The sequence below is a fragment of the Chiloscyllium punctatum genome, chromosome 5 (genome assembly GCF_047496795.1).
Source record: "Chiloscyllium punctatum isolate Juve2018m chromosome 5, sChiPun1.3, whole genome shotgun sequence".
NCBI lineage: Eukaryota > Metazoa > Chordata > Chondrichthyes > Orectolobiformes > Hemiscylliidae > Chiloscyllium > Chiloscyllium punctatum.
Window position 1 is genome coordinate 39,799,269 of NC_092743.1, and position 72,089 is coordinate 39,871,357.

General features: G+C 41.8%; 1 protein-coding gene across 1 annotated transcript; it reads left to right on the top strand.

Annotated features, from left to right (window-relative positions):
• The first annotated feature begins 24,162 nt into the window (after positions 1 to 24,162).
• LOC140477010 (myosin light polypeptide 6-like) lies at positions 24,163 to 53,696 on the top strand. The gene is made up of 7 exons (XM_072570092.1): positions 24,163 to 24,351; positions 29,915 to 29,942; positions 31,006 to 31,155; positions 42,604 to 42,777; positions 49,725 to 49,802; positions 50,502 to 50,546; positions 53,441 to 53,696. The coding sequence occupies exons 1-6, from the start codon at positions 24,244 to 24,246 to the stop codon at positions 50,528 to 50,530; spliced, it is 567 nt and encodes a 188-aa protein (XP_072426193.1). The 5' UTR covers positions 24,163 to 24,243; the 3' UTR covers positions 50,531 to 50,546; positions 53,441 to 53,696.
• The last annotated feature ends 18,393 nt before the right edge of the window (positions 53,697 to 72,089 follow it).

The window sequence follows — 72,089 nt, forward strand, 5'->3', positions numbered from 1 at the left end:
TTTCAGTGAGTAGTTGGATCTGGACCGTACTACCTGGAAGTGTGCTAGGGGGCGGGTTCAATTGAGGCTTCAAGAGGGTATTTGATCATTGCTTCTATTCAAATAATGTGCACTGATATGGGTAAAAGGCAGGAGAATAATATTAAGTAATAATATTCATTCAGAGAGCCGGTACAGACACAATGGATTGAATGGCCTCCTTCTGCACCTTAACAATTCTGTGATACACCCAATAACTATACTTTATTATCTGAGCTCATAGGAACAGTGGACAATTCAAGATCTAAAATGAAACTTGGCTTAGCAGATTGTGTTATTATTGCAATTTGCTTACTGTGATTATCAGTCACTGAGCGTACTCAGATGAGGCTGCCAATGTACTTTTAACAAAGGAGTATACGTTTCTCACAGACAGAAAAGAAAAATATCGACAATTTGAAAATATGTTATCATAAACAACAAATAGAAGGTTCAAAGTTTGGGAGTAGATTTGTAGCTCGGGTGCTCGTTGTGGTTCTGTTCGCCGAGCTGGGAATTTGTCTTGCAAACGTTTCGTCCCCTGTCTAGGTGACATCCTCAGTGCTTGGGAGCCTCCTGTGAAGCGCTTCTGTGCTGTTTCCTCCGGCATTTACAGTGGCCTGTCTCTGCCGCTTCCATTTGTCAGTTCCAGCTGTCCACTGTAGTGGCCTTGGGACTGCACAAAACACTACATAGGACAAACAGGAAGACAGCTAACAATCCGTATCCATGAACACCAACTAGCCACGAAACGACACGACCAGCTATCCTTAGTAGCCACACATGCAGACGACAAGCAACATGAATTCGACTGGGACAACTCTACCATTATAGGGCAAGCCAAACAGAGAACAGCCAGGGAATTCCTAGAGGCATGGCACTCATCCATAGACTCTATCAACAAACACATCGACCTGAACCCAATATACCGGCCACTACAGCGGACAGCTGGAACTGACAACCGGAAGCGGCAGAGACAGGCCACTATAAATGCCGGAGGAAACAGCACAGAAGCGCTTCACAGGAGGCTCCCAAGCACTGAGGATGTCACCTAGACAGAGGACAAAACGTTTGCAAGACAAATTCCCAGCTCGGCGAACAGCACCACAACAACAAATAGAAGGATTTAGACCATTTCCCAGCAATATCCTTTAGATGGAATGCCAGTGAAGTATCACTCCTATCTTCAATTTCTATTTCTTACTCAATTGCTGATGTTGCAAGCATTTCTTTTCAGCAACATTCTGCATATTTACTAGATGTGATCCTCTTTGTAATTGTCTCTCCATGAGACACACAGGGACAGGATAACTCAGCGATTTTTCCTCACAGAATTCTAAGAAAAACTCACAGTTTTCCCAGCTGTGTCTCATAGACTGGTAAAAGTTCTCAAGACTTCTCTCCAGCTGTGTTGGCCCAGAGACTGCATTGTGTGACTGCTATCTGCGCTGAGTAGTTCAGCTGTTTCTTTAGGGCAGCTGGATCTCTCCAACTCTTGGTTACTTTTAACGTTTTCAAGCTCCCTTTAGAAACACAGAAATTAGGAACTAGTTGGCCCTTTGAGCTTATGATCATGGCCAATCCTCCCCATCAATGGCATATTCCCCCTTAATGCCATTAAAATCTAAGAATATCTGTCTCTTTTTTTGAATACACTCTGTGGCTTGATCTCCAAAACCTTCTGTGGTAGAGAATTCCATTGATTTACTACCCTTTGAGTGAAGAATTCATTCCTCATGTCAGACCTTGCATCCTGAGACTCCCAACCAGGGAAAACATCCACCCTCTTTTTAGACTACCCAGCCCTCTTAGAAATTTACATGTTTCTCAACTTTCTCAACTCTAGTGAATACAGGATCAGTCAAACCAATCGTTCTTCATAGAACAGTCCCCAGTGTCAGCGTTGTGACCCTCCACTGCACTTCACCTGTGGCAATATATCCTTTCTTAGGTAGGATGACCATAACTAACTGACCCGACCAAGACCACCAGGCCTCAGACCCTGAGGTGAAAACCAGACCCACAAAACCATCAGAAAGTAAAGAAAACTAGGTACTTACCCAATTGATCCAATACGCATCTTATCGCATCAGCAAACTCAACCCAAACTGAAAAGCTTCCGCCGCCTGAAGTCTTCCTCCAGGCTCCAGAACAGCCAGGCATATTTCAAAATGATGCTTTCCTCAGGGATGAGCTGAAACTCCCGAGACCCCCAAATTTCCAACCTAGCTAGCAGGGAGTGGAAGGAGGGTGATGACGGTGCATTGGGACCCCAAAGAGTGTTACAAGGGGACATAAATTTAAGGTGAAGGGTGGAAGGTATAGGGGGGATGTCAGGGGTAGGTTCTTTACCCAGAGAGTGGTGGGGGCATGGAATGCGCTGCCTGTGGGAGTGGCAGAGTCAGAATCATTGGTGACCTTTAAGCGGCAATTGGATAGGTACGTGGATGGGTGCTTAAGCTAGGACAAATGTTTGGCACAACATCGTGGGCCGAAGGGCCTGTTTTGTGCTGTATTGTTCTATGTTCTATGTTCTAAAGCTAGGAATTCTGATTAAAATTTCTGTAAATAAACTGTTGTTTTTAGCTTCTAATAGTGTTTAATCTAGCCAATTTAGTAATGTCCTGTGTGCAGTTGATTGTGTCAATTTCCCTGTTTATTACATTTGCCTATATTTCTTGCATTATTATTACCTTTTGTATTTTAAATAAATTCAGAGATTCTTTTGCCCTGAAAACACCATCTACTGCCTTTTTCACTTCACATTCCCTAAATGAGTCCAGGAGCTCGAGGTGTGAGACTTAAAAAGCAGAAATAACTGCAACCCAGAACCCTATACCGCCATTTGCTATAAACTGTGACATGAAAATCTGAACAATTAATTATGTATTAACCACACTGCAGCTTCAGCAAAGAACTGAATGAATGTGGAGCTAAGGGAATCAGAGATCAGAAGGACTTGGAAGTGACACCAAATTGAATCCTGTGGACTGGTGCGAGTGAACTGTTTCCCTGGACTATTTGCCTCCCTCCCCAACATCTATGTTTGTTTGTCTGCGACTTCCTGTATGGGTATCAAGGGATTTAGGAAGGAGATATATCTTAAGATAACAGAGTTATAAGTGACGATCTAAAATTTGAATTTAGGCTGTTGTCAGAAGCCACAAGTATATGTAATTTTTTATTAACCACAAAATGGATTTTCAATTTAAAATAACACAACAAAATGCTGAAAGTAATGATTTGACTCTGTGAATTTGTGCTGCTGCTTTGCTGAGCTAAACGAAATAGAAGATAAGAGAATGCAATGGATTTTTCATAATATGAATTATAAGACAGTGATTTGGTATTTGAACTACCTTGAATGAGTAAACATGGGGTGATTCTGTGTGTATAACAATCTGTTTCCCAGGAAATATCATTGGATTAGTCTGTTGTCAATAATGTCACCTTATTATATGTGATAGGTCTTCTCTTGTAATTAAGGCTGTACTATTTCTTTAAAAATATATAAATACTGTGTAATTTTCAAATGTAATTGTGCCATTTCTCCACAGAACACAGAAGCTTTTAACATCCGTGTTGCTGGACAAATCTGTGCCAGGCTGCCTTAATTTATTAAACTGGGTAACTTTACTTTAAACAGACCGTACTCCTAGTGATTCTTATCACCGATCTCGAACCAAGGGGGCCCCTCTGGAGGTGTCCAGATCTTCATAAGTTCATTCATATTTGTTTTCCTGTGGTTCGAGCTGATGCTTTGTGATAAATGAGCACAGGAACATGGTCGGTATTTTCTGTTAACCTGAATCTGTCAGGCAGCAGACTGTTTTGTGATGACCCCGGAATAGTGAGTCTTGAGCATCCAAATGTGTCATGATACTGTAACAGTTTAGTGGTGAAATGTACCTCCAATGTTATTGCTTTGAAAGACATACCTTTTGCCTTTTGGGAACAAGAAGGTTATTTGTTTTGCCCTACTAAGGCTAAGTTCAATTAGCAAAATTGTTTTTTTTGTATGTTCAAGGATTGCCTCATTCTGTATTTTTACCTCTTGATGTTGGCCTTCAAATTATAATGCCCAAAATGTTCTTAGCTCTAAAGAAGAGTCCATTCTTTAATTAACTGAATGGTTTTGGAGCGCTCTCAAATGTGCCATCAGTGTAGCCTTGTTGCTGATTTACAAACCCTTCATACAGTGAGACTTCCATGCACACATAATGTAGATGAGGAGCAAAGATGATTTAACAGAAATATTTACAATAAATATGGTGATAAGTTAGTTGAAGAGGAACAAATTCATCTAAAAGCAGTGTAGTTTGCAGTTAAAATACACAAGTATACATGCACACTAATGCACCAGTGATGCTAGGCTACCTTTAGAAATTCTGCTTTAGCTGAACATAGACAGAGGTTGAATTACCTGGATAAATTAGGTTTCAAGATGAAGTTTAAATGTTTTTGGCTGTGTCTGAGTTGCATCAAGACTTTTAGAGAGTTTCTCGCTGTGGCGCCTCTTGCCAAAGCTCACATCATTAATTACCCATCATGCTCCAATGGCATTTTTCACATCTGATTTCCATCCCACCTTACCACATACTGCTCCTGGAGTAACTCACCACTCAGCAGATATCCACCAAAACAAAACAGCTTCCCTTCAGCCTGTTCCATCTTTGAAATTCAATAGTACACCTCCACAGCACTTTCAGACCAGAGCTGCCCTGCATGGTTCCTAACATTTACCATCGACATGCAGATCATAGAATCATAGAACCCCTACAGTGTGGAAGCAGGCCATTCAGCCCATTGAGTCCACACCGACCCTCCAAAGAGCGTCCCACTCAGACCCACCCCCTACTCTATTCCTGAAACCCTGCATTTCCCACAGAATCACCTAGCCTGCACATCCCTGGATTCTATGAAGCAATTCAGTACAGCCAATCCACCTAACCTGCAAATCTTTGGACTGTGGGAGGAAATCAGAGCACTTGAAGGACACCCACACAGATATGGAAAGAAAATGCAAACTCCACACAGTCAGTTGCCCAAGGCTGGAATCGAACACAAGTCCCTGGTGCTAACCACTGAACCACCATGCCACAGATAGTGGGGGAGATCTGCATCCACTTCATTAGCAGGGTCTTGGAGGTCCTGCTGAACAGGTGGTGCACATACGGAACTTTCTCCTCTCCCCGGACCAGCAGTGGAGACCACAACCAGACCATGTCAGTGTAGTCTGAAGGTGCCACCTAGATTAAAGTGGTCTCAGCTGAGTGGTAGAATGCCCGCACTGTAGGAAGAAGGTGCCAATGTACATGCCACCATCTTCTCTTTGATACCTCCCAATCTCTCTATTGCTGCTCCTGTAGCCTTTGCACCTATGCTCATGCTCTACCAGTTTCTCTATTGCCTGCAACACCTACCTCAGTCTCCCCAACACCAACAGCACTGCTCTCTGTGCTGCTTATCCACTCGCTCAGGACACCTCCCCACCTGCACCAAAAGTAATAGCTGTGCCACCCGCTGTCATCTTTCATATTATTTGTCTCTCTCAGGAGGTAAAGGGTCCAGGGTAGGATAGAAATAGTCAAGGCAGCTGGTGGGTTGCCTGACAATTGGTTCCTGACCTCTTAGTTGGAGAAGATCCTAACTCAAATCATCCTGAGAAGGTCATGGACTGATATCGGAGTCTGCCCTTGACTTCCCTCCTGAGTAAAGGCTATCTCCCTTAGTTTAACTGATTACTGCTGATAACATAACAATATTCCTGGTTTTGTATCTATGCTTCACAGAACAGCAGGACAACCGGAGTAAGAGGCGATATCTCTGGTTGAAGGGGCGAGGCGTAAAAAGGCAAGGCAACACGAGGCAGGGGAGCTGTGAGCATCCAGGTAGGCTTAGAGTGAGTGTGCTCTATGACAGTAAGTGAAGAGCCCATGGTGCAGTCCAGGAGCTGGGTGTGTGTCCCCAATCATAGTGCCCTTATTGTGGTACTATAATGACAGTTGCTGGTGCAGCATCAAGATGCAGAAGTGTGAGCCTGGCACATGTTAAATGCCAATGTCCATGGACGTGGGATGTGTGTTAGTTGATGCTTACGGACTGTGCCCAGAGATGTTGATACCCAATATCCAACATGGAGATTGTTCAGAGCAACTGTCTTGAGTTTTCCAGTTATCAAGTTTATTTGGCGAGTTTGGTATGATGGGAGGCTGAATATTAGTAAGACCGGATGAGCTGTAAGTGAGGTGTTTTACAAACAATAATCATCATCAATTGGCAACTCACCATTGGCTGGTGAAAAACTCAGCATGCCACTTGTGAAGAAACAGAAAATATGTTGTGAAAACCTCCCAGTGTCAAAATGGGGCTCACCTCACTTCTTGTTAGATTCTGCCACACACCTCACCACAGCAGACGTCACTCAGACCATATAAGATTCTACCTTTATCTTTTCTGCATTGGGCCTTAACCTGTTACACCACGGTTGCTTGTTGATACCAGTATTACTTGTGCAGGAAAGTGGAATGGAGGTAAACAGTGAGCCATGTCTTTATTGAATGGTGGAGCAGTCCCATAGGGCCAAATGACCTACTTCTTCTCCTATTTCTTATTGTTTTTCTCATTTCAAATTGACTGTTATGTTTTCTGTGTATGATACATTATATTACATTACTGGCTGCAAACATCTTTAAGATACCAAAGGTGATGAAAACCACCATACAATTGGAAATTACAAAAGTTACGTTCAATTCAAATCATTAACTCTACTTCTTTATTCACAGATGCTGTCAGTTCTGTTAAGTTCAATCCAGCAATTTCTGGAAAAGTAAACTCTTCCGCTATTTTCTGGTCTGTATTGCCTTTAAGAGTCATAGAGTCATAGAGATGTACAGCATGGAAACAGACCCTTCGGTCCAACCTGTCCATGCCGACCAGATAGCCCAACCCAATCTAGTCCTACCTGCCAGCACCCGGCCCATATCCCTCCAAACCCTTCCTATTCATATACCCATCCAAATGCCTCTTAAATGTTGCAAATGTACCAGACTCCACCACATCCTCTGGCAGCTCATTCCATACATGTACCACCTGCTGCGTGAAAAAGTTGCCCCTTAGGTCTCTTTTATATCATTCCCCTCTCACCCTAAAGCTATGCCCTCTAGTTCTGGACTCTCCGACTCCAGGGAAAAGACTTTGTCTATTTATCCTATCCATGCCCCTCATAATTTTGTAAACCTCTATAAGGTCACCCCTCAGCCTCCGACGCTCCAGGGAAAACGGTCCCAGCCTGTTCAGTCTCGCCTTTGTTGAGCTACAGTAGTTTTCAGAGATCCTTAGTCAGGCAGAATAAAATAATTGCTAAGTCTTGTCAGGGATAACTGTCCAGTGATTGATGTACATATGTGTATGTCCAGATAATTGATAGATTTATTTATTGTCACATATTTATTAAAGTGCTGTCACCACTACTCAGCGCCATCTTAAAAACATAGAAAGTAAACCAAAATGTAGAATATAAAGGTAAAATAAGACATAAAGTTAAAAAGTTCAATATTACAGTTCTTCTTGTTAAAATGTTTTGTCTTACACTCATCAGACACAAACACATCAATGCAAAGGGGAACAACGTGCTAACACTGTATGAGAAGAAAGTGCTGTCGAATATAAGAACATAAGAACTAGGAGCAGGAGTAGGCCATCTGGCCCTTCGAGCCTGCTCTGCCACTTAGTAAGATCATGGCTGATTTTTTTTGTGGCCTCAGCTCCACTTACCCGCCCTCTCACTGTATCCCTTAATTCCTTTATTGTTCAAAAAAAGCTATCTTAGCTTTAAAAATGTTTTCTGAAGTAGCATCAACTACTTCACTGAGCAGGTAATTCCATAGATTTACAAATCTCTGGGTGAAGAAGTTCTTTCTCAATTCGGTCCTAAATCTGCACCCCCTAATTTTGAGGCTATGCCCTCTAGACCTAGCTTCACCTGTCAGTGGAAACATCTTCTCTACTTCTATCGTACCTATTACCTTCATAATTCTATATGTTCCTATAACATCTCCCCTCTCATTCTTCTAAATTCCAATGAATATAATCCCAGTGTACTCAGTCTCTCCTCATAAGCCAACCCCCTCAACTCCAAAATCAACCTAGTGAACCTCCTCTGCACCCTCTCTAGTGTCAATACATCATTTCTCAAGTAAGGAGACCAAAACTGCACACAGTACTCCAGGTGTGACCTCACCAGCACCTTGTACAGCTATAAGATTACCTTCCTGCTTTTAAGCTTAATCCCTTTAGCAATGAAGGACAAAATTTCATTTTCCTTCCGAATTACTTGTTGTAATTACATGAATTACAGATCAACCTTCTGTAATTCATGCACAAGGACACCCAGGTTCCTCTGCATAGCAGCATGCTGCAACTTTTTACCATTCAAGTAATAATCCCTTTTACTGTTACTCCTACCAAAATGGATGACTTCACATTTATTAACATTGTATTCCTTCTGCCAGACCTTTGCCCACTCAATTAAAGTATCTATGTTCCTCTGGTTAGCAAGTGGACACAATTGATACATAGTAGATCACATGGTGTGTGCAGTACCCTGACTGTGTTTTATACGGTCTTACAGTAACCCCTCTCCTGCTAGGGTATATGCATCAACCATTAAAGGAAATAATATCGACCTGTCATGCTACCCTCAGGGACTTGTGGATATGCACTACCACTTTTCTGCCCACCCGACCATTCCACTGATATCTTCAAGATTGATGTCTTCAGGGTCTTCCATTGTTTCTCAGTCGGCTTAACCCGAGCCAGGAGCTGTTAACTGAACTGTGATGAACTTTGTCTTAATTTTACATTTTTCTTATTATTATGTATGACTTCTGTCATTGATGTAGGTGCCATGTTGTGGTGACCTATAAAACTTTTCACTGTATTTTTCATTGTAAAAGTACACGTGACAATAAATTTCTATTCTATCTTCTTGCAGTTGACAGCTTTATTCCTCATTATTAGCCACACAGCAATTTTATGTCATCTGCAGAATTCTTAATCCTCCCCCCATATTAACAATGTATGTTTGATATCAATCACAAAACTAAGGTGAACCAGTACTAACCCCATGGGACCCTACTGCAAACAACTTTTCAGCCATATAAACACCCATCAACCATAAATAAAGGGTAACTAGGGAGAAGATAAGACCACTCAAGGATAAAAGAGGGAACTTGTACTTGAAGGCAGAGGATGTGGCAGAGGAAGGCAGAGATTCTAAATGAGAACTTTGCATTGGTATTCACCCAGGAAATGGATATGGTGAATAGTGAGATTTCTGTGGAGCGTGCTAATAGTTAGGGCAATTTGAGATCAAGAAAGAAGTGGTGTTGGATCTCTTGAAGACCATTAAGGTAGATGAGTCCCAAGCACCTGATGGTGTCTACCTCAGGCTATTAAGAGAGGTAAGAGAAGAGATTGCTGGGATCTTGACTAAGACCTTTGTATCTTCACTAGCCACTGGAAAGGTCCCAGAGGCATGGTGAGTAGCTAATGTTGTTCCTCTGTTCAAGAATGGAAATAGGGTTAATACAGGAAACTATTGACTAGTGAGTCTCACATCGGTGGCTGGGAAGCTATTGGAGAGAATTCTTAGGGAAAGGATTTATGCACATTTGGAAAAATATGGCCTAATTAGGGATAGTCAGCATGGCTTTGTGCAGGCAGATCATGTCTTACTAACTTGATTAAATGTTTCAAGGAGGTGACAAAGGTGGTCAATGAGGGTAGAGCAGTGGATGCTGTTTACATGGATTTTGGTAACAATTTCAACAAGGCTCCTCCTGGTAGGCTCATCCAGAAGATTAAGATACATGGAATCCACAGTGACATGGCCACCTGGTTTCAGAATTGGCTTGCCCATAGAAGAGAGTCATGGTGGAATAGTGTTTTTCAGGCTATGACTAGTGGTGTTCTGCAGTGGTCTGTACTGGGACCTCTGCCGTTTGTGATATATATAAATGACCTAGAGATGAAAATGTAGATAGGGTGGTCTTAGTAAGTTTGCAGATGATACAAAGATCAGTGGAGTTGTAGATAGTGTAGACGGTTGTTAAACGGTACAGCAGGATATAGATCAGTTGCAGATATGGGCGGAGAAATGGCAGATGGAGTCTAATCCAGGTCAGTGTGAGGTGCTGCACTTTGTGCGGTCAAATGTTAAGGAAAAGTATACAGTTACTAGCAGCCCTCTGAACAATAGTGATGTACGGAAGGATCTTGGGGTTCAAGTCCATAGTTCCCTGAAAGTGGCCACGCAAGCAGATTGAGAGGTAAAGAAGATGTATGGTATGCTTGCCTTTAGTGGTCAGGGAATGAGTGCAAGAATCAGGATGTCATGTTGCAGCTTTAGCAGAGTTTGGTATGGCCATACTTAGAGAATTGCATTCAGTTCTGGTCGCCACATTACAAGAAAGATATCGAGAGGATGCAGAAGAGATTTACCAGGATGCTGCTTAGATTAGAGGGTATAAGCTATAAGGAAAGACTAGAAAAATGCAAATTGTTTTCTCTTAAGCAGCAGAGGCTGAGGGGAGACGTGACAGAAGTTTATAAAATGATGAGATGCATAGGTAGGATTGACGGTCAGAATCTTTATCCCAGTGTTGAAATGTCTAATATGCATTTAAGGTAAGTGGGGGAAAGTTCAAAGGAGTTGTAAGGGACAGATTTATTACACAGACAGTGGTAGGAGTCTGGAATGCGCTGATGGTGGAGGCAGATACAATAAGGGCATTTAAGGGACTTTTAGGTTAGCACATGAATATGCAAGGAATGGAGGGATATGGACCAAGGGCAGGCAGAAGGAATTGGTTCCATTTGGTGTAATGTTCTTCACAACATCAAGGGTCGAAGAGTCCTTTCTTGTGCTGTACAGTTCAATAATCCATCTTCTAAATTCTTGCTTCAGGATCATAAGCAGAATGATTAATTTCCTATGGCACAACTATAACTGACTATTTCATCAACGGCCTCTCTTCATTCGGAGTAAGACTGTTCACTGCTGATTGCATGATATATCAACTCCATTCACAATTCCTTAGAGGTACAGTGAGCTCACACAAATGGTTGAGTTCAGTGAATGCAACTTCAAACGCCAAATTCCATCAATTACATCAGCACCCTCAAAATCCATTCAATTCACACTCACTTACCAAAACGTTCTATCAAATAGGACTGATAACTGACATTTATACGTTTTACATTACACACATGGACCCCTGCTACAAGCCACACACTCATCTCACAACCCACATACACTTCCAGCTATTCTGCTGCAACAGCCGTATCACCCAGACAGATTGTATGACACTTACCAACAGAAATCCTTACTGACACGTAGACACTGAACATTGTTTTGGTCCCTGCAAGGCACTGGAAACACTCAAAACTGCCAGCACACAGAGCCCAAATTTGTACATTTAATGTCTAAGCAAGAGTGGTTATGTCAAGATTGGAGCTATATTATGTACCACTTTTGTTCCCGGGCAGATGGTATGACATTCCTTTCCTCAGCTCTAAAGACCTAACTTGTTTATTTCTAATATCTCCCTATCTACCTCAGTGTCATATTTTGTTTTATAACGTTCTTGTAAAACACCTTGGGACATTTTATGACACCAGGTGCACTCTATAAATATAAATTGTCAATGTCCTTTCCTGCTCTGTTCCTGCACTAGATACTATTTCAAGTGTGTTTTCAGTCACAAAACCAAATTGAACAAACTTTCATAGTTAACAGCTTTACAGTTTCTTTCCTTATTAGGCAATGTGTATGGTGTCACTTTCTGACTTGGCTGTTGATCAAGTCACTCAGTATCATGGAATAACAGAAGATTCTTCACTCACAGCAGATGCAGGTAGTTTGGCCATCTGTATACCCATTCCACTTTCATTTCTAATAGTCAGTGATAACAGCACCTCCTTATCTAATAATGACCTCATGATGTGATTAACTTTTGACTGTAATGGTCTTTTTTCCCATTAGCAGTTCTTCTAGGGTCAATTTGGATATAAAGGAGATGGTTGCTTGACAGATTGTGAGAAGATACAAAATGTCACCAAAGGGATTGATTAATAGTGATTGATGGAGTATAATGTGGGAAAATATGCACGAAAAACAAAAAAGCAGAATATTTTTGGGCGGCACGGTGGCACAGTGGTTAGCACTGCTGCCTCACAGCGCCAGAGACCTGGGTTCAATTCCTGCCTCAGGCGACTGACTGTGTGGAGTTTGCACGTTCTCCCCGTGTCTGCGTGGGTTTCCTCCGGGTGCTCCAGTTTCCTCCCACAGTGCAAAGATGTGCAGGTCAGGTGAATTGGCCATGTTAAATTGCCCGTAGTGTTAGGTAAGGGGTAGATGTAGGGGCATGGGTGGGTTGTGGGCTTCGGCGGGGCAGTGTGGACTTGTTGGGCCGAAGGGCCTGTTTCCACACTGTAAGTAATCTAATCTAATCTAATCTAATCTAATTTCTTAAAAGGAGAGGGACTGCAGGGTCCTGCAGTATAGAGGAACCTGAATGTTCTTGTACTTGAATCGCAAATGCATATGCAACAAATAATTAAGAAGTGAAAATGGCAAGTTAGCCTTTTCATAAGAGGATGGAGTATAAAGTTAGGGAAAACAACTGCACAGGACATTGGTGAGACCACACCTATAGTGCAGCTTTGGCTACCTTAAGGAGTGTTCAGGACTGAAAAGCATTGTGGGGTGAAAAGCACCTCACACTTACCCGGATTAAACTCCATCTGCCATTTCTCCATCCTGCAGCTCAGCAGCACCTCTCAGGGACAACTGGAGGTGGTTAATAAATGCCATCCTATCCAGCAATTTCCAAGTCCTGTGAATGATTTAACATATTACGTATTGCACTTGAACTGGAAACAGGTTCACAAGGCTGATTCCTGGGGTAAGGGGTTTGTCTCATAAGGAAAGCTTGAGCACCAATAGGCTTAAACTTAGTGGAATTTGGAAGAATGAGAGGTGATTGTATTGAAATGTATAAAATCTTGAATGTGCTTGAGAGGGTAGATAGGATTATCCCACTCATGGGAGAATCTAGAAATCAGAAGGCTGTAGTATGAGGGTCACTAAGTACAGATGGACACAGTGTCAACTTTGGAATTCAGGGAGTAATGGAATTTTAACAGGTTTTGAATTGTTAGGAAAAATTCATCTCTCTCCAACATCGCAACAACTTTGTGCTTAGCATTAATCTACTATTTACTGTTAAAATTAATTTCCTCTCAGTTGAAATCTAGGATAAACAAGTTTCATTCTCTAAGGGTTGCTGCAGTTAGTTAATTAGTTAGCCAGTCATAATTGTCTAGCCACAGATGCTGCTAGAAGAAAATATAGGTATACAGGGGTTATAAATGCAAAATAACAGAATCATTAACATAAGCTGCTATCTTAAAAAAGACAGCAGAAGTTATGACTTGAGCTATTTGAAACTTAACAGTTTTAAAAAGCTCAGAGGAATTATAACTATAGCAGCAACAAAAGTAAGAAATAATTTTTAAAAGTCTGAAGGAATCTATCAGTGTTAAATTCTTTTCTTCCAATCTATTCAGTTCTTTGGACAAGACAGACCTGTTGGCAGAATAAGGTCTAGAATATTCTATTTAAAATCAAAGGTCATTTGCAGTGAGGGTGGGGGAGTAACCACTGTTGTCGTCAATCTCAATGCCTTTCAGAGGACAAATGCCAGGTGCCTCCTGGGGGAAGTCCAGAATTGGTCTGAGGATATGAAACAAGCTATTTAAACAGCTTTCATCAGGCATGTCACAGATACTGAAGGAGGGAAGGAGAGAGAAGAAACATCTTGTGCCAACATTTTGATGATTCCAGCTGTCTGTAAATGACTTTGATGTGACATCACGTTGAGCTGAAAGAGACTTAAAAATGTTTACGTCTTCAGCTTAATCCTGCTGCGAGGGCTGGCTGGTTCAACCTTTTGAAATGTGTTTTCATGCTACAAGATTTCCTGGGACATGTATATTTGAACCCAATGTTCTGTGCAGTTTTGAACATGTTAGCCTTTGAGAAAACATTCCATATATCAGAGTTCAGAGAGTGCAGGGACTTGGATTCAATGCTCCCAAGTTGTAAGGAGAGACCCACAGAATTGAACTGATTCTAGAGAATAGATGGATAATGGAGACATGATCCCAGTTATTTTGGTATATAAGAAGAATGTAAATGCAAGTAAATGATTTAACTGGGTCTCTGAGCACAAAGCAAGAGGACAGATTCTAAAATTAACAAGCACTAAATATAGCATGAAGATTAGAAGGCCTTTTCTGTCTCCACAGACCAACAAATGGAACAGACTCTCAGATAAACTAGTCATTACCATGTCAGTTAACAATTTCAGTGAAAGATCTAGATTTGCATCTAATTAGTAATTGATGGCATAAGAAGAATACAAACAAAGATGCCTAAATATCGTACAGAACATGTACTTTGGTGGCAAATGTTCTTTGAGCAGTTTCCTATGCAAAACCTTGAGAAGTTTCAATACGCTAGAGGTACTTCTTAATTGCAAATTTTTGTTGCTCTTCTTGTTACTGCTTGGAAGATAAATATGTTGAGTCAAAAGCAAGAGTTGATCCAAGATAAATCATACAGGCTGCAAAGTTAGATTGGCATCCTGAAGTTATGCTTTACTTGAATTATATTGCCACTCTTCACTGTCACTGGAATAGCTTTCCGAACAGCTCTGTGATTGTGCACGTGTAGTGCACGTGTAGACAACACACTGCACCTTCTCAGGAGAATTAGGAAAATGCTAGCTTGGCAAGCAACTTTCACCTTTCAAGAACAAATTTTAAAATGATTCTCTGGAGTTTTGCAGAATCTTTCCTTATGAACAACAATAGGTTGCCATAGCATCCAGAACATTGCAGGTAACCTGTGGAATAATTAATTTATCAATATTTCTGTAATGTAAGCTTCATTCTATGTTGCTTAAAATACTGCCTCTCTTTGTCAGCAAATTTGGAAATCTGTCTTTCTTTTCCATCATCTAAGTCGTTTTTAAATGTGGTGAACAGCTGAAGCCTCAACTCTGTCTATGAAAGTACCCGCCTTATATGACTCCTCTGCTCAGGATAACTATATATCTAGACTAGAAGTCCAGAGCTATTGGCTAATACTTTAGCGATGCTGGTTCAAATCCCACCACAACAAATGGTGAAATTTGAATTGTTACTAAATTTGGAATCAGAAAAACTAATCTAATTGTCACCATGCAGCTACTGTTAATTGTTGTAAAAATCCATCAGGTTAATCCGGGACATTTGGCTTGGTCTGACCTATGTGTGATGTCATAGAGATTTACAACACAGGAAAAATGTCCTTCAGCCCATTATGTCGGTGATCGTCAAACCAAAGCGCCTAGCTGTTCTAATTGCAATTTCCAGAACGTGGCCCATAGCCTTGACATTGCACATGGAACAGTACAGCACAGTACAGGCCCTTCAGCCCATGGTGTTGTGCTGAGCATTTACCTTAATCTAAGATCAACCTAACCTAGACACCCCTCAACTTATTGTCATCCATGTGCTTGTCCAGCGGTCGCTTAAATGTCCCTAATGTCTCTGACTCGAATACCACCGCTGGCGGTGCATTCCATGCACCCACCACTCTCTGCGTAAAGAACTTATCTCTGACATCTCCCCTACATCTTCCTCCAATCACCTTAAAATTATGACCCCTTGTGACAGTCATTTCTGCCCTGGGGAAAAGTCTCTGGCTATCTACTTTATCTATGCCTCTCATTACCTTGTACACCTCTATCAAGTCACCTCTCTTCCTTCTTTTCTCCACTGTGAAAAGCCCGAGCTCAGTCAACCTCTCTTAATAAGACAAGCCCTCCAATCCAGGCAGCATCCTGGTAAATCTCCTCTGCACCCTCTCTAAAGCATCTACATCCTTCCTATAATGAGGCAACCAGAACTGGACACAATATTCTAAGGGTGGTCTAACCAGGTTTTACAGAGCTATAGCAAAACCTCATGGCTCTTAAACTCAATCCCTCTGTTAATGAAAGCCAAAAACACCATACGGCTTCCTAATAACCCTATCAGTTTGGGTTCTAAACTTTTCTTAAATGTTACGAGGGAGTTTGCCTCTATCACCTTCAAGGCAGCAAGTTCTAGATTCCCCTCACCCTGTTTTTCCTCACATCTCCTCTAGACCCTCTGCGTCTTACTTTAAATTGATACCATCAGTCACTGATCCCTCCATCAAGAGGAAAGGATTCTTCCTGTATACCTCATCTCAGTCATGTCCTGTCTCAATTGGGAGTTGGTTAGTTCAGTTGGTTAGATGGCTGGTTTACAATACAGAGCACTGCCACCAGTGTGGGTTTAATTCCCACACTGGCTGAGATTACCATGAAGGACTCTCCTTCACAACCTCTCCCCTTGCCTGAAACCTGGTGTCACTTGAGTTAAGCCGCCACCAGTCTATTGGATAGCTTGCTTCTATGGTGATTTTACTTAGGGGTGGCATGGTGGCTCAGTGGTTAGCACTGCTGCCCCAGACCACCAGGCACCCATGTTTGATTCCAGCCTCAGATGACTGTATGAAGTTTGCACGTTCTCCCTGTGTCTTCATAGGTTCCTCAGGGTGCTCAGACTTCCTCCCATAGTCCAAAGATGTGCAGGTTAGGAGGATTAGCCATGGAAAATGCAGGATAACAGGGGTAGGGTGGGGGTTGGGATGTTCTTCGGAGGGTAGGTATGGGACTCAATGGTCCAAATGGTCTGTTTCCACACTGTAGGGATACTACAATAATTCTATGGTAATTACTCTTCTCAATCTTCTCTCTTCTAAGGAAAATAACCCCAGTCTGTCAAATCTGTCTTCATTACAGAAACTGTCTATCCCAGGCAACATCCGTGTAAATGTCCTTTACCCTCTTCAGTGCAGTTACATCCTTCCTAAAGTATGAATTTCAGAACTGCACACAACATTCTATCTCAGGCCTACACATTTTATACACTCCTAGAAGAACCTCTCTGCTCTTAAACTTTATGCCTCAGTCAATAAACGCAAATATTCCATAAGCCTTCTTAACCACTTTGTCCACCTGTCTTGAAACTTTAAAAGATGAGTGTACATGCACACCAAGGTCCATCCGATCCTCAGTGTTTCCTAGCGTCCTATTGTTCACCATATATTCCTTTGCCTGCCCAAAAACATCACCTCACATTTATCTGGATCAAATTCCATTTGCCACTGATCATCCCTCACTGCTGATGAATCAGTGCTCCTCCGAATTGAACATTCTTGTAGGAAGCACTGAGGGGGTGGGAAGAGCATAGAATATACTCAAGGTGGAGGACTTTAATGTGCAACACCAAGAGTGGCTTAATAGCACCCCTACTAACTGAGCTGTTCTAAAAGATGCAGCTATGAGACTGGGTCTGCAGCAGATGCTGAGGGAACCAAAAAGAAATAAAATCTACTTGACCTACTGCAGATAAGGCTGTCCATGATAGTATTAGTAGATGTAACCACTGCACAGTCCTTGTGGAAGCTCTCTCCTCATATTGCTCTGTTGCAAAATGGAGCTTTACCACTGCACTCAATATTATAATTTCAAATAGATCTTAAGCTGAGCATTTATTAGGTGCCGTGTGCTATCAGCAATAGCAGCACTATATTCAAGCACAATCTATAATCTCATAGCCCACCATATCCTCTACTCTACAATTACCATCATGCCAGAGAACCATCAACCTTCATTCAATGAAGTATGCAGGAGGGCATGCCAAAAGAAGCACCAACTATACTAAAAAATGAGATGCCAATCTGGTGAAGCCACAATACAGGATGACAAGCATGCCAAACAGTGTAAACAACATGCAATCTACAGATTAAACAATCTCACAGTCAATGGATCAGCTCTATCATCTGCAGTCCTACCACATTCACTCCTAGATGGTGATAGAGGTTGCCTCTATAAATGTCCCCATCCTCCATGATGGGGGAGCTCAGCACGTCAGTGCAAAAGACAAGGGTAAAGCATTTTGCATCCATCTTCTGCCAGAAATGATGATCAGACGGTCCATCTCAGCCTCATCCTGAGGTCCCCAACATCACACAAGCCAGTCTTGTCCCAGTTCAATTCACTCCACCTGGTATCAAGAAACAGCAAATTTATACATTTGTGATAGTTCATTGAACAGTGGTACTTGATTATCAATCTTCCCGATTAGGGCTGTGACATGCTGAGAGATTAACTGGACTGTAACTCCTTGGTTTCCTAACCCTTGTGTTCCTTAAAGAGTAGAGTGATACTCACAACTATCCAATCTGTACCAATGGTTCCCAAATCAGGCGAACTTTGGAAGATTTTAGTTACACTGTCTATAATGTTCTTACCTACTTACTTTAAATCCTTGTCACAGTTTGCTACCATCTGTTTTTTCAGTACATTTACATCATTTATGTCAATTTTGGTGTGTGCCTATCTCTCATTCAATATTAGTTCTCATCTGTTGAATGGCATGCACACCTGTTTCCAAAACCAGGAATACAAATGCAATGTCTAAAATTATACCGCATGTATAAAATTATATAGCATGTATAAAATTATATAGCATGTACATGGTTTGATGAAGCAGCTGAAAATGGTAGGAAAATGGTAGAACAGTACCCTGATTAACTCCTGCAAAAATGTCTTGGACCTGAGATGACTGACTTCCAACAATCACAACCATCTTTCCACGTGCCAGGTATGACTCCAACCAGTGGAGCATTTCCCCTGATTCCCATTGACTCTAGTTTTGTTAGGGCTTCTTCATGTCACACTCAGTCAAAAGTTGACATGATGTCAAGAGCATCATTCTAACCTTACCTCTTGAGTCTGGCTATTTTCCCCATGTTTGGACCAAGATTGCAATGAGGTCAAAAGCTGAGTGGCTAGTTTTCCTTTGGAAATGCTTCTTGATATTACTATCAACAATCCCTTTGTTGGTGGTCAATGATTGGCTGATGGGGCAGAAATTGGTTGAATTGAATTTGTCATGCTTTTTGTCACCTTTCCACATTGTGAATGTTCACTTAGCCAGATAGGTACCGGTATTGTAGCTGGTTTGGAACAGCTTGCTTAGGGGCGTAACTTGTTCTGGAGTGCCAGTCTTCACTATTGCAGTTGGGGTGTTGTCAGGGACCCTAGCCTTTGCAGTATCCAAAGCCATCAGACATTTCTTTAGCCAGTGTGAATCAAACTGGCTAAAGACTGGCATCTGTGATCTGAAGGACCTCGGGAGGAGACTGAGATGGATCATCTGCTCAGAACCTCCAGCTAAAAATGGCTGTAAATTATTCAGCCTTGTCCTTTGCACCTGATGGCCAACCCATCATTGAGGGTAGGGATATTTTCAGCCTTATACTCTGGTGGGTTTTTTTTTATTCACCTTGTAGGCCTGTGCCAACATTTATTGCCAATCCTGAGTTGCCCTTGGGAAAGTGGTGGTGAGCTGTCTTCTTGAACCGCTGCAGTCCATATGCCCCACGATGCCCTTAGGGGGGAATTCCAGGAGTTTGACCCAGTGATAGTGAAGGAATGGCGATATATATATTTGCGGGTCAGGATGGTTAATGGTTTGGAGAAGAACTTGCAGGTGGTGATATTCCCATGTTATCTGCTGCTCTTGTCTTTCTAGATGGAAATTATTGTGGGTTTGAAATGTACTGTCTGAGGATCTTTGATGAATTTCTGCGGTGCATCTTGTAGATTGTACACACTGCAGCTACTGACTATTGGTGATGGAGGGAATGGATGCTGTGGATGCAGTGCCAATCAAGTAGGCTACATTAGGGAAATGGATGAGATTAAATGGACCTATCGTTCCCAAAGCACTGCATCAGACAGTTTCCTCACCTCGTGACTGGATCTGGAAACAAAATCAATTATTATTAGTCAACTTCTCCAATATCTTTTTATCATGTCACTAACTAGGACATCAAGTAAAGAAAGATTTATATTTCTCAAGAATAGCTCTTTTCATCATCACTGGATGTTTCAACACACTTTACAGTCAATACCATAATATGTATTCTCTTGTAATACAGAACACACTTACTTTCCACAAATGAACTCCCAAAACAATAACCAGATGATGACCAGATAATGACCAAATGATCTTTTATTATGATGTCGATTGAGGGAAAAGTTTTGGCAAGGGCACCAAGGGTCAGTCCCCATCTCTTTTTCAAAATTATGATATAGAATTGTTCACATCCACCACAAAAGACAAACTGTGCTTTGGCTTAACATCTCATCTGAAAGGTAACACCTCCAACAATGCAACACACACTCAATATCGTTTTTGAGTGCCAGCCTTGAACTTAGTGCTCAAACCTTGTGAATCATGGGCAAGAGAGCTGACAGATGAACTAGATAGACCTTGATCAATTTTCACCTTGGAATTCCTTTCTTCCTATTGGAGTATCGTTAAGTAGGACAATGCAGGAGGAGGCTCTCCAGCTTAGTCAGTCTGTGCTGGTTATTGTGAACAGCGATCCTGTCAATCTCATTCTCATTCTTTCTCCATTTGCTGTAATTTTTTCTCTTCGAAGGAAACTCTTGAATCTATATTTATGATCAATGTGTTTGAAATCCTAGCCACTCATTGTGTAAACAATTTTTTTCTTCATGTTGCTTCTGGTTGTTTTGTAAATCCCTTAGGTTTGCACTCTCTTGTCCTTCAGCCAGTGAAAACATTTTCGATTATTTCCCCTGTTTAAGGCCATGATTCACAAGGTTTGAGCACTAAGTTCAAGGCTGGCACTCAAAAACGATATTGAGTGTGTGCTGCATTGTTGGAGGTGTTACCTTTCAGATGAGATGTTAAGCCAAAGCACAGTTTGTCTTTTGTGGTGGATGTGAACAATTCTATGTCATAATTTTGAAAAAGAGATGGGGATTGACCTTTGGTGCCCTTGCCAAAACTTTTCCCTCAATCGACATCATAATAAAAGATTATCTGGTCATCCAGTCATCCATCCAGTCTCTTCTCAACTTTGTCTGATCTGAAGAGAACACCTGCAGTTTCTTCGCACATGTAACTTTGCTGTGATATAACAGCTGCTTTCTAAGCAAACCTTGATGCAGCTGGTATCAGTCTGCCCTTGGTGAAAGGGAAGGAGCATATAGACAAAATTGTGAGGCAACCTGAGTCATGCTGTGGAACAAGTAGATTTAGGGCAATGTGAGTCAACTGCTATAAAAGTAAAAGATGGGCACAGTCTAAGGGAGCAGCTGATACTAATGAACCCTAGAAGGGTATCAACAGTAGAAGTAAATTCAGAATTATCTTACATAACATGCAGTGAATTCTGTAACATAACTAAAGGCAGTGGTAATTTATAGACAACAAGATCCCATAAATTGCACTAAATTGATTTTTAAAAAAATTAATTCAAGGGATTTGGGCGATGCTGGCTGGGTGATATTTTATTGTTCATCCCTACTTGCCTTTGAGGAGGTGGTAGTGAGCTTCTTTCTTGAAGTATTGCAGACCAATGGGTGTAAGAATGACCACAGTGCTCTTATAGAGGGAGATGCTTGGTTTTGACCCAGCGATACCGAAGGAAAGGTGATACATTTTCAAGTCTGGGTAGTGGTCTACTTGGAGAGGAACTTGCAGGTGGGAATGTTCCCATGACTCTGCTGCATGTCCTTCCAGGTGGTGAACTAAATGTTTGTGGATGTGTTGCTAATCAAGTGGGCTGCTTTGTCCTGGATGATGTGCAGCTTCTTCGTGTTGCTGGAGGCTGCACCATCCAGGCAAGTAAGGAGTATTCCAAAGCACTCCTGACTTGTACCTTGCAGATGGTGGACAAGCTTTGGAGTGTGTATGTTGCTGCAGGATTCCTAGCCTCTGATCTGCTTTTGTAGCTACTCTTTATACGGCTAGTCCAGTTCATTTTATAGTCAATGGTAACCCCAGGATATTGATAATGGAGGAGTCAATGATGGTAATGTCATTGAATGTCAAAAGTTAGTTTCTGTCATGTTGCAAATAATCATTGCCTGGCACTTGTATGACTCAAATGATTCTAAGCCTGGAAATCATCCATTTGGATATAGATTGCTTCAGTACTTGATACATGCAATCATCAGTGGACATTCCATTTCTGACCTTATGGTGGAGAGAAGGTCATTGCTGAAGCAGCTGAAAATGGTTAGGCCTAGGACACTACTTTGAGGAACTCCTGCAGAGATGTCCTGGAGCTAAGATGACTCACTTCCAACCACCACAACCATCTTCCTATGTACAAAGTATGACTGAAAACAATGAAGAGTTTTCCCCCTCATTCCCTTTGACTCCAGTTTTGCTAGAGGACTTTGATGCCACATTCGGTCAAATGTGGCCTTAATGTCAAGACCAGTCCCTCTCACCTCACCTCTGGAATTTAGCATTTTTGTCAATGTTTGAACCAAGGTTCTAATGAGGTCAGGAGCTGAGTGGCACTGGTAGAACTCAAACTGAGCATCGATGAGTAAGTTATTGCTCAGTAAGTCTTACTCGATAGCAGTATTGATGACAAATTCCATCACTTTACTGATGATCGAGAGTATATTGATAGGGTGATAATTGGTTGGGACAATTGGTAACTCCTACAGAGATGTCCTGGAGCTGAGATGAATGATCTTGAACAACTATAACCATCTTTCTCTGTGCCAGATCTGACCCCAACCAGCATAGAGCTTGTCCCCTGATTCGGATTGATTCAAATTTTGCTTGGGCTCCTTGATGCTGCAGTCAGTCAAGTGTGGCCTTGATGCCATGATAAACTCCCCTCTGGAGATCAGATCTTTTGTCTATGAAGTGAACCCAGGTAAGTATGCGAGAGGTAGTACCACTGTGATATCAGTAATGCTGCATTGGTAGTTGCTATGAAGTGACAGATATTGATAGCACACAAAGCATTTGATGGAAAATCTTGGTTTGGAACTGCCTGCATGACAGTCTTGTGCAGTGGCAACCTTACTACGCTGATTCACACTCAGAATAATGTGAAGCATTGAGTAGACACTGGCAGATACCCTGGAAGAGACCATGATCATTTATCCTCTTGTACCTGGAATAATGTTCTCTTGAATCATCCACCTCTGCTGTCCAGGCTGCATTTGTCAGTTGGGTTGGCTTCATGTAGCCATCCACATAGAAGAGAGTTTCCCTTCTCCTGGATAGCCTTCAGGAGGCATTGTTAAAATGTGTTGTTGTTTTTTGACTGGTCTCTAACATCTCCGGTTTGGGGTGGTGGTGATGAACAGAGGTTGAGTGATGCTCCTGCAATGTAGAAAGTGAGGTGCTACAAGGTGCCTTCTAAATATAGTGCCTGGATGTTGGAGACTAGAAAGTCCCTGCCCAAAACACTTGGCCATTTACCACGTACAAATATAAAGAGCTGAGAACATAAAATATGCAGAAAAACCCGTCATGTTCCTGTGTGGAATTCCCTCCCATTTTTACACCCACCTCAACACAATCTCAAAGAAAAGTTCCACTGACAGTGTCCCCAAAGGATGGCAATTTGAGAGCTCAAACTCCCTAAGTATCAGAATTGCTAACCTAGATTATGTAATTAATTCCTGGAATCAGATTTAACCCCACAACCTCCTATGCAGAGAGGTGAATATTATAAACCAAGCTAATCCTCATTGTTTAGTCTTACCTGAAATGTATGACCAGAAAATGCCAGAAAAGGACTGTTTGAACTGTGGAATTGTACCCTACTGTCTATCGGAAGAGGAGGGGACAAAAAGATTTTTTAAAAAACAAATGTTATTTTGTCACGGTTGCTGTTTGTTAAATCTAGTGGGATCGGAAGAGGCTGTTGTAACAATCTGGATTGTGACTTTGTCATCTCTGCGATTTGCCGACTCAAAGTCTTTTCTGTCCTGAGACTGATCAGTAACAATGCGAAGTCTAGCTGCTTTTTATAGCAACACATGCTTTTTCCATTTATAGTGAAGGCTTCATTGTCAGGCCTGGAATGTATGGAGAAATGATACCGTGGCATGCCTGAGACAGCTGACCAGAGATAAAAGATCTCTGTTCCAGGCGTCGTGTGCCCATTCTCTACTCAACCTCTGTTCCTTCCCCTTGTGGTCTTCCATCTCTGACTGACACTCAAACATGGCACCCAAGAAATCTGAGCCTAAAAAAGAGGAACCAAAGAAGGAGATGAAGCCTGTTGAGCCAGAGGTTCCCAAAGAGCCAGAGTTTGACCCCAAGAAAGTAACTGTGAGTACACCTCTACCTTCGACATGACCTGTCTTGGGACTGACAAGGGAAAGTTACAACAAAGAATGAAAATTCAAGCATGTTTAACATCTGAAATTAATGATAATGAAGCTTTCAGGAAGAGACTTTTTCTTTTGGGTGATATGCTTTACTGCAAAGGTTGGAAGGGGCCAGGTTACAAGATTAGGATAAGGTTGGCGTGGTGGAGTGGTAGTAGAAGAACTTACTGAGGAGTCGTAGTGGCAATGTTCAGTGGCTAATATAGTAGGGCAGCTACGGTATTGAACTAACTGGAACTGAATATAAGAAATTGGATAACTTGTAATAGTAAGATGGACTTTTGATCTTCTCATTTAATATTTCCTTTGCTGTGAACTTACACCTGAAAAACATATCATTAGGTCTGTCAGAATGTTGTGACCTGGCAGGGAGGGGAACCATGTGACAGAGAGCTCCAGTTACAGGTTTTAACAACAGCAGTGATGAAATATTGGCAGAACTTTGCAGTGTTGGAAATACTATGTGGTTTTCTATTACTATAGTGTAATGTGAGTTCTCAGGGCACTCTATTACTTCTTCTATCAGGCAGCACAACTGTGAGTTACGTAAGATCTTATCAGCAAAGAATAGATATTCATGTTGGCTAGACTCCCTATAATATCTAAGTTGTTGGAGCAATTTGTACATCAAACCTAAGACGAACTGATTTGTTTGATGCGATGTGCTAATTTTAAAGCAACATTCCAAAACTACACATGCTCATGTGGTGGCAGCATTAGCCACAAATGAAGTCTTAAAAGTAAGGTCTGTCTTGAACAAATCATGAGAAATTTGAATGCTAAAGCAGTACTAAATAACTATTCGTGCCCCTTGCTCTTCCTGTTAGTTACTTTGGAATGTTTTATTACAAGTTTTAATCAAAAGTGTGGCAAGGCCTATAGCATTTGATGGGTTGATGCCAGGGGATCTTTATTCAGAATCTAACTTGTACTATATCTGACCTGACAATATTTGCTAGAGCAGTATGGAGAGAGCTTATTCTGTTACCAACACTTCCAGTTATGTATTAGGAGAGTTTAGTGCTGCCATGAATCAGACAGGTTCATATGCTTCTGTTTGTGAAATGTAACAGCTAGACGCTGGTGAGCTTCCGCAAGTGACAATGGTTTCAGATGGGGTACTGCAAAGCTGCCTGGTGAGGAGGGAGGAACTGGCTCCCTTTCTTTATTCAACAAACTCTTTCATTGGTCAGAACACAGTGAAGTTATTAGTTATTAAATGGGAGAAGAAATAATAATGCAACACATATAGCCCAGATTTGAAATGAGAATTGAATACAAAGAAAAGACAGAAGTTGAAGAGAAAGAAGTTGAAAAGGATCAGTCTCTGAGTCATTCATGAAGAGTAGTTAGTGAACACTGACTGTTACAGTGGATGTTACTGCTAGCCTTGATGTTGTGGTTAAACTTTGCAGGTTGATTGAAATTCCTTTGTCCTGGTTTCTCTCATCAGTGGTTGATTGGCAGCAGTCAGACAGAGAGTCCTTTTTCATACTGTTATTTTTTCATTTTCATTTTTCATTCTGTTTTCCCTTTATCTGACTTGCTAGCTAGCTGGCTTCTAGTACTCAAAGTGAGTGATAAATTTCCCTTTCTTCACCTGCATTGTAGGTGTGTTAACTGGCTATTCTCAAAGCAGTGACCTTCACAGTGTACTAGGATATGAAGCCGCGAACACACAGAGACCAGAGTTGAAACTCACTGTGTATTCTTGAAAGAGAAATTTGTGTCCTGCTGTCCTTTTCAATCATGATATTTACTGTCCGAGATATGCAGAGGGCATTACAGTTCAGTTTACAGTAGTTTTTTTCCCATATGAACTCCATCCCTTTGAAGTTTTCTTGACATTTCAGGGCTCCTCTCTTTCCAGACAGCATCTGAATTTCCATCTGCAGTCATTTTGGCTGTATTAATTCTCTTTCAAAAAGCACACTTTGAAATTAAAGTTCGTTGTATCCTTAAGTAATCCAGCGTCATAATCCATGGCCTTGGCAGAAGCAGGAAATCCACTTAAAACCTACTTTGAACTAACCAACAGATTTAGTTTTATTTTATTCTTTAACTGAAACAGCTAATTAATTCATCACCAATTTAACTTCTCTCCAATTATAAACAACAGCTTGCACTTATACAGCACCCTTAATGCAGTAAAATGTGCTAAGGCACTTTATTTGACCATTATCAAGTAAGATTTGGCATCAAACTGCATAAGTAGACATTGGGTGAGGTGACCAAATAAAAGGCCAAAAGCTAGACATTAAGGATGATGTCAAAGGAGGACAAAGGGAAAGAGACATGGGGGAGTTTCCAAAACTTATTGTGCTGGTAGTGGGGGTAGGTAAAACAATTCACATATTAGTAACAAATTCAGATACAAAGCTAGTGAGATCGAAAGGATTTTGAAGTCTTTATTAAGATTGAATTGAGAACCTTGTGTTGAAAGATATTGCATTTTTTAAAAAGCACTTTATAGCAAATTCATCAGGTTTTCAAGATTTGTCATATATATTCAAATGTCTCAGCCAATCTGTGTACAGTAAGATCCCAAAAAGTTTATTTGATATCCTGTATTGATCACTCTTTGTATGAGATAGTATTTTCTGAAATTATATGTAAGATTATGTTTCACAACTTTGAGTTGCATCTTCCTGACCTACTTTCATGATCTACTTTAAAGTGATTATGTGAATAATCACCTTTTCCATTCCCTGAAATATCTTGTCTACCTCTATATAATGACCTCCTTTCTGAATTGAGAATGGGAACATGATTAGGCCATTTAGCCCACTCAATGAGATAAATTGTGACCTGTATTACTCCTTAGGGCTGATTCTTCTGCTTTTTTTTCATGAAGTGCCAGTTTTGAAAGTTTTTTTGGAGGGTTTGTTTTCAGAAGGTCTAGCAGGTTTTCTTGCTATATCTCACCAACATCACCTCATTAACTACCCAACCCTCTTGTCCAATTATAGCCCTGTCTTATCAAATACCATTCCAGGAACAAGGTTTGTGAAGGTTTGTAGCTCAGGTTGAGGTTTAGGGTGTAGGTTTGCTCGCTGAGCTGTAGGTTTGATATCCAAACGTTTCATTACCTGGCTAGGTAACATCATCAGTGGCAACCTCCAAGTGAAGCGAAGCTGTTGTCTCTTGCTTTCCATTTATATGTTTGTCCTGGATGGAACCCCAGGAACCCCATCCAGGACAAACAAATAAATAGAAAGCAGGAGACAACAGCTTCACTTCACTTGGAGGTCGCCACTGATGATGTTACCTAGCCAGGTAATGAAACGTTTGGATATCAAACCTACAGCTCAGCGAGCAAACCTACACCCTATTCCAGGAACAATTCACCACTCCTGGAATTGACTAGCATTCCTGGCTTCAGTGACACCTTTAAAAGGTCATTGTGTACCTGGACAAACACTGCCAGTTTGGAGGTGCCCTGCACAGTTCCTGACATTTGCCCTGAATGTGGCAAATAATGAAGGTTTGGTGCCCTGCTTTGCCAGCCAGGATCTGGAGGTCTTGCTGGCCTGGCTCATGCACAAGCAGCAGGTCCTCTTCCCACAGGACCAGTAGTGGAGGCCATGGCACCTGAGTGTGCCAACCTGGGCTAAGGTTACTACTCAGGTCAGTGCAATCTCAACCATCTGGATAAATGCCCAGCACTGTAGGAAGAAAAATCAATGAATAACCTTCCCCTGCCCCCCCTCAAAAACTCTGCCATAGCAAGTGCCACCATCTTCTCTCCAACATCTCACACTCACTCATTCACTCTCTCTCTCTGTCTGCTCCTATACCCACCTCCCATCAAAGGCTTATGCTCTATCTCTCTCACCATTGCCTGCAACATCTTCCCTCACTCTTCATGACCCACCTCAACACATCGACAGCAGTGACCTCCGAGCAGCCTACTCACTCACTCAGGACACCTCTACATTGCTGTGCCACCCACTTTCATCTTCCTTAATACCTTCCTCTCTCATTCCATGAGGGAAACAGACTGCCATACCGCAGAAAGAGTTAAGATGCTGGTGGGTTGCTTTGGGTCCTCATGCCCTCTATCTGAAAGGGATCTTGGCTCTGATTGCCCCAAGTGGCTGACTGACCATGACCAAGCCCCTGGACTGGTTTCGGAAGCTGCCCTTGGCTTACCCCCTGAGTGAAGGCTTGACTTGACTGAGGACCACAAACAACAATGTCAAGCTTCTTGGATTTGTACCTACACTAAATGGCAAGGCAAGACAGCAATACTTTGAGCGTGGCACCTCTGGTGGAGGTGGCAGAGAAGAAAAAAAGACAAGGCAAGGCAGAGATGCTGTGAGCATCCAGGTGACAGCAAGTGAATACTTGAGACAAATCCTTGCAGGACAAAACAAAAATCTCTCCATCCTTTCCTCATAACTCAGAAACCTGACAGAGAATGGGGCATGGGGAGAAGTGGGTTTGCTGCTGGAGAAGGGAAGATTGTGAAAGAGCAAAGATAGCAGTCAACCTTACAAATTCATCTCTTTCAGAACTTGAGAAATAGAAGCAGGTACAGGCAATCCTGTCCTTTGAACTTGCTCTCCCAGTCAATAAGATTATAGCTGATCTTTTTCGAGAACTCTACTTTCCTACCCTATTCCCATCTTTCTTGATCCTCTTTGCATTCAAAAATCAATCTATAGCTTCTTTGTTTCTTGTTGACCCACTATCCATGAAGTTAGTGTTGAGGGCCTCAAGAAGGAAGACATTATGGGGAAAAAGATTACAAGATAAATTAGGCAGAGGGGAGGATGGCACACAGGTGTATGTATTGAAACCCAGAAAACAATTCAAAAGCTAAGAAGGTCTTTTCAGTTGACAATTGGGAGATGCTGAAGCCATGCCTTAACGAACAGTCTTCTCATCTCCCTGCCTCACTGTTTACAGATATAAAAGTTTGAATTCACTTAAGAACAGATTCAACAACAGCTCCTTCCCTGTTGCTATCAGACTTTTGCATGGACCTCTCAAACGTTAATTCTGATCTCTCTCTCTCTCTCTGCATTTTCTGTGTCTGTATCTCTGTATTCTGCACTCTGTTCTGCTACCCTGATGCACTTTGTATGATACAACCTAACTGTACAGCATATAAAACAACACTTTTCGCTGTATCTTGGTACATGTGACAACAATAGATCAATCAATCAGTCAATCCAAATCAAGCAGCCATGAATTCAGGCCTTATTTAAGATTGGAACATGTGAGCTTGATTAACACTTGAGTGCAATTCCAAGGGACTGCTGAACTGTCAAAGAGGTGCTGCAATCAGCTGCTAAACCAAAGCATTGGCATGCCTTACGTGGCTCAGTATCAAATGTTATTTGGATGGTTTTACATGACAGGCATTAAATTAACATAGTTGTTGTTATGAGTCCAAGACAAAGAGTACCATTGTGCTTTTTCTTATGTTTCTCATTTTTATAAAAGGTTGGCTTTTAGAGAAATTTCTACCTGACACGCATATTTTCTTTCCATTCCAGCTTGAATTCACTGCTGATCAGATTGAAGGTAAGAATGTCAACAATATCAAGCCCATAAGACATAGAAGCAGATATTAGGCCATTCAGCCCATCGAGTCTGCTATCCCATTCAATCATGGCTGATGTGTTTTTCAACCCATTTTAAATAATTAACTACTTTTTGAAATGTTGTGACCAACTGGAAATTCCCCTCCATGCCACACACCATCCTGGCTTGAAGAATATTGTCATTCCTTCACTGTTGCTGGGTAAAAATCCTGGAACTCCCTTCCTGTCAACACACATTGGTGTCTCGTTTGACCCATTGAGTCTGGTCCACCTGATCTGATAACCTTCAATTCCACTTTCCTGTCTTGTCCTATAACCCTTGATTACCATACTGTTTAAAAATCTGGCAATCTCAGCCTTGAATATATGTAACCACTTAACAGCCCTCTACAGTTAAAAATCCCAGAGATTCACTATCATCTAAAAGAGGAAATTCCTCCATGTCTCTGTCCGAAATAGTGACCCTTTACTCTGAGATTATGCCCTCTATCCTCGACTCTCCTATTAGGGGATATAACCTCTCAGTTTCTCAGCCCCCTGAGAATCTAATATACTTCAATAGGGTCTCCTCTTACTCTTCGAAACTTCAATGAGTACAGGCAAATCTACTCAACCTCACCTCTTCAGAAAAATCTCTCTGTACTTGGGATCAATTATTGACTATTCTATAGACTACCTCCAATGCCAGTATACCTTTCCTTAGACAAGGAGACCAAAGTATTCTATTTTAGTGAGTTTAATTAGTACTTTGCCTAGGTTTAGCAAGTTGACCCTGTTTTCAGACTCTATTTCATTTGTAGATAAGTGCTTGATGACTGGTGCAGTCACGATGGGCTGAAGGACCCCTTACCATTCTGTAATATTCTATCACAATAACTCTATGACTAATTTTCCCTTCCCCCAACTTTGACAAGGAATTGACTTTGAACCATTGGCATTTTGTATCAACATGGCTAAAATTAGTATCTCGGAGGTGAACAGGAAATCAGAAGGTTTCACAAAATGTTTTCACGTGGCATTTCTTCCCATTCTTTTTCTTTCAGATTTCAAGGAGGCATTCACCCTGTTTGACAGGACACCCAATTCAGAGATGAAGATCACTTATGGCCAGTGCGGTGATGTTATGCGTGCTCTAGGTCAGAACCCAACCAATGCAGAAGTTATGAAGGTCTTAGGAAGACCCAAACAAGACGGTAAGTGAGTGAAAGGAAGAGCATAGATCGACACAGAAAACCAAAATAACCCTGTTTGGTAAAAGAACAATCATTGTTCTTTTTGAGGAGGGTGAGAGTGAGGGTAAGCTCATATTTGACTAAATATGGCACTAAAGTGTTCATTTAAAATTGAATTCAATGGGAATTGAGGGGAGGTGAGGAACAGTTACTCCTTTCATCACTAGTTACACCATGGCTGTAATTTGTACTATGTAACTGCTACAGTCCATATGACAAGAGGTTCCCACAGTATTGATCATAGTCCTGTTCATCAAAAATATATTAATCACACATAAAGTTGGAACATTCTCTGCTGGAATGGATTCTGTAATGATATGAATATTTATACATCCTCCAACCTCAGTTAAATGCCAATGTTTTAGCTCGAGCTGTCACTTAACAATCAACAATGGACAATATATCATTTAGACAACTGGCTAGATTTAGAATGGACTAGATGTGAAGTGGCTGGTGTTGGACTGGGGTGGACAAAGTTAAAAATCACACAACACCACGTTATATTCCAACAGGTTTATTTGGAAGTACAAGCTTTCGCAGCACTGCTCCTTCATCAGGTAACTAGTGGGGCAGGATCAGAGGACACAGGATCTACAGTAAAACATCAAAGTGTCACGCAACTGATGCAATGTATTGAACAAACCCAGATTGCTGTTAAGTCTTTAATCACTTAGAACGAGGTTGCAGGTTTTAATTCATTAATATGTAAATCCCAGAACTTCTTTCAAGGCACAGTCTTGAGATAACTTAAGATTTTATAAAAAACAGACATCTCGCTCAGAAAATGTATTAAAGGTGTGAGGTTAGAGTCTATCTGTGTCCCAACCTTGAATCAGACTGGTTTTATTTCCAAAGTAGGAATTGATAAAACGTCACATGAACTGACTGCCCACAGATTTTGTGCTTTTTGAACAAAATAGAACGTATTTGCAAATACAGATTCACCCCATAGACTTACATGTGTGTGCGCATGTGAGGGAGAGAGAGTGAGAGTGTGTCTGTGTGTGGGAGAGAGGGAGAGAATGTGTATATGTGTCTGTGAGAATGTGTGTATGTGTGTGTGTGTGTGTGCTTGACAGAGTGTGTGTATGCGAGTGTGACAGAGTATATGCCTGTGAGAGGGCAGGCGTGTGAGTGTGAGTGTAGCTGTGTCTGAGAGTGCGTGTATGAGAGAGGGCCTGTGTGAGTGTGATCATGTGTAAGAGTGTGTGAACGTGTGCTTGTGTGTGTGAAGTTTATAGTGTTGTGGGGTCACCTGTAGCGTGACATGAACCCAAGATCCTGTTTGAGGCCATCCTCATGGGTACTGAACTTGGCTATCAGCCTCTGCTTGGTGACTCTGCGTTGTTGCATCACATCAGTTGTACAACAGTTCAATTTTTTACAATAAATTCTGTGTCGTATGATCCTGCCCCACTAGCTACCTGATGAAGGAGCAGCACTTCAAGAGCTTATACTTCCAAATAAACCTGTTGGAATATGACCTGACGTTGTCTGATTTTTAACTAGAATGGACAACGACAATCTACAATATGGAGTTACAGTTAAAGCAGCATTAGAGGGCTGTATGTGAAATGGTCTGAATCTTAATGAAGTAAGGATTACCATTTAATGTTGAGTGTTTCATCTACTCAAGATCTAATTCAACCTCAAAACTAACCAGGAGATTGTTAGCCAACTGTATACCTGTGAAGGAAAACATCGGTTGTGTCTGATGCTGTTCAATAAGAGCTTAGATTTGCTGAATAAGCAGCGATATAGAATCCAGTTAGGAGGCGAAAAGTTATTCAGTATCATTAGGAATGTCTCAATGTGGGCTGAAAATCAAGATTTGGAATGGCCCTGAATTTAAGGGAAGATAGAAAGAAAGCAGAGGTATCTGTCCGTGGGAAACCCAGAAATATGGAGAAATATTAGATGTCCTGTCAGCTTCATTGGGAGGATCTGATTAGAATATTTTAGATTGAGTTATTGATCTTGAAGTAAAAGGAACTAGCCGAGGGCCATTTTGAATGGTTTGTGACAACCAAGAAGATTGAGGATTGTGGAGACTGAAGGGGTGAGTCCTCAAAATGTGACAGAGAGGCAGGAAGGAGCGATCATAGTGTTTTTGTAAGAAATCACAATAAAGAAAAGATCATAGAGGGTTTCAGGGTTGATTGGGAAAGCAATCATGAGGATATAGCAGAGAGGAAGATGTAGCCAGGCGGAATTGATCCAAACAGGCAGATCAGGAAAAGGGAAGAGGCCAAAGGGGCAAGTTAATAGGAACTGTTTTGGAAGGAGACTGCTTTTAAATACAGGGAGGAGAGATCAGGAATGGATTGATTGCATCGATAGATAAATCTTTGGAGGGGTGCTTCCAGGAGGTGATTGTGGTTAGAAAAATCATAGGAATATAGGGCTTACAAGTAGAAGTAGGCCATTCAGCCTTTCAAGCCTGCGCCATCATTCATAAAGTGATAGTTATGGTTCCGGTTGCACTTTCCTGTTTTCCCTTATAACCCTTGATTCCCTTGCGAGTCAGAAATGTATTTAATTAAATCTTAAGTACATTGAATGACCCAACTTCCACTGCTCATTGGGGAAGTGAATTGTACATGTTAACAATCCTCAGAGAAAAACATATCTTAATTCCATCTTTAAAATGAGACATCTTATTCTTTTTTTAATAGATATTTTTATTGAAAATTTAACGTTTTTATAAGTTTACAAAATTAAGAAAAACCCAAGTATAAACAGTGATATACAATTAAATCTTAAATAAATAATAACCAAAATTTAACAAAAGAAAAATACCGAGAAAAAAAACTCAACTAATTACTAATCTAACCTACAACTAACCAAAGTGTATAATTAAGTCCCTTACATTATTCAAATAAGAGAAAAAAAACGACGGATAACACAGAAATTGGGTTCTGAGATACCTGCTCAGAACGTATTAACATCAAATCGTAACAAAACCCATATTTGTGCGGGATTCCTCTCCCAAGGGGCCCTGGACCAGCCAAGTTCGCCATCTCAATTAAATAAAAGCCCTTGTTAGGATGGCCGAAATATCTGTATTTATATAATTCAAGAAATCAAGGGGAATACATTCCATAATTAATCTGTGCCAATTCAAAAGTCCAGGGGGGCCCTCAGCCACCCAGTTTACCAAAATATTTTCCAGGCACAGAAAGAGAGAATGGAAAATAATCTCTTCCTGTGCCTATCCAGGGATGGTAAGTTCGAAAAGCCCAAAAGGAGAGATACAGGGTCCACTCTAATTTCCGTTCCTCAGATTTCTGTCAGAGCACTTGCTACTTTAGTCCAATATCTATGGATCTTATGACAGGTCCAAGGCAATGTACAAGAGTGCCCACCTCTATTTTACATTTGGGACACATTGGAGATGCTCCTGCCTTAAATTTTGCCAATGGATCCAGTGCTATATGGGCCCTATGAAGTATCTTCAGTTGGATAATCTGAGTTCTGTTGCAGATGGTGATTCTTCTGGCGTTTTCCCAAATGTCATTCCACGTTTCTATAGATATTTCTAGTCCCAAATCCTGATCCCATGTTTTAAGCAGATTGTCCCTATCTCCCGATACTTCATCATGTATAAATGATAAATAGTACTAACGGAAGATACCCCAATTGGCCATAACACTCTACGTTCTCTATCTGATTTATAAAGACTATCTAATAACGTAGTCTTCTTCTGTATATAATCTCGAACTTGGAAGTATCGAAAGAGGTCTCCATTAGGTAATCCGAATTTCTGACGCAGTTGTTCAAAAGACATCAGGACCCCATCCCTAAATAGGTCCCCTAGACATGAGATACCCCTGGATTTCCAGAGTTTAAAAGTGGCATCTGTAAACCCCGGTTGAAATCCCCATGCTCCCACTATCGGAGCATAGGGGGATGTTTTATGTGAGTTGCCCTCATTTTGCCACATTATATTCCAAGCTTTAATTGTGTTTAGTATTATAGGGTTTTTACAGTGATCCGTAACGATTTTCCTCTTGTCTTAAAATAAAAGGTTAATAAGTGGGTATTTTACTTCAGAAGCCTCGATGTCCAGCCAGATTGATTGCAGGGCAGACAAGACCCAATCAGCTATGTAACTTAATAGGGAACTTAACTGATATTTCCTAAAATCTGGGAATTCCAATCCTCCCATTGCCTGTGGAAGCTGTAGCTTCTTCAGCTTAATGAGGGGCCGTCAATGATTCCAGATAAAGGAACCCAGCCAGCCATATAATTTACGTAGTGCCAGCCTCGGCAGCATCACCGGAAGCATTCTCATAGGATATAGGAGACTGGGCAGGACATTCATTTTAATTAGTGCTATTCTACCCAACCACGAAATTGGAAGGTCTCCCCATCGCTGGAGGTCCGGCCTTATCCTCTCCAGTAAATGTACAAAGTTAGCCTTGTATAACTGACCAAATACTGGGGTAATAAAAATGCCTAAATATAAGAAACCCTCCAGGGACCAACGAAAGGGAAAGTGGGATCCGTCCACTAAGTGGGGTATCATAGCAAGGTCACCCATTGGCATAGTCTCCGATTTTGAGAAATTAATTTTATAGCCTGAAAATGCACTAAATGTATGAATAACTTGGATTAAGTGAGGCACGGACATCAGGGGATTACTGAGAAATAGAAGAACATCATCTGCATAAAGGGTAATTTTATGTTTACCTGTACCAATCCTCTGGGCCGTTATATTAGGGTCAGCCCGTATATCTTCTGCTAGTGGCTCAATTATTAGCGTAAATAACACTGGCGAGGGAGGACATTCCTGACGGCAGCCCCTATCCACACTGAAGTTATCCGAACCTAATCCATTGGTAACCACAACTGCTTTGGGATCGTTGTACAGTGTTGGTAAACACCTTTCCAACGCCAAACCTTTCCAATGTGTAAAACAAATATGACCATTCAACTCTATTGAATGCCTTTTCTGCGTCCAATGAAACTACTACTCCTGGTATCTTTCCCTGATGGCAGGCTTGAATCATATTCAAAACCCTTCTGAAATTATTGGATGATCTACAGCCCTTAATAAACCCTGTCTGATCCTCCTTTATGATATGTGGCAATACCCTTTCTAGTCTCAATGCTCACGTTTTAGAGAGGATTTAAAAACCTACATTTAGCAAGGATATTGGTCTGTATGATGCGCAATCTTCTGGGTCCTTTCCTTTTTTAAGGATAAGAGAGATATTTGCCTCTTTCAGTGAAGGTGGAAGACAGCCCTGACTATATGAATAGTTATACATGTCCATAAGTGGACCAGCCAATATTCCTGTAAATTCTTTATAGAATTCATTTTGAAAACCATCTGGGCCAGGTGCCTTACCGCTCTGAAGTTGCCTGATTGCATCAAGTATTTCTTGGATTGTTAGGGGAGCATTTAAGACCGATACCTGTTCCGGAGTTAGGCCCGGAAAGGTTAAATGTTTTAAAAATGATTGCATCCTCCTAGTCCTGTCTTCACAATCCTGCGATTTACATAAATCAGAATAAAATTTTCTAAAGATTGCATTCATCCTTTTATGATCATGAGTCAAAATACCCGTACTTTCCTTGATAGACGTGATAGTTTGAGGGGCCTTTTTTTCTTTGCAAGAAATGCAAAGTAACTACCAGGTTTGTCGCCAAATTCATATAATCTTAGTTTTGCAAATAATATTTCCCTCTTAGCCGTTTGGGTAAGCATGGTGTTTAGAGCTGTCCTAAGGGGCGTAATCCTTTGCAATTTGATAATAGAAGGTCTGTCAGCGTATGCTGTTTCAGCCTCTTTTAAGCGAGATTCAAGCAGACGCTGTTGTTCTCCCTTTAATTTTTTCTGGGTTGCTGAGTATGAGATGATCAAACCTTGCGCGTAAGCTTTGATGGTCTCCCACATCATTGATGGGTTGCTAGCCGTACCTAAATTAATTTCTAAAAAAGTTTTAAATTCTTGAGAGAAGTACTTTACAAATTTACTATCTTTCATCAGGAAGGGGCCGGTACGCCAATGCCGAGGGGATGACCCATTGTTCCTCGCCTTAGTTTCCATATATACAGCAGCGTGATCGGAAATTGCTATACTACCTATTTTACAGGATGATATGGAATTTTAAAAAGTCGAAGGGGCAAAAAACATATCAATTCTGGTATGACATTTATGTGGATTGGAGTAAAAAGAAAAATCTCTGCCCTGTGGATGAAGACATCTCCATACGTCTACTAGTCCTAATTCTTTGTTCAAATGCACCAATTGTCTAGATCTGGGAGATACTAGGATACTCTTTGGAATCCTATCTATTTCTGGATCCATAATACAATTAAAGTCTCCCCCTATAATTGCATGACGGGCACTGAGAGCCATCAATTTTGAGAAGGCTTCCGTTATAAATTTAAAAGGATGTGCCGGGGGGCAATACAAATTTAAAATCCCATATTCCTCTCCATTTATAAAGGCTTTAATCAGAATATAGCATCCAGATTCATCTTTTATCTGATTTAGGATTTTGAAAGGGAAATTCTTCCGAATAAGGATAATAACTCCCCTGCTTTTTGAGCTAAAAGAAGAAAAAAAGGCCTGATCAAATCCACCCTGTCATAATTTCAAGTGTTCTTTATCCAATAAGTGTGTCTCCTGAAGGAGAGCTATATCAACCCTTTCTTTCTTGAGATTTGATAATATTTTCTTCCTTTTGACTGGTGAATTATGCCCCTTGACATTCCAGGTGCACCACTTAACTGACTGATCAACCATAATTGTCTGGGCAAGTCCGAGACCCCTCGGGAGGGGAAACCTTATCCAGAACATCCTGAGCATAGAGTATATAAAATTCACAAAAAAGGGGCTCTCTAATACATTCACAACAGTATAACAAAAAAACTATTTCTAAATAAAAACAATATAAAACTTTTTTAAATGGAAATGTTCCCCCTTGTTCCCAGGGGGTATCATTTCCTTTCCAAAAGTCCAACATATCCTTTCCCAACCAGTGCCCCACCCTTGACCCAGGCGCTCTTCAATGGGATGAAGAAAATTCAAATATACTACAGAGCTAGAGTTAACAGTGAACACCCTACCCCCTCCCCCACCCCACCCACACCAACACCTGGATATATTTGGTAATGTTAATACCATGTATAAACATATATAACTATAAAATTACAGCCTCAACAAGTAATAATTAAATATAGTAATACAAAATAACAAGGGAAAACAACCCCCCGCTCATGGAGACAGAGATAAAACATTAACTAGACCCCCTGGCCTATACATATAATATATAAATATAGAATAATCAAAAAAAACCAAGGGGGGAGAAAATCGTTAAGTAGAGAACAAATAAATAAATCCCTCTACCCACCCCCCAAGATAATATTAAACAGTAAGGTAAGAAAAAGGATTAATATATAAAATAAAGGGGGGGGATGTAAACCGGGGTGGGGGGAAAGCAAACCAACATCAATTATCTCTTACAATTTATCTAAGAGAGTCCAAAAATCCCTTGGCAATCCGAAGTTATACACGGACCCTTCATGGTTAAAACGTAGCGTCGCTGGGTAGCACAAGGAATACTGAATATTTAAGTCCCTTAAACACTTCTTCGCCTCATTGAACGCCTTCCTCTTTCAGACCAGAGCTGGGGAAAAGTCCTGGAATAACATGATCTTGGATCCTTTATAGATCATGGCTTGGGGATCTTTTCCAAGATTTCTGGAGGCTTCTAAGAGTATCTGCCTCTCCTTGTAGCTCTGCAGCCGGAACAGGACTGGACGGGATGCTGGTTTGAGCCGGGCCAGCGCATTGCAACCTGGTAGGCCCATTCCACCCTGATCCAGCCTCCAGATTTAACAGCTGTGGAAGCCACTGTTCAAGGAACACTGTAAGCTGGCCTTCCTCTTCCCATTCGGGAAGGCCCAGCAAACAAATATTTTTTCAACGACCTCGATTCTCGAGGTCGTCAATGTGGTTCTCTAAGGTCCAGACTCGCTGTTCGAGAGTCCGGACCCGATTCACAGCCGATTCTGCTATAGTCTCGGAGGTCGCGGCCTTTAGCTTTGTCCGTCCAACTCGGCGCTCGATTTCCTTGATGTCTCGGTCGTGCTTTTGCAGCGCGGCCGAGAGAGAGTCCCATTGACTTTGGGATTCTTCAATGAAAGTGTCGATCTTCACTTTCAGTTTGGAGATTATTTCCACGAGGCTCGCCACCGTAGGTAAGTCCCCCGGGGCGGCTGCGGACGCCTCAGCTGCAGCTGGAGAGGGTGGGGGAGGGGTTCCTGCTTGCTGAGAGCTGCGGGCTCCCTTCCCTTTGGTCATTTTTACTGGAGATTAAATTGTTTAAATTCAATACCAAACAACTAATTACATTAAGTAAAAACTATTTTAAATGATTTGGTGAGTGTGGTGGGGGTAGGTGACCCACTTTGCCCAAGTCTTGGGAGGAGCACTGTAGACTCAGACTTGCTGGGTCGCCACCATCTTGGATCCCCCAAGACATCTTATTCTTAAATAGTCCCTTAGTTCTAGTCTCACACATAACAGTGTCCAAGTCTCCTTAGGATCTATTATGCTTTGATGAAATCACTTGTCATTCTTCTAAACTCCACTGGGTATAGGTCTAAACCTCCCAATCTGTTTTTCATGAGATAAGCCTTTCATCCCAGGAATACATTCAGTGAACCTTCTCTAGACTGCTTCTAATCTAATGACATACTTTTCAAATAATGAGGCCAAAATTGTATACAGTACTCAAAACATGGTCTCATCACAGACCTAAAGTGTTGCATTAAAACTTCCCAACTTTCAGCTCCATTCCCCTTGCTGTAAAAAGTCAACATATTGTTTGCCTTCCTGACCACTTGCTGTAGCTGCATACTGTATGTGATTTGCAAGGACAATGAAATCGCAAGATGGAGGGGAGTCTAAGAAAGGATGTTTTTGCAGTATTGGAAGATATTGCAAAGAAGGGAAGATCAAGGAGAAAGAAATCAATGGGAGAGGTGGGGGGAGATTGCAGAGAAGGTCAAAATTGCATGGAGAAGAAATCAGTCCAAAAGTTTTCAGGAGAAGATGAGAGCAAGAGAATACAGGGAGGAGAGATCACAGATTGAGAATAACTGGATTAGATATCACAGGAAATGATTGGAGGTGGAGAGATTGCAAGAAGAGAGATCACAGATTTGATGACATCACAGGGAAGGTGAGATCATCTGGAGAGTTGATCAAATGAGGAAACATCACAGATTTGTTAAGATCACAGGAAAGAGGGAGCACAAAGAGTCAGAAATCAATGGGAGAGGTGGATCACAGTAAATAGCAAGTACACATTGTACGAAGAGATTGCTAAGTGGGAGAGATGGGGGTATGGGCAGAGATGGCAGTCAAGAAAATAATGTAGGCAAGTGCCCACAGGAAACGATTGAGGAGGAGATGGGCAACATTAGGGATGGTGATCTGGCAGAGTTGGATAAATAACCAGGGCATTTCAGCAGACTCATGTAGCAGAAATTACAGGATCAGAGAGATCACAGTAATATCGAGATTGAAGAAGGAGAGATAAAAAAGGAGAGATGACATGGATGGAGTGATTGGATTCATGAAGGGAAAAAATATAGCAGATTTGTTTAAGGGCCTATGTATGAAATTTCTTTTCCCTTAGTCTAGAAGCAAATCAAGTCAAAATCTTGGAACTTTGTCCCTGACTGTATTGTGGGTGTACCTATACCAAATAGACTACAATGATTCAAGAAGGAACTCATTGCCACCTTCTCAAAGGCACAAAGGCAAGTCGGGATGGGCACCAAATGCTAGCCCAGCTAGCAATACCCACATGCTATGAGTGAATAAGGAAAAAGGAACTCTGGGAGCTTCTGACCCTAATTTGGCTGATGTTTAAGTCTGAGGCACAGAAGCCATTTAAATTGATGATGACCAACGTATCTTTGTCAGAAGTCATACAACACCAGGTTACACTTGAGAATGTGGCGCTGGAAAAGCACAGCAGGTCAGGCTGCATCCAAGAAGTAGGCATAAGCCCTTCATCAGCTTATTCCTGATGAAGGGCTTATGCCTGAAACATTGATTCTCCTGCTCCTCAGATGCTGCCTGACCTGCTGTGCTTTTCCAGTGCCACACTCTCGACTCTGACCTCCAGCATCTGTGGTCCTCACTAACTAGTCCAACAAGTTTATTTAAAATCACAAGTGTTGCTCCTTAGTTAAGTGAAGTCACTTCAGCTGACAAAGGAGCAGCACTCCGAAAGCTTGTGATTTAAAATTAACCTGTTGGACTGTAACCTTGTGTCATGTGACCTCTGACATTGTCCATCCCAGTCCAACACTGGCACCTCCACATCATTGCTACCAACTTATCTTTGCACAGAGAGTTACTCACCCAACAATAAACTCCGTGTGGTTAAACTCAAAATAGACATGGTCATGGCACAATGAGTTTGAGCTTCTCATTTTGTCAAATGTAACTTTGCCCTGGCCTTTTCCCACCTGTTATCGGGAGGAGGCAAGGGGAGGAGGCTGAGTCCAAAACTTAACCACAGAGTATCTAGTTCTCAGAGATGTGCAATGCCTTCCCAAGACACTTTCAGGTTTTCAAGTAACCGGGTGTGGCAAGTCTGAGTTATAAAGAAAGGCTGGATAGGCTGGGAATTTTTGCACTGGAGTGTAGGAGGTTGAGAGGTGACCTGATAGAAGTTTATAAAATAATGGGAGGTATAGATAGAATTAATGGTAGTTGCCTTTTCCCTAAGATGGGGAATTTCAAGACAAGGGGGAATATTTTTAAGGTGAGAGGAGAGAGATTTAAACAAGACATATGTGGCAAAGCTCTTCCACAGCGGGTGATTTGTGTGTGGAATGAACATTCTGAGGCAGTGGTGAATGTGGGTACAATTACAACATTTAAAAAACATTTGAATGGATACATGAATAGGAAAGGTTTAGAGGGATATGGGCCAGGAGCAGGCAGGTAGGGCTGGTTTAGTTTGTGATTATGTTGGGCATGAACTAGTTAGACAAAAGGATTTGATTCCCTGCTGTGTGACTCTAAGACTCTGTGTAACATTGATTTTTTAAAAAAAAACCCATATGGCTTCCACATGGTACCTGTATTCTCTCTGTATTGAAAGCATAGGTCAACCCTCCTGGTTAGAACTTTTGAGTCAAATCTAATCAAACAGCATTGGTCTGATGATATAATTAATGACAACTGATTTGTTCCAGCTCAGATCCATGACATTTCTCCCTTGCAACATTTTGGATGAACATACAGTATCAGACATTGATTGTTCAGCTTACCAATTCACGTGATTTGACATGCAAGTTGCACCCAGTTATGCATTGTTCTTATAATTACTTTTAAAATACAAAGTACTTTTAACTTACTTTATTTTCCAGAGATGAACTCAAAGATGTTGGACTTTGACACCTTTCTGCCAATGCATCAACATATTTGCAAGGTTAAGGACCAAGGCACATTTGAAGACTTCGTTGAAGGTCTGAGAGTGTTTGACAAGGAAGGAAATGGCAAAGTAATGGGGGCAGAACTTCGCCACGTCTTAGCTACATTGGGTGTGTATCTCAGTACCAATTGAGTTCTGGTTAAGTGTCAAAAAGTGTAAGTTCAAAGCCACTTGCCTCATGAAATTCAGAGGCAACAACACAATATTGATTGTCCCTGAACTGGAGTCCTCCAGATCTTAAACCTGTTGCCCATTATTTGTTTGCCACTATTTATTATATTTTTCGTTTGGCAGGATGGGTGAAGAGAGCAGTTAATAAAGCAAATAGTTTTGGATTTGATTATGATGGGTATAGAATACAAGAGCAAGGAGGTAAAGTTGAACTTGTTAAGACATTCATGAGACCTCAACTGGAGTATTGTTTACAGTTCTGGTGATATACTGCAGTAGGGATATATACAAATGGGAGAGAATTCAGAAGTAATTTGCAAGAATGGTTCCAGGGATGAGACAGATCAGTTCTAAGGACAAGTTAGGAGATTCCTGTTGGAGAAAAAGAAGGCCAAGAGGAGATCTTGGCTATGATTGAGTAGATAGGTAGAAACTGTTCCCTCTTGTAAAATAAGAGAGGGCTCAAGCTCAAGTGATTTGCAAAACAAGGGTGATCACATTGAATGGTTCAAGTCTGGAATGCTCTGCCTGTAAGTGTGGTGGAGGCAGGTTCATTGAAGCATTTAAGAGGATACTGGATGATTATGATACTGAACAATGTGGCAAAGTATAGGGAAAAGGTGAAAGAGTGGCACAAAGACGTTTTGAGAGCTGGTGCAAACACAATGAGTCAAAAATCCTTGTTCTGCACTGTAGCACATTTTTGTTCATTGATGCCAAGTGGTACTTGTCTTTTGAAAGTCTATCAGACATTAGCTATAATTCCCTTGTCAAATCTTTCTGTTACTTCATTATCTTAACAATCGTTCTATTTGAGCAAGGTAAAACGAGATCTCTCTCAGTTATTACACCAAAGCAAATATCTGAAACGCACAGAAAAGTTGATTATCTTTTTTAGTGTTTTCCACACTCCAATCATTATTCATACACAGCAGATAAAAGAAATATCCCCTTCAGTGTCTTAGGTTAATTTATTAAGTTCTTTCATTCAGTCAGGATCACTCTCACCCTAGATGTCGCTGCCTTTAACAGCTTCTGTCCTATATCTCCTCCCAAGCCTTTCTGAGAATGTTTTCATTAATATTGTCTCCTGTTTACAAGGTGCCTGACACTAGCCTGAAGTTGCTTTTAGTATGAAGATATAATTTATCCCTTACAGTCTAAATGGCACCGCCAACATCATAAGTCTTGCCTCCCCCTGCCCCTTAATCCCCCCACTTCTCCCTTTGATGGTACAGCCTTTGAAAGTCCTTCTTCTGAAAGTGGCTCTGAACTCGAACCAAAGGCCTTCACCTAGTGGCAAAAGTAGGTCGGTGCAGGAACTGTACAGCTCCTTGTACTGACTACCTTCTGCCACTAGATGGAGGGTGGTCAACCCAAAAATACGGCGAGTGGATTTTCATTTCCTGGATTGGAGAGAGGATAATGGTATGTTGTACGGTATTTCTTTTAAAAGTAATGAGGTGTTCTCTTTTGTAAGTTATTTCAGCTAGGAACGCACAGCTGTAATGTATTGTTTGATCTTTCAACTTGTACATTCTTTTTCTAAAGACAAAAAGATGTGGAAAATACATTTACATCTGAATGATTCACTTATTTGAGTTTCAGGGACACAGTGACAACTTTAAATAAGAATTGACTGTAGCTAGATCATATGCTAAAAATGGAATTGCCCACACTTCAGTATAAATTTCAGGAGCAAGTTCTTCTCTGCTTAGTTGGGTTGCTCCACTTTAACTTTTCAGGTGATGACCCACGAATTAATATGAAGTGAGGATGAGTGCCCTTCTCCAGGAGCAGGTAGGAGGCTGGAGGGACACAGCAAGCCAGGCAGCATCAAGGGGTGGAGAAGTCAACATTTCAAGTGTAACCCTTCTTCAGGACAGGAGCAGAAGCAGAAGCAGGCTAGTCAATTGGACGACTGCACCTCTATACTAGCTACAGGCAATAGGGAGGAAGTGAAAGGAAGAGGAACAATGAATGTCCCAAAACTCAGGTAATTATGTCCGAGATCTTGCCAGGGCCAGATAGGCAGGTCCCAGCGAATGATGGAAGTGCATCTTGCTCATGGGCATAGGATTTTATATGTCTCTATGAGATCCCCCTCTCCCATTCTTCTAAATTCCAGCAATATAAGCCCAGTCGATCTAGTCAGGCCTGGAGAACTCCAGCCTCTGTGGAGTTATTTCACACTCTAGATTAGAGTGGTGCTGGAAAAGCACAGCAATTCAGGCAGCATCCGAGGAGCAGTAATATCGATGTTTCGGGCAAAAGCCCTTCCTTTTGCCCGAAACGTTGATTTCGCTGCCTGAACTGCTGTGCTTTTCCAGCACCACTCTAATCTAGAATCTGGCTTCCAGCATCTGCAGCCCTTGTTTTTACGGAGTTATTTCATAGTTCACCAGGGTTTGTGTTGTACCAGTTTTCCTCCATTTTCCCACCCTTCCACCTTTTCACTATGTTCCTTTTCAAATACTTGTTGAACTCATCTCTAAATAGCACTGTAGATATTTTTCTCAAGGTGCAGATAAGAGAGTTCAGGACTGTTTCTGGGTCAAAAACCTGCCCCCATCTGTGTGGGGGAACTGTCACTCACTTGTTTTGCCTCAGTAATCATTTATGGTTAAACTCCCTTACCATTTAAGGAGATGAAATGTAGAATGCAGATGGATGAACTAAGATGGGCTGAAAGACCTTATTCATTGTTTGCAACTCAACAAGTGGCCATTGGATGCATCAGCCTGAATTTTAACTCCTGGTAAGGTTGGTTGTATGGATAGTGAACTGAGTACTATCACTCTACTGCACAGAGCCCAAGAGAGTTTAGTTCCTGGGATTACTCTGCAGGGGTGCCATCGATCTGTGGATCCCAGCTTAGGCCTAAGCACCTATAAGGATCTGGATCTACTCTCTAGCAGGTCAATGTCATTTGGGTGCTGTTTGGAAAGGAGCTTTCATGGAGAAAGCACAACAGTATCACCTGAGTATCCTCAGACTAAAATTACTGGAGTGCTACGCTATCATCCTCAGAGACTGATCCGCACATTTTTTTTAAAAAGCTGCTATTTTAATCAGCTGTCTGGTCCACCTGCTTAAAGGGACAGGACAAAATGGCAACCCATGGGACTAGCAGGGTAAGTTGTTGCTTCCATTTTAACTGCTTACCCATACAAGTCAAAATCAATCCTATTGTGCCAATGTAACTCTCTGCCACAGTCTGAATGTTACTTTAAAAAAGATATGAGTAAAAAGTAAATTTAGAATAGATTCAGAAATAGTTTCTTCATGCAAACACCGATAAATGACTGGAAACTCCTGCCACCTAAGGAAATTGAGGAAGATATTAATATCTGCAAAGGATGTTTGGTTTTGATGGACTTGTCATGGACTTGATTACCTTTTCTTGGAAAAGAACTGAGGGAAACAAAACTAATCAGAAGTAGTTAAGAGGCAAATTCAGTCTGTATCACAGTGGGAGCCTGGACTCTGTTCCAGGCATCCAAGGGTTTTTCTGAGAGTTTAGCTCATTCAAAAAAATCCCCACTACCGCCGAGCAACATACATACTTTAATACGCCCTTGAATAGGCTGAGGGGGTGCTGTCTCATTCTCTGCACCTGCCTGGGACATTTGCCAACTTACTGGTGGAGAGGGAGGGGTGAAGGACAAAAGATGTTTTGGGAATTAGATCAGAAGAACTAAAATAGAAACAGACGTTAGGACAAAGTGACCTCCAACATCATAGACAGGGTGAGAACAGGGGGAGTGGGGAGGGGGCTAAGATATTTAATGACTGATCTGACCTTCTCAAATGTTTGGTGAACAGCAGGAGGGTTATGTTTATCAAAAACAGTTTGCTGCAAATGTCATTTTTCTTTCCCTCTACCCTACTAAATTCTAGCAATGTAATAGATTCCAGTATAAGAATACTTCTTTTTAAGGAGAAGAAAATGCCATTGAGTTTAACAAACCTGAACTTTTCTGATAGATTATTGCCACCAAATCCCTTCTCACTATATTCCTCAATGATTTGTCTTCAGAAACACACTTAATTACCTACTGCCTCTGGCACATTTGGTGCAGCAACAACTTTCACAATCTGACCCCCTTTGGATAGGAAGACTGTTATTTGAAAAGTAACAATTTGCACAGTTACAAGGAGGAGGCAGGAGGGTGGTATTAAGTGTGATGCTCATTGAGAGAGCCAGTGCTGACATGATGGAATGAATCTCCTTCTGTGATTTAATAATTCTGAGATTCTGTAGTAAATACAGCAAGGCTTGTAATGTATAAAGCATCCAATGAGTTTTTTTGAATGACAGCCTTTTTAACAGACTCCACTGGATCTGAAATGGGACGTAAGAAACCACTGTATAAATAATAATTCTATTTTCCTCAGACTGGGATGGGAGCAGGTCTTCCTCCTCAGGTAAAAGCAAAGTAAAGTTCTTCACCCAAAGAATGGTGAGAAGATGGAACTCATAGCTCCGGGAAATGGTTGAAATAAATAGTATAGATGCATTTAAGGAGCAACTAGCCAAACACATGAGGCAGAAGGGAGCAGTTGGTTATGAAATATTTCAATGAGCAAAAATGGGAAGAGGTTCAAGTGAAGCATGGACAGGCTTGGCTGAATGGTCTGTTTCTGTGCTTTAAAGCACATGTAACCTGATGTAAATTTACAGTAGGAGCCCGATGGTATCTTCAAACTCCAATCTGCTACTAGAGATATTATTATTCCCAGCTTCAGGTGGGTAGGTTACAACCTAAGGCACAGAGACCCACTTGGATATCGTTTAGTCAATTTCAATTGCCCAATGCCCCTTCATTGTCAGCAGCTAATTTGATCACAGAGAAGAACCTAATTCCTTCCTGAATCCACACCTGCATATGACCCCATTTTCTAATAAGTCTCATGAGAGTGTGGTTAGGAGCAGAAACCTTAGCCCAAAGGTGCTTAGACCAGTTGTAGCACCATAGTTATTGTTCACTATCTGAGAATAGCTGGCTCAGCACACACTAAACCATTTCCCAGTTCACATTATGAACACATGAAGTGTTTGGAGTCAAAACTTCGTGTAATGTCTAAAAGATTTATCCTGCTACGCTCTGCTCTCACTGTTACCAGTATTACTCTGACAATGGTTCATCCTTCATCTTATTCTGCTCAGTGTCCATCAGACCTCCGTCAGTGGAAATAATAGACAATAAATCCCAGAAAATCACCATATATTGTCGGCCTAAAATGTGTAAGGGTGTCCAAAAGTGTATATACCGCATATCTCTGACTTGAATCACAGCCAGAGAATTACCCCAATGAAGTACAGTCAGCATTGTTCCCTTGTCAAAAACAGCAATGAAGTGTATTCTGATGTTCCACAAATAGCAAATGGATGAATGACCTGATAATCAGTAGTTTCTTTGTTACTTTGGTAAGGTTTATGGAGAAATCTCGGCCATGACATGGGAGAATTCCTTTCCTTCAAACAGTGCCAGAAGATAAGTCAACCTGAAAAGACATCAAAAAGAGTTTACCTTTAACAGTGAACTAAACTCCATGATGAATTAATATTTCAGGCCAGAATGTGTACTCAGTCCATACTGTTCTTCGACAAAACTTTTAGTTTTGGTTCTGCCTGTAAAGTCTGATGTTTCCAAATTACTTTTGAACTCTGAACTGCTGAAGAAAATGCACCCTATTTGGTCATTTCTTTACAAATCATAAGCCTAAATTTGATGTAGAGGGTTGAATGGAGGGAAATGCAGTCTAAAAAAAATCCAGACTCTTGCTATAGCTCTAACAGAACACCCCAGAACTGCATATCCTGAGTTCCTGCCAACTCTGGAAGTTCTTGTTTGGCCATGGGTCAATATGTCAGGCTGAAGCCATCCTATCAATGCTGGAACCATATGCCTACTCAGCAGAGCAGACGTCAAGATTCTTAGTGACCTGCTGCATACTGTGAAAGGACAGGGCCTGCCTCCAGTGATACGCTGAATGGCTGAGCAGTAGATAGAGAAGGGAAGGTGCAACCTGGATAGCTCCTTTCTATCTAAGCTCTCCTTGACTGCCTCACCTGAGTGTGATAACAGTAACCACGATACCAACTTCCCCACTAACCAACAGGCCCACGTTCTGTCTGACCACCACAGTGATCACAGTGCAAAGGGAAAACCCTCCGCAAAATAAACATGCTGAACCTATATATATATTCACATATGTAAGAAGTCAAAACCTAGAGAGTCATTTTTGAGGTCAGAAGTTAAAGGACAGTTTTTACACAATAATGAGTGGTTGAAATGTAGGCTTATTGGCTGATTGAGATTATAGGTTTCATTGCAGTGTTTTCATTTATTGCTCATACCTAGTTGCTTGCTACAGCATTTTAAAAGGAGCCACTACTGTGTCACAGTTTGGCCTACATCTGTACCAGTGAATGTTTTATGACAATCTTTTATTTCATTGTGACTTTTATTGATAGCAGCTTTTATATCCTAAATCTTAAACTCTATTCAACTTTTTAAAATATTATGGTGTGATATCACAATCAGGACAAGAGGCCCACCAATAAAAACACTTGAGACACACATTCACTTTTCTCCTCTTTGTTTACTTCTGTCCCTCTGCGGCTAATAGGTCAGGTTCCTGAATTAACCCTAGGTTTTTTCCCCTTTACTTACTGGGAGCCAAAGGATGTCAGGGACACTTCCCACAAACTCTAATCAACAACTTCCCTTTCAACTGGATCATAGTTCAGGAATAATGAAACAGGGTGTAAAGGAAGAATAAAAGGTAAAGGAATGAGTTGGATCCTCCAGCTGTTATTCAAGATGAGAGTTTACTTTTGTTCTTGATGCTAACATCACCATTCATGGTTTTTCAAAGGTGAGAAAATGACAGAGGATGAAGTGGAACAGCTGATGGCTGGACAGGAAGATGCTAATGGTTGCATCAGTTACGAAGGTGGGTTTATTAACATCAGTGTCAGAAGCTGATGCAATGGATAAAAGCAGTGGCCCTTTTGATCAGAGTGATTCTGTACAGGAAAATCGCTGGTTTACACGCCAGGAGTTTGTATTTAGTTGGGAGACTACATTTGATTTCTACACCTTTGAATGATATAGGGACAAACATCGCCCAGATTCTCAGTTCTGAGTGCTATTGGCAACTCCTGCTGGAAAATGTACTTGTGTGAATCAGGTTTGGCTGTGAAGCTGCTGACATGTCCCATTTTTGTACACTACAAAAATATCTGCAATCTCAGAATAATGAATATTCATTGTAAATAGTTCATCCATTAAGCCACACTTTTGCTTTTTCTATAAAAAAAGTCAGTGGAAGAAAGAATTCCTCTTTTATAATCTTCACTCAGCTACCACAACAAGGTAGGTGGACCCTTTTGGAGAGTAAAATAGTTTTCAATGGACACGTGGGAGCTCAGTACTATCCATGAGGCTTGGTTTCCTGTAAAGCTCACTGCTAGCTTTATGGCTACCAAAGTCCCTCCAGAAGCTTATGGCCTTACCAGTGAAATAATTGATGTAGGCAGTGTTTACAATATTGAAACTCCTGACTGATATTGATAAACTGGAAACCAAGACTGTAATCTCATTTCAAGCTAAATTTTCGACATTATTAATCAATTTTGTTATTACTTTGCAGCTTTTGTAAAGCACATCATGGCTGGCTGAAGACTAGAAGTGATAGGTAAGCATGTTTCCTTTCCTTCAAATATCGAATTAATATCGGCTTTGCTGCTGAGGTTGATAACTTGATCAATAGGATTTGGGACTAAATGTTACAGAGTGCTCTGGCTTGTTGTTGAAGTCCCCCAAAGGGCATGTAACGGCTAAAGTTTCAACCTCCTGTAAACAAAGCCATTCTCAGAAGAAACTGGGTGGTTACGCTCAATACCGGAATTTTCCAACTCTCACTGGGACCACCATTTCTTGGACAAATCTCCTGAGATTGTTGCCTAGTTTTCCTTACTTGCCTGAAGAAATAAAGGAATTTCTGACCATAACCAATTAGTTTAAGTAAGATACCAGATTGACATCAATTGTTTGATTCTAAATGGCTCTTTGAAATGGTCTAGAAACTTCTCATTGTCAACAAGGCTGCTCACAATTACCAGTGCCAGTGAAGTATTTAAATTCAGAGCTGAAAATGTGTTGCAGGAAAAGCGCAGCAGGTCAGGCAGCATCCAAGGAGCAGGAGAATCGATGTTTCGGGCATGAGCCCTTCTTCAGGAATGAGGAAAGTGTGTCCAGCAGGCTAAGATAAAAGGTAGGGAGGAGGGACTTGTGGGAGGGGCGTTGGAAATGCGATAGGTGGAAAGAGGTCAAGGTGAGGGTGATAGGCTGGAGTGGGGTGGGGGCGGAGAGGTCAGGAAGAAGATTGCAGGTTAGGAAGGCGGTGCTGAGTTCGAGGGTTGGGACTGAGACATGGTAGGGGGAGGGGAAATGAGGAAACTGGAGAAATCGGAGTTCATCCCTTGTGGTTGGAGGGTTCCTAGGCGGAAGATGAGGCACTCTTCCTCCAACCGTCGTGTTGCTATGGTCTGGCGATGGAGGAGTCCAAGGACCTGCATGTCCTTGGTGGAGTGGGAGGGGGAATTCCAACACCCCTCCCCCAAGTCCCTCCTCCCTACCTTTTATCTTAGCCTGCTGGATACACTTTCCTCATTCCTGAAGAAGGGCTCCTGCCCGAAACATCGATTCTCCTGCTCCTTGGATGCTGCCTGACCTGCTGCGCTTTTCCAGCAACACATTTTCAGCTCTGATCTCCAGCATCTGCAGTCCTCACTTTCTCCTCGAAGTATTTAAATTCAACCTACTTGCAATTGTCCCCATGGATTTTTAACTTCCTGGAGCAAGCAGAGCTGAAGCTTTCTTTTTATCTTTCACTAATGAGAAGTAAATCTCTCCACAGTGAGATTTAAGCTCATTCATGAGACTATAAATCGAGTTGCATAACCATTACACTATTGTAGCCCCCAGCTGTGAGCTAGAAACGGTTTTAGGAAATTGATATTAAAATATAACTTGATCACCATCGTCCTTCAGGAAAGGAAACCAGCTGTCAATGTCTGGTCTGATCTATCCGTCACTCCAGTTTCACATAATTTAGTTAACTCTTAGAGACATTTCACATGGCTTATGAAGCTTCCTATTTGAAAAGCAGTAACAAAAAGAAGATCCGTAGACACTTATAGAGGCAAAAGGAGACAAGAATTAAATATGATGCTATCAGTATGGGTCATGACCTTTGAATAAAAATAATAATAATAATAATAAAGTCACAAATAGGAAACGTGCAGAATAAGAGGCATCAATGGACATAAAAGCATTTGGGGAAGCCAAAGCAACTTGGCATCCTGTCCACTGATTTAAATATCCACTCCCTCCCCTATCATTAGGTATTACTGTGACTGCAGTGTGCATTAACTATATGATGCAAAGGGCATAGTCTCAGAATAAGGGGACACTTGACATAGATGAGAAGAAATATCTTCTCTCAGAGGGTAGTGAATTTGTAGAATTTTTTACCACGAAAAGCTGTTGCAATCTGTTTATTAAGTATTTTCAAGGCTGAGATAGAAAAATCTTTAATCACTAAAAGAATCAAGGGTTATGAGGAAAAGGCCAAAATGTGGAGTTGAGGATTACCAGAACCGATCATTGAATGGTGCAGAATATTCAGTGGGCCAAATGGTCTACTTCTGCTCCTACGTCTTAAGAATGCATTACAACAACTTGTCAAGAATTCTTCAACTGCTTTTCCCAATCCCATGTCTTCTGTTAACTATAAGGACCACAGCTGTAGGTGCATGGGAGTGCCATCACTCCCAAGTTCCACACAAATTGCTAATCATTAAAAAATGATCAGAGAGAGCCAATCCTTTGTCATCCATAGATTAATATTCTGGAACTGCCAACATAGTGACTTCAGAAAAGCGCCTTATTGCATGAACTGCAATTGTTCAAGAAGCTTTCACTGTTCCTCAGAGTTTAGATTTCCTACAGTATGGAAACAGGCCACTTGGCCCTACAAGTCCACACCAATGGTCCAAAGAGTAACCCACCCAGACCCATTCCCCTACGGTATATTTACCCTGACCAATGCACCCAACCTCAGTGGCAACTTAGCATGGCGAGGTCACTTGACTTGCACATCTTTAAATTGTAGGAAGAAACCAGAGAACCCAGAGGAAACCCACACAGACACAATGTGAATGTGTAAACTCCAGTTGCATGAGGCGGGAATTGAACCTGTGTCACTGTCACTGTGAGGCAGCAGTGCTAACCACTGAGCCACCATGCTGCCCCAAAGTTAGCTAAGGACAGGCACTAAATAACAATGTTACCAGGGTCCCTATATCCCAAGGATTAATCTAAAGAAAGGATTTCCCAAATAGTGAACGAAATTCTTCAACTACAAAAATCACTAAGATTCAAAGTAATTTATTGTATTTGAGCATGTTTCTGAAAAAGCCATATTTCTTTGCATTTTCCTTGTAGTCCATTGACATTTTGCGGATTTGTTTTGTTGCCTTTGTCTTTCTTTATAACAGCAATATCTCTCTTTATTTAATTTTTCAGAACTGCTCCAGCCTCTCACTGAATTCCCTCCTTTTGACTGACAAGACTGTCACCCAATGAAACTGTTCTCTCTTACAGCGTTTGGTGATTCCAAACAGCTCTCAAATCCCATGCAACATTTATATATTTAAAATGTTTTGCTCTCTCTCTATTTGTCTGTCTCTGTAATCCTGTTCAGTAACTAACATCAAGGATTTCCTTGTAACGGCCCAAACGTAATTATTTTCTGAGTAATAAAATCAACCTCTGAAATGGTTTAATGAGATCAGTCATTATTTAAACAAATGTATTTAAGATGCTTTCAGTCCAGAATGATGTGTTAAAAATAAAATCTGCACAACATACTTGAGGCTAGAAGCTTTTTCTGGGAAGCTGAATAGACAGGTGCACAGTGACAGCATGGAAAGAGGTCCCTCAGCTCTTTGTGTCTGTGCTAGCTGTCTGTACGGACAACTCAGCCAGACCTATGCTCTCACCTTTTCATTGTAGCCTGCATATTTTCTTCTTTCCAATGGTTCCAGTAATTATCCAAAAGTCATCACTGAATCAGTCTCCATCACCCTTTCAGGCAACACATTCTGGATGCTAACCATTTACTGTGTGAAAAATGTGTTTGTCCTTCAGTTTCCTTTTATCCACGTGGTATTCACCTTTAATACATGTCCTTTGGGTGGCAACTTTCAGGTAGCTGAAGTAACTCAACAGAGGCCAATATCCCATCACCAAGTCACCCTTTATTTACATGTGTACAGTACATTGGTTCTGACTAGCTTGCTCAAAGAATGAGGAGACTCTGAATCTCTGACTGATATCTGTCAGCCAGGGCTCCCTGATTGACCCAGGTTAACAACTCAAATCAAAGATCTTGCAGTCAATGAGATCCACCTGCCCCTAGTTCTAATCATTACATTGCATTACTATTCGTGGTGTAAGCTGTCTGTCCTAACATACCACCTTCAACTCTTGTCTAAAATCTTAAATCTTTGCCCTTTTCAAATAATGGGAATATTTTTTTCTTGTCTACCTTATCCAAACCTGCCATTATCTTATACAAATCTATCGTTTCAATATCCTTTGCTCCAAGGAAAACTATCTCAGCTTTTCCAACCTAACTAAATTATCTCATCCCTGGAACTATTCTGGTCAGTCTCTTCTGTTTCATTTCAAGGGGCTTCATACCTTCCCTAAGTTAAAAATCACACAACACCAGGTTATAGTCCAACAGGTTTAATTGGAAGCACACTAGCTTTCAGAGCGACGCTCCTTCATCAGGTGATTGTGGAGGGCTTGATCGTAACACAGTATTTATAGCAAAAATTTGCAGTGTGATGTAACTGAAATTATACATTGAAAAATTGATTGTCTGTTAAGCCTTTCATCTGTGAGAATACAGTGATAGTTTCACTTCTTTCATGTGTAAATCACAAAGCTTTTTTTTAAAGTTGCATTCTCAGGTTAGCTGTTAACAATGGTGATAGCAAGTACTTGCAGAGTTACATTGCACTTTGCTCAAAAACTGCATACATTCAAGTAGAACTCTGAGCTCAAAAACTGCATGAATTTATGTAAAACTCCGTTATCTCACTTTTTAGATTAGAATCAATCTAAACATCAGGTCATAGACAGAGAACACAGGGGGTTAACACCTTCAACATATTGTCTAGCTATCACCATTGTTAACAGCTAACCCGAGAATGCAACTTTAAAAAAAGGGTTTTGTGATTTACACATGAAAGAAGTGAAACTATCACTGTATTCTAAAAGATGAAAGGCTTAACAGACAATCAATTTTTCAATATATAATTTCAGTTACATCACACTGCAAATTTTTGCTATAAATTCTGTGTTACGATCGAGCCCTCCACAATCACCTGATGAAGGAGTGTCGCTCCAAAAGCTAGTGTGCTTCCAATTAAACCTGTTGGACTATAACCTGGTGTTGTGTGATTTTTAACTTTGTACACCCCAGTCCAACACTGGCATCTTCAAATCATTATCTTCCCTAAAGTGTGGTGACCAGATGGAAAGCATTTTAAATTTTTGGCATAGCTTGCCTCATTGTCTCTATTTATGAAGCCAAAGATCCCATATGTTTTGATAGCCACTCTTTCAATATGTCCTGTCATCTTCAAAGACACATATATCCTCAATCCTTCTGTTTCTACACACTTGTTATAACTGCACTATTTAATCTACATTGTCCAACCTTTCTGCCAAAATATATCATATTACATTTCTCACATTAAGTTCATTTGACCTCTCGTTCTGCCCACCTGTGTCAAATTGGAAGCAATTGTATCATTCTCACCATTTGCCCCTCCTTCATGTTTCACATTACCAGTAAGTTTTGAAATTCTAATCATTGATCCAAGATCCAAGTTATTTATATGTAGCACAAGAAAAGGTAAGATGTTAGTACTGATCCTTGGGGAGCACCACTATTTTCAATCTGAAAAATAACCATTTACCACACTGCATTGGATCTGCCTTTAAACAAATTTTTAAAAATTATAATAATTGGACATGGACTTTCCTGTTCCAGGAGCCTCAGTTTTGTTTATTTTGAGGAATTTTGTCAAATATTTCTTAAAATACAGATAGACAATATCCACCACATTCTCTTTATCAATTTTCACCATATCCATTGCATCTAATTATTCTGCTTCTGTTAATATTTTTGTCAACTTCTTTCTTAATAAACATGGATACAAATTACTTATTAACTATTCTAGTCTTGGTCCATCATATAAGCATAAATATCAGCTCTTTGCAAATGTAAGACTGCCTATCACCATGATAACATCAGTTTGCATGGACAGTGGTCAGAATGATAGATCATGCAAATATGACTGCATGGTACAATTGTTACTCTGGACAAATCCAGTTATTGATCCAGTATGATGGAATAGAGGGATAGTTTTAATGGGAGCTGGCATCCCATGTTAACTCCCAGACATTGTACTTGGCATTGACAGTGAAAATCAAATGGGTTTTGTGAATTGCCTCAATGGTCATTTTTGCATCTATTCCTCATGACCTCCCATCTCTTTTCCTTTGAACACATGATCAGATTATATACCCTTCCCAAAATTCTGCCCAATAGTACAACATGCAGCTACATGGTGAACAGAAAGTCTAGTGTTCCAGCACAGGAGGCCAATTGGGCTATCATGTTTGCCTGACCTTCCAAATGAACATAATGATTTAATGCCATTTTCTGCTGCATTTTCCCCAAATTCTTGCACATTGTTTCTATTCAAATAAAACCAATAGCATCTTGATTCAATTGAACTTGTCTCCACCACAATTGCAGGACATGCATTCCAGATCTAAACCACTTGTCACATGCAAGTGGCTTCTTCTGAATATCACTCTAAATCTATAGCCTCCCATTCTCAATCTTTCATGAAACAGCTTCACCTTACCTACTCAATCCAGATCTCCATAAATATTGAAAATTTCTGTCAAATACTCACTTAGCCTTTTCCTTCCCTAATTCTCCACTCAATCCTCAGAGCTGGAGTTTCTAATCCGTGAAACCATTCTTGTAAATATCTTCGGCCCTCTCTCCGATATGTCCACATCTTCCTATAATGGGGTGCCCAGGACCTTATGCATGAATGTACAAATTGGGAGCAGAAGTAGGCAATTTGGCCCGTCAATCTGGTTCCACCAGATAATAAGATCTGTTTGTGTTCTGAATTCCACATTCCCAATCACTCCCAATAACCTGTGATTCCCCAACCTAACAAGAATCAATCTACCTTCATATTAAAAATATCCAATAATCTCACCTCCGCTGCTCACTGAAGCAGAGTTCCAACTGTCTCAAAAAGGTAACCCTTAATTTTAAAACAGTGGCCTATAGTTCTGCATTAGCCTTCAAGTGTAAACGCTCTTTCCATATTCACTTTAAACTTCAATCAAATCATCCCTCGCTCTTTCGAACCTGAGTGAAAACAAGCCCAGCCTGCCCAGTCTTTCTTCAAAAGTCAATCTGCTCATTCCAGGTGTTAATATAGTTAACCACCTCTGAAATGTTTCCAATGCACTTACACCCATCCTTACATAAAGCGATGATAACTGCACACAGTATTCAAGATGTGGTCTCACTAGTACCTCAAATAATTGCAGCATAATATCTTTACGTTTATGTTCAATTCCTCTTGTAATAAAGGGTAGCATCCAATTAGCGTCTTCATTGTTGGTCATATCTGCATATTAACCTTTTATAACTCATGCACTAGAACACCCAGATCCTGCAGCCATTTTTAAATTCTGCTACCATGTTTCTTTACTCATTCTGTCAAAATAAACAACTTCACATTTTCCTGCCTTGTACTCCACCTACCAAATTTTTCCTCACTTGCTTAATGTTACTATATTGGTCTGTATCTTCTTTATGTCATCTTCACAATGTAGATATATAATCTTCAATCCTCTATTTAAGTCATTGACATACATTGCAAAACTTTGAATGCCTAGAACAGACCCCACTTGACACATGCTGCCAACTTAAAATCCCATTTAAGCGTATTCTGTTCTCTGATGGCCAGCCAATCTTCTTAACATATTATTGCCGACATGATGAATTCCTACTTTGCACAATAACCTTTTAAGTGGAATCTTGTCAAATGCCTTCTGGAAACCAAGTACAGTACATTAATGGGGACTTCCCTTTATTCACAGCTCATGTTGCTCCTTCAAAGAATTTCAGTGAATTGGTTAAACATGATATCCCTTTCTGAAAGCTATGTGGACTCTTCCCAAATGCCTCAGTTTTTCAAGAGCCTCATTATAACAACCCTAATAATTTTGCTGCAATAGATGTCAAGCTAACTGGCCCATGGTTTCTGTTTTTCTGCCATCTTCCTCTTTTGAATAGAGAGAATATATTTGCTATATCCCAGTATAATGGAACCTTTCCAGAATTCATCACATTAAAAAAAATTAATATTAATGCATCTACTACCTTATTATCCACTATTTTTAAGACTCTGCGATGAAGTGCATTAGGATCTGGAGATTTATCAACCAGCAGCTCCATCAGATTGCTTAATACCAATTCCTTTTTGGTATTATACTTTTACCTTAATGATTATCCATAATTAATGAGTTATGAATACTACATTTACCTCTAATTTGGTTCATTCCACCATTTCTTTATAGCCATTTACTATTCATGAGCCAGTAGAAGATTCTTGGGTTACCTTTTATGTTAACTGCCGTTCTAGTATTCTCTCCTTGCTGGTTTTATTTTCCTCATCATCTTCTCTCTCAATCTATTGTATCTGACCTGTTCTTAGAATTCATCTGACATGCATCTCACCCCTCTTTATTCCTTATAATTTTCATCTCCCTTTCCATTTTCATCCCTAAATGCCCTGAATTATAACAGTGGCTACACTTCCAAAGTACTTCATTAGCTGTACAGTAGAAACATTGACTATTTCGCAGAAATAGGCCATTCAGCCCTTTGAACCTGCTCCATATTTAATATAATCATGGCTGATCATCCAACTCAGTACTACGTTCCCATTTTCTCCCCATATTCTTTGATCCCTTTAGCCCGAAGAAATATATTTGATTTCTTCTTGAAAACTGGTTTTATTGGAACTGGTGTTGACAAAGGTCGTATCAAAAGGCACTCTTTCTTTTATCTCTGCAGATTTCCTTCCTGATGTCTATTCCCACATAACCGTGCCATTATTATCTTGTTGTTTTGGTTGAAATTTGGCAGAGGAGTGGAGGCACTTTGATTTTCGAGTCAATAAAATACTTCTGAATGTAGCTGCCAATTTTCACACAGCAAGCATCCACAAATATTAATAGTGACTAGATAATCTGTTTTAGTGATGGTGGTTAGCGATGTTGGTTAAAAGATAAATTTGTCAGAAAATTACTGCTTTCATTCTTGTAAATCTAAGTGTGCATGCAGCTGGTATCTAATCTGAAAGATTGCACCTTCAAAAACACAACATGCATTCAGTTTGGAACTGAATTGTTAGATGTGATTATGTATTCAAATCTGTGCAATAGAACAAAAGACATAGAAACATAAAAGACAGGAGCAAGCGGAGGCCATTCGGCCCTTTAAGCCTGCTCTGCCATTCATCATGATCATGGCCGATACAGTCATAGAGTCATAGAGAAGTACATCACGGAAACAGATCCTTCGGTCCAACTCATCCATGCTGAACAGATATCCTAACCTAATCTCGTCCCATTTGCCAGCACTTGGCCCATATCCCTCCAAACCCTTCCTATTCATATACTCAGATGATGCAATTGTACCAGTCTCCAGAGGCATAGATAGAGTCGATAGCCAGAGACTATTTCCTAGGGCAGAAATGGCTAACACGAGGGGTCATAGTTTTAAGCTGGTTGGAGGAAAGTTTAGAGAGGATGTCAGAGGCGGGTTCTTTACACAGAGAGTTGTGAGAGCATGGAATGCGTTGCCAGCAGCAGTTGTGGAAGCAAGGTTATTGGGGACATTTGAGAGATTGCTGGATATGCATATGGTCACAGAAATTTGAGGGTGCAAACATGAGGATCAATGGTCGGCACAACATTGTGGGCTGAAGGGCCTGTACTGTTCTATATTCTATGCTCACTTCCTCTGGCAGCTCATTCCATACACGCACCACCCTCTGCATGAAAAAGTTGTCCTTTGGGTCCCTTTTATATCTTTCCCCTCTCATCCTAAACCTATGTCCTCTAGTTCTGGACTCCCCCACCCCCCTGGAAAAGACCTTGTCTATTTACGCTATCCATGCCCCTCATGATTTTATAAACTGCTATAAGATCACCTCCCAGCTTCCAACACTCCAGGGAAAACAGCCCCAGCCTATTCAACCTCTCCCTGTAGCTCAAATCCTCCAACCCAGGCAACATTCATGTAAATCTTTTCTGAACCCTTTCAAGTTTCACAATATTCTTCTGATAGGAAAGAGACCAGAATTGTACACAATATTCCAAATGGCCTAACCAATGTCCTGTGCAGCCGCAATATGATCTCCCAACGCCTACAGTCAATGCTCTGACCAATAAAGGAAAGCATACCAAATGCCTTCTTCACTATCCTATCTACCTGTGACTCCACTTTCAAGAAGCTGTGAACCTGCACTCTAAGGTCTCTTTGTTCAACAACACTCCCTAGGACCCTAGCATTAAGTAGGTAAAAACAATGACTGCAGATGCTGGAAACCAGATTCTGGATTAGTGGTGCTGGAAAAGCACAGCAATTCAGGCAGCATCCGAGGAGCAGTAAAATCGATGTTTCAGACAAAAACCTTTAATCAGGAATACAGGCAGAGAGCCTGAAGGGTGGAGAGATAAATGAGAGGAGGGTGGGGGTGGGGAGAAAGTAGCATAGAGTACAATAGGTGAATGGGGGTGGGGATGGAGGTGATAGGTCAGGGAGGAGGGTGGGGGAAGGTAGCAAAGAATACAATGGGTTAATGGGGGTGGGGATGAAGGTAATACGTCAGAGAGGAGGATGGAGTGGATCGGTAGAAAAAAATTAGGCAGGTAGGACAAGTCATGGGGACAGTGCTGAGCTGGAAGTTTGGAACTGGGGTGAGGTGGGGGGATGGGGAAATAAGGAAACTGTTGAAGTCCACATTGATGCCCTGGGGTTGAAGTGTTCCGAGGAGGAGGATGAGGCGTTCTTCCTCCAGGCATCTGGTGGTGAGAGAGTGGCAGTGAAGGAGGCCCAGGACCTCCATGTCCTCAGCTGAGTGGTGGGGGGGGGTGGGGGAGGAGTTGAAATGTTGGGCCAGAGGGTGATGTGGTTGATTGGTGCGGGTGTCCCAGAGATGTTCCCTAAAGCGCTCTGCTAGGAGGCGTCCAGTCTCCCCAATGTAGAGGAGACCGCATTGGGAGCAACAGATACAATAAATGATATTGGTGGATGTGCAAGTAAAACTTTGCTGGATGTGGAAGGCTCCTTTGGGGCCTTAGATGGAGGTGAGGGAGGAGGTGTGGGCACAGGCTTTGCAATTCCTGCGGTGGCAGGGGAAGGTGCCAGGATGGGAGGGAGGGTTGTAGGGGGGCGTGGACCTGACCAGGTAGTCATGGAGGGAACGGTCTTTGTGGAAGGCGGAAAGGGCTGGGGAGGGCAATATATCCCTGGTGGTGGGGTCCGTTTGGAGGTGGTGGAAATGTCGGCGGATGATTTGGTTTATGCGAAGGTTGGTAGGGTGAAGGTGAGCACCAGGGTTGTTTTGTCCTTGTTACGGTTTGAGGGCTGGGGTCTGAGGGTGGAGGTGCGGGATTTGGATGAGATGCATTGGAGGTCTGGACGCCATTAGCCATGCGGCTGGTGCTGCCACCATCCCCACACTGATTGATGACGTCACTTCCGCCCCTCACAATTCCTCATGCACCACACATGACATCACTTCCGCCCCTCACATCATCACTGATGTCACACGCTCAGTGACTTCCGCTCCCCCATACTGCCGTGTTTACCACCACTTCCATCCCCACCAACGCCACTCACCTGCATTCTGCTGACATGCTCGCCACAGATCCCACTGTCACCATCCCTGCCCCCTAGAACCCTGAGGGGAACACCACCCCTTGACTCTACCCCCATTCCCCCCACCACCACACCCACTCCAGTTACAGGTTCTGCCTCCACTCCAAGCACCACACCCACACCAGATCCCAGCTCCCAGCCCTGCCGAGTTTTCACCATCCCTCCAGACTTCCCCCTCACTGAGGACAAATGATCAGTCCTCAGCAAAGGACTCACCTTCATCCCCCTCCGTCCACGCATCAATGAATTTAATACACGCCGTGACGTCGAACACATATTCCGTCGCCTCCACCTCCGAGCTTACTTTCACAATCAGGACTCCCGCCCACCTCCCGAGGACCCCTTCGCCCACCTCCAACACACTCCATCCGCCTGGACACCCCGCGCTGGTCTATTACCCGCCCTCGACCTCTTCATTTCCAACTGCTGCTGGAACATTAACCACCTCAACCTGTCTACTCACTCCCCCACTCAAACCTCTCACCCTCACAACGTGCTGCCCTCCACTCCCTCTGCTCCAATCCCAACCTCACCATCAAGCCAGCGGATAAAGGGGACGCATTGGTAGTCTGGCGCACTGACCTCTACACCGCTGAAGCCAAACGCCAACTCAAGGAGACCTCCTCCTACTGCCCCCTCGACCATGACCCCACTCCCCATCACCAAACCATTATCTCCCAGACCATACAGAACCTCATCACCTCAGGAGATCTCCCACCCACAGATTCCAACCTCATAGTCCGGGAACCCCGCACTGCCCGGTTCTACCTCCTTCCCAAGATCCACAAGCCTGACCACCCTGGCCGACCCATTATCTCAGCATGCTCCTGCCCCACTGAACTCATCTCTACCTACCTCGACACTGTCCTATCCCCCCTAGTCCAGGAACTCCCCACATACGTTCGAGACACCACACATGCCCTCCACCTCCTCCAAGACTTCTGTTTCCCCGGCCCCCAACGCCTCATCTTCACCATGGATATCCAGTCCCTCTACACCTCCATCCGCCATGATCAGGGCCCCCAAGCCCTTCGTTTCTTCCTATCCCGACGTCCCCCACAGTACCCTTCCACTGACACTCTCATTCGTTTGGCCGAACTGGTCCTCACGCTTAACAATTTCTCCTTCGAATCCTCCCACTTCCTCCAGACCAAACGGGCAGCCAAACACACACGTATGGGCCCCAGCTATGCCTGTCTCTTTGTTGGCTACGTAGAACAGTCCATTTTCCATAATTACACCGGCACCACTCCCCATCTCTTCCTCCGCTAAGTTGATGACTGCATTGGCGCCACCTCATGCTCCCATGAGGAGGTTGAGCAATTCATCAACTTCATTAGCACATTCCACCCTGACCTTAAATTTGCCTGGACCATCTCTGACACCTCCCTCCCCTTCCTGGACCTCTCCATCTCCATTAATGATGACTGACTTGACACCGACAATTTTTTACAAACCTACCGACTCCCACAGCTACCTACTTCTTCCCACCTTACCTTCTGTAAAAATGCCATCCCGTATTCCCAATTCCTCCGCCTCCACCATATCTGCTCCCAGGAGGACCAGTTCCACCACAGAACACACCAGATGGCCTCCTTCTTTAGAGACCGCAATTTCCCTTCCCATATGGTTAAAGATGCCCTCCAAAGCATCTCATCCACATCCCACACCTCCGCCCTCAGACTCCACCCCTCCAACCGTAACAAGGACAGAACACCCCTGGTGCTCACCTTCCACCCTACCAACCTTCGCATAAACCAAATCATCTGCCGACATTTCCTCCACCTCCAAACGGACCCCACCACCAGGGACATATTGCCCTCCCCAGCCCTTTCCACCTTCTGCAAAGACCGTTCCCTCCGTGACTACCTGGTCAGGTCTACGCCACCCACAACCCACCCTCCCATCCAAGCACCTTCCCCTGCCACTGCAGGAATTGCAAAACCTGTGCCCACACCTCCTCCCTCACCTCTATCCAAGGCCCTAAAGGAGCCTTCCACATCCATCAATGTTTTACCTGCACATCCACCAATATCATTTATTGTATCCGTTGCTCCCGATGCGGTCTCCTCTACATTGGGGAGACTGGACGCCTCCTAGCAGAGCGCTTTAGGGAACATCTCTGGGGCACCCGCACCAATCAACCACACAGCCCTGTGGCCCAACATTTCAACTCCCCTCCCACTCTGCCGAGGACATAGAGGTCCTGGGCCTCCTTCAACGCCGCTCCCTCACCACCAGACGCCTGGAGGTAGAACGCCTCATCCTCCGCCTTGGAACACTTCAACCCCAGGGCACCAATGTGGACTTCACCAGTTTCCTCATTTCCCCATTCCCCCACCTCACCCCAGTTCCAAACGTCTAGCTCAGCACTGTCCCCATGACTTGTCCTACCTGCCGATCTTCCTTTCCACTGATCCACTCCACCCTCCTCTCTGACCTATCATCTTCATCCCACCCCCAACCACCCATTGTACTCTTTGCTACCTTCCCCCACCCTCCTCCCTGACCTATCACCTTCATCCCCTCCCCCACTCACCTATTGTACTCTATGCTACTTTCTCCCCACCCCCACCCTCCTCTCGTTTATCTCTCCACCCTTCAGGGTCTCTGCCTGTATTCCTGATGAAGGGCTTTTGTCTGAACCGTCGATTTTACTGCTCCTCGGATTCTGCCTGAACTGCTGTGCTTTTCCAGCACCACTAATCCAGAATCCCTAGCATTAAGTGTATGAGTCCTGCTCTCATTTGCTTTTCCAAAATGCAGCACCTCACATTTATCTGAATTAAACTCCATCTGCCACTCCTCAGCTCATTGGCCCATCTGATCAAGATCCCGGTGTAATCTGAGGTAACCTTCTTCACTGTCCACTACACCTCCAATTTTGGTATCATCTGCAAACTTACTAAATGTACCTCTTACGCTCACATCCAAATCATTTATATAAATGATGAAAAACAGTGAACCCAGCACCAATCCTTGTGGCACTCCACTGGTCACAGGCCTCCAGTTTGAAAAGCAACCCTTCACCACCACCCTCTGTCTTCTACCTTTGAGCCAGTTCTGTATCGAAATGGCTAGTTCTTGTATTCCATAAGGTCGCTGATTGTCCAACTCAGTAGCCTAATCTTGTTTCCTCCCCATATCCTTTGATCCCATTCATTCCAAGTGTTATATCTAGCCACCTCTTGAATACATTCAGTGTTTTGGCATCAACTACTCCCTGTGGTAATGAATTCTACAGGCTCACCACTCTTTGGGTGAAGAAATGTCTCCTCAGCTCTATCCTAAATGGTCCACCCCAAATCCCCAGACTATGACCCCTGGTTCTGGATACACCCACCATCGGGAACATCCTTCCTGCATCTACACTGTCTAGTCCTGTCAGAATTTTATAACTCTCTGAGATTCGCCCTCACTTGAACTCTAGTGAATACAATCCTAACCTAGTCAATACGTCAGTCCCACCATCCCTGGAATCAGCCTGGTAAACCTTCGCTAGACTCTCTCGAGAGCAAGAACATCCTTCCTAAAAACTGCACACAATATTCTAGCTGTGGCCTCACCAAGGCACTGTATAACTGCAACAACAGATTCCTGCTCCTGTACTCGAAACTGCTCACAATGAAGGCTAACAGACCATTTGCCTTCTTTACTATCTGTTGCACCTGCAAAGGTATCTTCAGCGACAGGTGCACAAGGACCCCCAGGTTCTGCTGAACAATCCCCTTTCCCAATTTACAGCCTGTCAGGTAGTAATCCACCTTCTTCCCTTTATTTTCAAAGTGAATCACCTTGCATTTACCCAAATTATACTGTATTGGCTATTGATTTGCCCACTCACCCAAGCTGTCCAGATCATGCTGAATGATCTCTGCAGTTCACCCTTCCACCCAACTTGGTGTAATCTGCAAACTTTGAGATGTTACATTTTGATCCAAATCATTATTATATATTGTGAATAGCTGGGATCCTAGCACTGATCCCTGTGGCACCCCTCTAGCTACTGCCTGCCAATTTGAAAAGGACCCAGTAATTCCTTCTCTTTGTTTCTTCTGTGCCAAATAGTTTTTTTATCCATCCCAATACACTTCTCCAATCCCATGTACTTTAATCTTGCATATAATCTCTTATATGGGACTCTGCCAAACACTTCCTGAAAGTCCAAATATACCACATCAAATGGCTCCCCCTTGTCAACCCTACGAGTTACACCTTCATAGAATTCGAACATGTTTGTCAAGCATAATTTCCTCTCCATAAATACATGCTAACTCTGTCTGATTCTGCCACTGCTTTCTAAAAGCTCCACTATGAAGTCCTTGATAATGGGTTCAAGAATGTTCCCCACTTCCGAATTTAAGCTTACTGGTCTATAATTCCCTGGGTTCTCTCTGAAGTAACATTAGCTATCTTCCAATCTGCAATGACTCTTCCAGAGTCTATGGAATCATGGAAGATGACCACCAATGCATCCACTATTTCTAAAGCCACTTCCTTAAGTATCCAGGGATGTAGATTATCAGGCCCAGGGAATTTATCCACCTTCAGTCCCCTCAATTTTCCTAGCACCATTTCTGTATTAATATTGATTTCCCTCAGTTCTTTCCTATCATTAAATCTTTCATTCTCCAACATTTTTGGTATCTTATTTGTGTCCAGTTTTGTGAAGAGAGAATCAAAGTATGTATTCAGTTGCTCAGCCATTTCTTTGTCCCCTATTATACAATACCCCATTTCTGTCTGAAGGGGACCCACATTTGTCTTCACTAATCTCTTTCTCTTCATGTACCTATAGAAACTCATAGTGTCAGCTTTTATATTCCCTGAAAGCTTACTTTTGTACTGTATTTTCTCCATCTTAATCAATTTTTTATTCCTTCTTTGATGAATTCTGAACTGCTCCCAATCCTCAGACCTATTGTTTTTCTTGACCAATCTGTATGCTTCTTCCTTCGATCAGATACTTTCCGACAAGTACATTACCACTGAAATAGAAGTTAGGAGTGTGCTGGAATACTCCCCACTTGCTTAATGAGTGCAGTTTCAACAACATTCGAGAGGTTTGACAATATCCGGGACAATACAGCCCACTTGATTGACACCACATCCACAAATATTAATTCCTTCTCCCACTGACACTGTAGCAGCAGCATGCACTATTTAAAGATGTACTGAAAAAATTCACCAAGAGTCCTTTGACAGTGCCTTCCAAACTCAAGACCACTCCCATCTAGAAGAACAAGGCTCGCAGATACATGGGAATACCACCACCTGCAAGTTTTCCTCGAAGCAACTCAGCTTCCCAACTTGAAAATATATCATTGTCACTTTACTGTTGCTGGGTCAAACTGTATTGGTTCAAGATGGCAGCTCACCACCACCTTCTCAAGGGAATAAGTCCACATTCCATGAACTAACTTTTAAAAAACCCGGAACTCCTGGTTCTTACAACTCTGGTCTTTTCTTCATCTGCTAACATCTCCTTCCCTCCACTGACAGCTGTGCTTTCAGTCATAGAGTCATAGAGGTATACAGCATGGAAACAGACCCTTCGGTCCAACCCATCCATGCTGACCAGATATCCCATCCCAATCTAGTCGTACCTGCCGGCACCCAGCCCATATCCCTCCAAACCCTTCCTATTCATGTAGCCACCCAGATGCCTTTTAAATGTTGCAATTGTACTCGCCTCCGCCACTTCCTCTGGCAGCTCATTCCATACACGTACCACCCTTTGTGTGAAAACGTTGTCCCTATCTTTATATCTTTCCCCTCTCACCCTAAACCTGTGCCCTCTAGTTCTGGACTCCCTGATCCCAGGGAAAAGACTTTGTCTACTTATCCTATCCATGCCCCTCAAGATTTTGTAAACCTCTACAAGGCCATCTAGGCCTGATGTGTGGATACGTTTTCACTGAATATCCTCTTTTTAAGATCCTCCTTAAAATCTACTCCTTTGGCCCTCTTTAGTCACCCATCCTTTGGCTTGTCTTATATACTCCACTGAACTGACTTGGAGGCTTTAAGTTCTATCAAAATCCATTTAGTTCATTTAAAAATTAAATTATTTTGTATCTTTTTCCCCACCAGGTGGCATTTGTGACCCATTATTCAATTGGGTCGATGACACGTACTGAATAGGATCATTTATACAGAAGGTCTATTCACTATTGTAATGTCTCCAATGCAAAATACTATTCTAGAGCATTGATTGATTCACAGCCACTGCTCCCAGACCTAAGTTACGATTTTATTTTCATGAGAAACTACAAACAATATGGCCATTGGCAGGTATTAGATGGAAAAAATGGAGGGGGCTGTTTATGCTAGTTTTCTGTGACAGTTCATGATCTGGAAAGTCACTGGCAAGTCAGCAGAGTCCCAGGAAAAGCCATAAGAATTGGCCATTACACATTTTATCTGATAGTTTTGCCCATCTTCTGCTGAAGGTATGGCTGGAGATTAAACTCCATGGAGGTATAGGGGTCATTGTTTAAATTTGCACCTTCATTTAAGTAAATTAGCCCCAAATATACTGATACATGATGAAAAATAAACTCAATTTCCAATGACTAACTGAAGAGAATCACAGAACAAGATTTAAAGTCTTAAGGATTTTACCGCACATGGCAGTAGGCAACAAATACCCCAAACTACAGGAAATACATGTCTTGTCTGCATTTTAATGTACTCAGAAAACATGGGTGAAATTTCTGCTTTACAGCTCGTGCTCCACAGAATTGCAATCTTTAAAGGAAACAGTCCAAATAAGTCACCAATGGGCTCAACTCTCCTTGTTTCACCAAGTTATAAGATCCAACGACTGTCAAAGATTCTTTCCCTTTGTCTTCCCAACCCAACTTCCATCGCAAGACTAACCCCAGTGATACCTTCTCCTGGTCTTGATAAGGTAAATCTTCCATTATCTGTAATTTTCTACTGGTCCCTTCCCTTTACCTGGAGAACCAGCTTCCACCAGCCTGGCAACTAGCAGAGAACAGTTTAATTCCCCATTGCTCATTTCTCTCTGTCTTTTTGTCCAGGTAATTTTTAAAAATCAGATTACCTGGGAGTCTCTTGGTCTGCACAAAGCAAGAAGATCTTCCACTTTGTGTTCAGTGAGTCTTGACCTGAGCTTCCTGTCCCCATGGTGATTGATATCTTGCTTGTTGTCTGGCAGAGTATAATATAACTCACACCATCCCCTTTTTCAAATGCATCCTGTTTCCCTTAAATTAAATGACACGGTCCAAAACTAAGCTTTTATAAGGTCTTGCATTTATAGCAACACCAGATGTATGTCAGCATGAAATTAGGGCGCACGTCCCCTAACTCACACAAAGTCCAAGTGTCTTAGAATATTACAGTATGTCAAAAGTATTATAAGAATGCAAGTTGTTGTTGATTTGTTGCCATTGAATGACCATCTGTTTACTGCTTCACGATTCAGTGAACTGTTTCTAAATATTTTATCCAGACACATTTAGCAGCCTCTGGTTATAATAACAGTAGTAGAGCCATTTAGGCTTATCAGGAACACAGTAATTACACCATAACATTAAATAGTGGAGCTGGACAGTGGCCAAAGTTCCTTCTTAGCCTGAATGGGTTTGAATACAATTAAGATGGAGAGAGTTCAATCAAACCGCTGACATATATTTAAAAAGAGGTGGTGTGCCTCACATCAGAGATGGACAGAGAACAATAAACAATCGTTTAAATAATCTTGTCATCCTTTGTAAGCTACCAACAGAACCAGCTCTGAACCCAGTATCTAATAATAATAATCAGCTGTTTGACCATTGTCTTTATTTGTGAGTCATGTGAGAGTGTTCTGCATGATCAGTTCAATTGGTTAGACCACTTTTGGCATATTGTGTGCAATTCTGCTCTCCTTCCTAAAGGAAGGGTATTGTGAAACTTGAAAGGGTTCAGAAAAGATTTACAAGGATGTTGCCAGGGTTGGAGGGTTTGAGCCACAGGGAGAGGCTGGGGCTTTTTTCTCTGGAGTGTCAGAGGCTGAGGGGTGACCTTAGAAAGGTTTATAAAATCATGAAAGGCATGGATACAGTAAATAGATAAGGTCTTTTCCCTGGGTTGGAAGAGTCCAGAACGAGAGGGCATAAGTTTAGGTTGAGAGGGGAAAGATATAAAAGGGACCTAAGGGGCAACTTTTTCACACAGAGGGTGGTGCGTGTATGGAATGAGCTGCCAGAGGAAGTCGTGGAGGCTCGTACAATTACAACATTAAAATGCATCTGGATGGGTATATGAATAGGTAGGGTTTAGAGGGATATGGGCCAAGTGCTGCCAAATGAGACTAGATTAATTTTGGATAGCTGGTAGCATGGACAAGATGGACCAAACTCTCTGTTTCTGTGTTGTACATCTCTATCACTTTATGAATCTATAATAAATTCAATTATCAATTTTCCTTTTGTCAAGAGAACTGCAAAGACTGTTTGGTAGTGTCAATTGGGTTAGAATATTGTCCTTTCAGGCTTTTTAAGGTTGTTTATCAGATATAGGCATTGCTGGCTAGGATAGAATTTATTGGTCAGAGGGCACTTAAAAGTAAACCACATTGCTGCAAAGTCACATGTCTGCAAGACCAGGTAAAGGTAGCGGATTCCCTTCCCTAAATCCTAGAATCATAGAATCCCTACAGTGCAGAAAGGGACAATTCAGCCCATCAGGTCCACACTGATCCTCCAAAAAACATCCCACGCAGACCCAGCCCTCCACCCAATCCCTGTAACCCCACATTTACCATGGCTAAGCCAACAAGTTTACACATCCCTGGACACTATGGGCAATTTAACATGGCTGAACCACTTAGCCTGCACATCCTTTGACTGGGGGAGAAAGCCCACGGAGACGAAGAGCAACAAAGAACAAAGAACAATACAGCACAGGAACATGCCTTTCGGCCTTGTAAGCCTATACTGACACATTTTACCCTTTTATACTGAAACTGTTTTCACTTATAGGATCTATATCCTTCTATTCCCTTCCTATTCATGTGTTTGTCCAGATGTTTTCTGAATGTTACTATTGTGTCTGCTTCCACCACCTCTTCTGGTAGTGCATTCCAGGGAAAAGACCTTATCTATTTACTGTATCCATGCCTTTCATGATTTTATAAACCTCTATAGAGTCAACCCTCAGCCTCTGACGCCCTTTGTGTGAAAAATCTGCTTCTTGCATCTCTTTTAAATTTCTCCCCCTACACCTTTAATCCGTATTCCTAGTAATTGACCCCTCCACTCTGGGAAGTAAAGCCTCATACCTTCCACTTTATCCATGCTATTCACAACCTTATAAACTTCTATCAGGTCACTCATCAACCTTGTATACTGCAGTGAAAACAAACTCAGTCTATCCAAGCTTTCTTCATAGCTAAAATCCCCCATATCAGGCAACGTCCTGGTAAACCTTTTCTGTACCTTCTCCAATTCATTCACATTCTTCTTCTACTGTGGTGACCAGAACTGTACACAATATTCCAAATGAAGCTTAACTAATGTTCTATAAAGTTGCAGCATAATTTGCCCATCCTTATACTCATGGATCCTTCCAATGAAGGCAGCCTTTTCTCCAATTTATCTACCTGCACTGCCACCTTCAGGGATCTGTGGACCTGCACACCTAGATCCCTTTGCATATCAATACTCATAAGGATTCTGCCATTCGCTGTATAATTTCCCCTGTACTTGACCTTCTAAAATGCATCACTTCATATTTGTCCAAATTAAACTATCTGCCATTTTTCTGCCCATGCCTCCAACTGATCTATATCCTGCTGTATCCTCTAACAATCCTCCTCACTACCCCCAACTCCATCAATCTTTGTATCATCTGCAAACTTACTAATTAGACCAGCGACAATTTCCTCCAAATCATTTCTAGAGACCACAAACAGCAGAGGTCCCAGGATTGAGCCCTATGGAACACCACTAGTCACAAACTTCCATTTTGAAAAGTATCCTTCCAAGAATTCCTGAACACCATCAAAGATACCAAGATAGAAGAGGATGGAATAATGGTCTCCTTTGGTGCTACAGCCCTATTCACATCAATTAACATTGACCTGGCCAAAGAAAC

Bases quoted from the DNA above. Each gene is read 5' to 3' on its own strand.
- LOC140477010 (XM_072570092.1), top strand. From the start codon at position 24,244: ATGGCACCCAAGAAATCTGAGCCTAAAAAAGAGGAACCAAAGAAGGAG. The intron at 31,156-42,603 runs GTAAGTGAGTGA...TTTATTTTCCAG, and splicing joins AGGAAGACCCAAACAAGACG to AGATGAACTCAAAGATGTTG. The intron at 49,803-50,501 runs GTGGGTTTATTA...ATTACTTTGCAG, and splicing joins TGGTTGCATCAGTTACGAAG to CTTTTGTAAAGCACATCATG.